This window comes from Eptatretus burgeri, chromosome 6 (assembly GCF_056783735.1).
Source record: "Eptatretus burgeri isolate ZD-2024b chromosome 6, Ebu_testis_v1, whole genome shotgun sequence".
Lineage (NCBI taxonomy): Eukaryota > Metazoa > Chordata > Myxini > Myxiniformes > Myxinidae > Eptatretus > Eptatretus burgeri.
The window spans coordinates 94,418,744-94,485,481 of NC_140966.1; the positions used below are offsets into that span (position 1 = coordinate 94,418,744).

At 40.7% G+C, this 66,738-nt stretch overlaps 1 long non-coding RNA gene across 1 annotated transcript; it reads left to right on the forward strand.

Moving 5' to 3' along the window:
• Positions 1-44,457: 44,457 nt before the first annotated feature.
• LOC147025366 (uncharacterized) lies at positions 44,458-60,706 on the forward strand. The gene is made up of 3 exons (XR_015059473.1): positions 44,458-47,836; positions 59,836-59,937; positions 60,575-60,706. It is a non-coding gene; the product is annotated as an uncharacterized LOC147025366 (long non-coding RNA).
• The last annotated feature ends 6,032 nt before the right edge of the window (positions 60,707-66,738 follow it).

Sequence of the window (66,738 nt, forward strand, 5' to 3'; positions counted from 1 at the left end):
ACCAAAACTATCAAAATAATATTTGTCTTGACTATTAAAAATACAAACCCAATGAGAACCGTTCCCATCATTATCTTCTAAGTTCATAATAATATTCTTTGTATGTTTCGACACATTTGTTAATTCATCTCTCATACAAATAACCACATTATGAATTTTTAATTTCTTACAATATTTGGCAAGTTGTAAATTTGATGTTGTATTCTTTCCAAATTCTTTCAACCACTCATCAATGCTCATTTATTTATTAGAAAGATATAATCCATTACCTCTTTTCGTTAATTTTACACCTGCTTGTGCTATAGAAGAAAGCATATCTCCAACTAACAATCTCGCTTTATCAGGCAGACCTTCAAGTTTTTCAGCAAAATCTACAATTACACCACTTCCACTAATTTGTTTCTCCAACTCTTTGTTATGTCTTTCCAATTCTTTTTGAGCCTGGAGTTGAGCCTTCCTTTCGTTGGCAGTTTTGACCGCTGTTGAAATACCACCCGTCAATGCTCCAACCGCACTTAAACCAGCAAATAAAGGAATTAGAAATGGGAGAAATCCTCCACTCGTCTCTCTTATTGAATATTTTTTCAACATTGGTTTTGTCATTTTAATTTTAAGTGAGCCAGTGTCATTCAAGATTTTAACCTGTTCTCTTGTGAGCAAAACATCAATTCTTACTGCTCCTTTTCTCTGAATTGTATTAACGTTAATCGTACAAGGCTTTTGATTTTGAACACAAGATGATAGTTTATGAAGATTGATTTGATTAACATATACCCCAGTTGGTACTTTGCCACTCATTTATTTAACAAAAAATTATGTGAGACTAATCATCACACCATTATCTGTATTAATCTGCAATTCTGTTTCTTCCAAAAGCAAACAATATGTATCAACTTCTTCACTCTCTCCTCTTTCAATGTATAGGGAAGTATCCACTCGATTAGACTTTATAGTTTCTTTTTGAGCGCTCAGGTCAAACGTATAGATTGTATACAAACTTTTAAATGCTGTCATATCCAAAATAGGTTCTTTATTTCCATTACTTTCACACACCTTTTGGTAAGACTTGTATGCTTCAGCAAAATCATTTTTTTCCCAATTAATTTCCAATCTATCTCGTGGATAAAATGTTCCATCTAGAGAAACGCGAAGTTGTTTCACCTTAGCATTATCACTCAATGCATTATTCTTATCAGTCGCAGTATCACCATCTGGCTTTTTAAAAATCATCCACAGATATCGTGGCTTTCCTTCCAGAACACCCAAATTCCACGTGTAAGTAGTTTGATTGAGTTTAACGTGTTGACATCTTCTTTTGAGGTATGATACACTGAGTGGTTTTTTGAGTTAAGTCTTCGATTCAACATCTCTTCTGTTTTAAGATTAGGAGTATATTCACTGATATACCAACTCATCTCCTCAATTACAAATTTATTCTGATCACCAAAAGCATTACCAACACCAAAAAGCAATCTATTTTCATTATCATTCCTTTGTAGTTGAAATCTAATTTTAAGACCATACAGAACTTTATCATAATCACAAAATCCAAATATACCTTTAAGAGGAACTGCCACAGTAAAACTATTTTCTGCTTTTGTATCATCATTATACATTCCTTTCCTTTGAATATATCCAGGGTCTGTGTTTGTTCCCGTTGACATATCAGGAATAAAACCTTCGACAGACCCCTTTCCCATTCTATCACTGAATGTATAGAGTGTAAATTTCATCATTTCAGATACAGCAGAGACATAATCAACCGCTTCAACTTCTTGTGTTCCAATATACAATCGCACACTATCAAACATTTTCCAGAAGAAATCATTTACAAGTGTAGCGTTTGTGTTATTCCCAGCCTTAGTGAATTTAAATTTACACAACAAGAAACTTTCGGAGAGATTCAAATAGGTTTGTTGATTATTTATTTCAAAACTTTTTGTACCATTTGTATTCCAGTCTGTTCCAGTTATTGCATTTACCTTGAAGTAATCTTCTTTTTTAGTGGAGTTTGAGATAATAATAGTATCATCCAAATCATAGATACTATCAATTGCTTCCATACTTGTATTTATTTAGGAAAAAAGATGTTAAAACTTTTGAAACCCTGATCCAAGTATTTGAATTATTTTCTGTCGTTCTTGGGGGACAACTGAGTTTTACCTTTCTTAATTTCTTTTATTGCTTGTAATTTATGAGATTCTTTCTGAGCATCTTTTATACTCTTTACAGCACCTGCTACATTTCCCACAGCAGAAGCAGTTGAACCAATTAGGTCTTTATGTTTAAGAATAGTTGAACCAATACCCATGAGAGTATCAATTATCCCATCTCCTCTAAATTGATGTCCAACACCCCTTTGTCTCTTAGGTTTATAGTATCCTCTACCAAGATACATACCTTCACCCTTGTAGTACGGGGAAAGGAACATCCCATCCCCTGTAATTATTTTATATTTTCCCAACTCGTGCTTCCTCACAATAACCATCGTATTTATTTATTGAAAAACTTCACGTAGGTGAATTCTGATGGATATAACTTCTCCATTAAAAGAAATCACACGATTATCTTGGTCGGTTATCCTAAAATTTACTCTGTGTAGGGTTTTTCCTGACACAGGTAGATAAACCAAATTTTTAGGCTCCATATTGAATTTATAACCAATTGGGGTTGAGTATGCGCTGAATGAAAATATTGTATTTGTTTTTAATCCATCATTATAAGCACCATCAATCAAATCACAGTGAATTAACACCGAATTTATTCCTGAGGATATTTGAATGACATTATCACTGTAAAACGTCCCATTAGTTTCAATCTTTTTTGAGGAGAAACCTAATAACTCTCTAAATGAATTATCAATTGTGAAATCAACCTTGTAGTTATTTTTAACTTTAATCGTTGATTTTGAAGTATGTTTTTGAATGTTTATAATAATATTTTTTGGTTCATCACCCTGTTCTTTCATAAGACGAGCAATTTCGGAAGATATTTGAGAAATCTCGTATGCTCCGGTGAGACTGTTATCGTTTTGTATCCACTTCCCGGATTATAACTAAACTTGTCATTTTTCTCGGTTATATTAAATAAGGTATTATAAGTCTCCATGGACAATAAAGATGCCTCATATTCTTTTGTTGTGTCAAGTTGTAGTGGGTATGGGAATGAAGATGTGTGGTCGCTTGTTGTGAAATTAAAACTCAGGATTGTGCTTCTCATCTTATTTAATATGAGATAAAATGTCTTTATATTGAGATTTATTAATTATTTTCATGTTCATCAACTGGTCTAAAATGGCTGATGCTTCATTAAAACAATTGTTATTTCCAGCCTTCTTACTGCCGAACAACAATAACAGTCTATTAACTAATTGCGATGGGTCATTTGGAAGAAAACTAATACCTGAACCAAGGATACTTAAAGCCTGAATAATGTGTTTCTCCTTCTCATTCTTCCTACTTTTACCAGAAAGAATAACCTTATAATTTAGAGTGTTCAGCAAATCAATATATACTCTATCATCATTATTTTCCATATCCAATGGTTTATCAATATACTTTGATTCATCCCTCACAGTTGAACCTTGTCTTCCATCTTTTGTGAGAAGAAACATTAATCTCGGAGTTAGTTTAACAGGGGTTGAGCAGAACTTAAGAACCTTAATTCATCATTAAATATCAATACCTTTTCTTGAACAAGATGAAATATTGCTGGTTGTTCTGTTGGAATGAGTCCTGCTTTGGTTTTTGAATCCGCTGAATATTCATTGTTTTGAACAGCATTCACAATATAATCAGGGGTTGATTAATCTCTTCCAGTTGTTGAAATAAACCTTCATCATCATATTCTAATTCTCCTAAATGCTCTAATTCTTCCTCCGTCATTTGACTGAAATCTTTTAACATTTGAAGCTTTCTAGGAGTATATTCTACTGTGGGAACTGTGGAAACATCTTTCATTTTTTCTTGGGAAGTTTTTAAAAGTGGTTTAAAAAATTTCTCTTGTTTTTTTTCAAATGCTTCTTCGCCCGTTAGTTTCTGTCTGCGTTTCTTCTTTATGTCTTCCTGTTGTTTTACAACTTTTGAAACCAACTCTTGATGTTCCTTAAATCTTCTTGCTCTTTCTTTTGTATCCATTTATTTATTGTAAAATATCATTTAATGAATTGTAAAGATCAACAGGGAAATTTTCCTTTTCTTCATCATTCAAGTAGATGTGTTCAAATAAATCCTTTTCTTTAAATATTTCATCAAATTCTTTATTAACATTAATGCGAGTTGTAATTTCTTCTTCACTAATCCTTGCATCTCTGCTTTTCATACGTTTGTGTTGAGTTTCTTCATCAACATCAAAACCGAATGATAAAATCTTCACTCCGCTCAGATATTTAATAATTTGTCTCGTTCCTTCTGGATTAGTTTCTAATATCCCAACACCACCAGATTTTAGTTTCTTTAACTCACTCTTACAATGTGAATATTTTGTTGTACCAAGAGAAACCTCCTCAAATATTTGTCCTTCATTCCTCAATCGCATATGTTCCTCCACTGAAATATAGTGATAATCTTCACCTTTTACTTCTCCAGGTCTTATTGCTCTAGTTGTTGTTGATACAATGCGTATCACGGGTGTTTTTTAAGTAAATTTACAATATTCTCATTTGTACTACACAAGAACCTTGATTTATGAAAGTTTTTCCAGAAGCAGATTTACCCACAAGATTTATAATAATAGTTGTCATTTATATATGTAATTGTTTATAAAACAAAAAATATATCCCTTAATATCTCATCTTGTTTCACAACAATATATTTATATTTTTCAGTCGTGTGCTTCATATAATCCTCAAATTTCTTTTTACTACATAATGTAGAACAATTATCTCTCCAAAAATTATTGATATCTATTGAATTTAACTTGAATAAAATAAAAGTATTAGCATTGTTTCTGATGGAACGACGAGGAAGTTGAAAGTACGATTGACTAAGATAAATACAATTACAAGAAGAATGTCTCCCTCTTGTGTAGTAGCTATCCATTACCGTTTGGTTTCTCTCATTAACACAATCATCAAAGATAACGAGGTTCTTTTTTGATTTATCCAAATCTTGGGGAGACGGTATATCATCCGTATTATCACTAAGAATACAAGTTATAAGATTTGATTTCTTTTTACATCTCTGTGTATCACAAAATAGTTGAATTATATCTTCAATGTTATAATCATTTAGGTTTTTTTGACGTTTAAATAAACCTATTATATCTTCTTTTGAAGACCAGCATTAAAACCTTGTGAGAGTAGTTGATACTCTGGTTGAAAACTCGACTTTGTGAAAATTATTAAATTATCATAATCTAAAAAGTTGGGAGTGAGGAGCATTTTTAAAAGTAAGCAGGTTTTTCCACATCCACTTGAACCAACTATGAGACATCTTAATGAATTTGGGAGATTTTTATGGTTGTTAAATTTTATCTTATTTTCCCAAATAGGTAAAAAATCATTCATTTATATATTTGAAAAACAGGTTATTTAATTTATTATTAGCTCTTTATGAAACTCTATATTTTATCCTAAGTTCAGGTTTAATTTCAAGATAATCCATTATTTTATTTATACAATATCTTGTGTTGATATTTCCCTGAAAATTACATCCATGAATAATATACAACAACAATCCTTTGAACATTTCTCTTATACGTTCAGTTTCTTCCCTTGTAAGGAAAGGTGTGTTATCATCCTCATACTTTACATTCATTTCTCTAATCAATCTTGTAAAGTAATTCATTTTTGGTGTAAATCTAAAAGAATTATTTTCCTTTTTATATTTTTTATTATCATTAATTAGAAGATAATCACAGAATATACATTGTTTATAAGCTTTTGACTCTGTGTTTAATCCCTGTCTTTCACACGCAGGACAATTCTCAAATTTGTCATATGGAGAATCAGGAAAGTCTAGCATATTTATAAAGTAAAACTTTACTTAAACTGAAATTCATCTATACTTTTAGTTGTATATTACCATCGATATCGATATACTTTTTTTCATTATCAGATTCAACGACAACATTTTTTATATTAAAGGTAATTTTAAAATTATCGTTAACTACTATTGAACGAAATGTCATTTCACCTGATATATTAACATCCTTTATTTCATCAAGATTTACATCTTTAGGGTTGTTGAAAAAAATACAAATTTCTCCTTGCATATTACAGATGGTCTTATCTTTTCTTTCTAAAGCTTCATCCATAAGGTTTTTGTTCTTTGATACTTTTTCTTGTTTCATTGCTTTTTCTAGTTTTGAATATATTACTAGAAGGAGAGGAGAAACTTTTGTTAGAGATACTTTAATTGATGTTCTACCAGGTATACTAAAAGCCCTTCCACTGAAGGAAATTGAAGAACTCATATTATTTACCATAATAGTTTTTATCCAATAGTTGTTATATTTATCTTTGTTCAATTTTACATCCTTGACATATTTCTCAGTATCTTTAACAGATGAAGAGATTGATTGAAACTTGTCTTTTGTGTCTTGAAACATTGTATTTATTAAGTGAAAAAGTTGGAGGATAAAATGTTTTTAAGCACAGATTCACCTATAAATTAAACGAAATTTTCATCAAGAAAATTTTAGTTTAAGCAAAGTTTTATTCTATAAATATGGTGAATACAACGTACTGCGATGTTTGTAATCACGAATATAAACATTATAGAAAACACCTCCGAACCAACAAACACACATTTAATCTATTTCATCAAATATCTCCTCTTGAGTTGGAAAGAAAACATTGTGATATCTGTTCAAAGGATGTTTTGAAGAGTAGTTATAATCAACATCTTCAATCACAAAAACACAAGAAAAATGAGTTTAAAGTAAAGGGAGACTATTATATTAAAAACACTGATGAGGCATTTAAAGGGCATATAAAAATAAGGATTTTTCAATTTGGAGAACCCAGTCCATCATCAATAGCTGAATCAATTGAAATAGTGAAACCCGATGTTGAAAAATTTATTAAAAGACATTAAAAGAAATAAAAACTTTAAAGTTTTATATGGGAGTGAAAATGAATATGAAAAGACAAGATGAAGAACAAACTCCTTATATGAGAACAGATCTTCATTTTATAACATCATTTCAAGATTTTTTGAATAGTGGGGTTTATGAAGAACTATCAAGACAAGAGGAGGATGTTGATAATACAGTGGTAGGAAGTGGATTCAATATTAAAAAATCATCTTTTTAGATATACACATTCTAAAATCAAACCCTCTTAAAGCTTCTTCTTATATTGAATTACCAAAAGAAATAAAACTAAAGAAGGCAGTTGTTAATATTAAGAACAATGATAATAAATGTTTTCTCTGGTCTGTTCTTGCTCACTTACATCCACCAAAATGTAATTCAGAAAGAGTAAAACAATATATGAAATATGAGAATACCTTGGACATTAAAGATTTTAAATTCCCAATGCCATTAACAGATATTCCTAAATTTGAGAAAAAGAATAATCTTTCTATTAATGTATATGGATTAACGGATACAAACAAAGTTCAAATATTAAAAATTTCAAACAACTATAAAAATGAAGAAACACACATTGACCTTTTATATTTTAGTGTTGGAAAGAATTCACATTACACATACATCAATAATTTATCAAGATTAATCTCTTCTCAGGTATTCAGAACAGCAAACAAAATATATCCTTGTAAGCGATGTCTTAATTCATTTCATACAAAAGAACGATTAGAACAACATTCAAAATATTGTAGTAATCATAAATCAGCTGTAATTACAATGCCTAAACCTGGTGAAAAGATTTATTTTGAAGATTATAATAAATCTATCATGCACCCATTTGTGATATACGCTGATTTTGAATGTATCCTTAAAAAGATAAATACTGCTTCTCCTAATCCAAAAGAACCATATACAAATAAATATCAAAAACATATTCCTTGTGGTTTTTGTTATTATATCAAATCATCTGTTGGAGAAAAGTATAACAAACTTGAACATTATCGTGGAAAAAATGCTTCACAAGAGTTTGTAAAACGATTAGAAAAGGATTGTATAAGACTCACTAAATTAATGAAAGAAACAAATGAACCGATGAAATTAACCAAAGAAGAAAAATTAGAATTTAGAATGAAAAATATCTGTCATATTTGTGAGGGGGAAATTAAGGAGTTTAAAGTTAGAGACCATTGTCATCTTACTGGTAAATATAGAGGTCCCGCTCATTCCTGTTGTAATCTTAATTATAAATTACCTTCTTTTATTCCAGTCTTTCTTCACAACAGCGCCAACTATGATACACATCTATTTATAAATGAACTTTCAAAAACACCAGGGAATATTTCTGCTATAACAAACACAAGTCAAAAGTATATTTCATTTTCAAAAATGATATTCACAAAACCTATAACTCGTATTAGGTTTTTAGATTCTTACAAGTTTATGGGAACACCACTAGCCTACCTCGCATCAAATCTAAGCTCCACAGACTCTTTTCCAAATCTTAATTCATTCTTTCCAAAAGAGGAAATTCTCACTAAAGAGGAAATTCAGATTAAAGATGAAATTCTGATTAAAGAAGGAATTCTTACGAGAGAGGAAATTCAAACAAGGAATGAAATTCAAAGTAAAGAGAAAATTCTTACAAGTAAGGGAATTTATCCTTATGATTATATGGATTCATTTATGAGATTTAAAGAAACACAACTTCCTTCAAAAGAAAGTTTCTATAATAACCTTTATGAAGAAGAGATAAGTGATAAGGAATATAAACACGCACAAGAAATATGGAAAATATTTAAGATAAAGAACCTTGGAGAATATCACGATTTATATCTAAAAACAGATGTTTTATTGTTAGCTGATGTGTTTGAAGCTTTTAGATCACTCTGTCATAATAAAAATTGTTATGGATTAGATCCTGCCCACTATTTCACAGCTCCTGGTTTAGCTTGGAGTGCAATGTTGAAAATGACAAAACAAGATATAGATTTAATCAGTGATGTGGATATGCTTTTGATGATTGAGAAGTCCAAGAGAGGTGGAATATCACAAGTATGTTCAAAAAGATATGCTAAAGCAAATAATAAATATCTCCCAAATTATGATAGTGAAAAAGATAGTAATTATTTGATGTATTTTGATGCTAATAATTTGTATGGATGGGCAATGTCTCAATCTCTACCTTATGGTAAATTAGAGTGGGTGGAAGAAAAGAATTATGAAAAGGCTTTGATGAATATTGTTATTTCTTCTCAAGAGGAATTGAATGACGAAGAAGAAGGTTATTATTTTGAAGTTGATTTGAGGTACCCGAGTGATCTTCATAATAAGCATAAAGATCTTCCTTTTGCATGTGAGAAAGAAACTCCAAAGAAAGAATGGTTAAGTGATTATCATAAAAGTTTTAATATTAAAGGTAAATCAACAGAAAAGTTATTAACAACATTCTATGATAAAGAGGGATATGTTTTGCATCAGAGAAGCTTAAAACAGTTTTTGAGAGAAGGATTGAGAGTAGCTAAAATTCATAGAGTTTTAAAATTTAAACAAAGTCCTTGGGTGAAAAAGTATATTCAATTCAATACAGATATGAGAGCAAATACAAAAGTAAAATTTGAAGGGGACTTTTATAAATTAATGAATAATGCTGTATTTGGAAAGACTATGGAAAATGTTAGAAACAGGCAAAACATTAGATTCGCAACATCTTGGAAAGAAGCTTCGAGATTGATAAATAAACCAAGTTTTGAGAGAGAAGAGGTTTTTTCAGAGAACTTTTCTGCAATTCATATGAAAAAGGAAAGTATTGTAATGGATAAACCAATTTATATTGGAACAGCAGTTCTTGATTTATCAAAGATATTGATGTATGATTATTTGTATAATGACTTAAAGAAAGAGTATGGTGAAAATGTTTCATTGTTGTATATGGATACTGATAGTTTTATCCTAGATATAAAAACTGATGATGTTTATGAAGATATGAAGAAAAATATTGGAGTATATGATACAAGTAATTTCAGCAAGAAGAGTGAGTTATTTTCCAAAAAGAATGAAAAGGTTATTGGTAAGTTTAAGGATGAGTTGGGTGGAAAAGTAATGAGTGAGTTTATTGGATTGAGAGCAAAGGCATATGCTTATAAGTATGGTGAACAGATTGATAAGAGGTTAAAGGGAATAAAGAAATATGTAATAAAGAAATCAATAACTTTTAGAAATTATTATAATTGTTTGATGAATAAGAAAGAAGAATATAGGAAAATGAATACAATAAGAAGTTATAAACATAACATATATAGTGAAGAAGTAAATAAAAAGGCATTAGGAGCCTTTGATGATAAGAGATTTATTTTAGATAATGGAATAGATTGTGTTCCATATGGATATTGTATGATAGAGTGTATAAAATAGATTATGTTTTAACGATGGGAAGATGGGTTAGGGTTTTTAAGGGCTACCGCCGCGTTTTTTCACAATATATAAATGGTTAAACCAAGTATTAATCAAACTAAAGAGTGGAGAAAATCTCAGTCTTGGTATATAAATGGAAAACATAATGAATGTGAAAAATATCAAATAAGTCTTATTGAAAAAATAACTAAAACAAAGGTAAATAAAACAAATAAGCGAATTAATTTAAAAACTAGTAAGTTAGAGGATGTAAAGAAAAAAATGAATATCCTTGAATGGACTGAAAACTTTGATGGTTATCAATTGAACAATGAAAAAACAATTTACTATAATCTCAAAATGATATGTGGCTCAGGAGGTGGTCAAACAAGAGCATTAAGAGAAGTTTATCATTTCGTAATGGCACAAATGGGGTATCTTAAAAAATATAAAGATTCAAATGTTTTGTTTGTCAATATTTTAGATGGGGATTATTGTGCAAAGAAAATTAAACTATTGAAGGAATTTGAGAATGAACAAATCTTTATAGGTTCAATGAGTGAGCTGTTCAACCCCCAGGTGTTCAATTCAATGAGGTTCAACCTCCAAGTTAAAAGGGGAGACAAATAAATATACCTTGGGATAAAAAGGGGGTTTATTTTTAAGGAAAAAAAATATAAATCGCTGAAAATCCCCCATTCATTTACATGGGGAAAAGTGAGCCAGAATCAGTATTCTTACCCTACTCTCGATGCATTCATTGTTCTGCCTTTCCAGAGGTTTTGACAATCCACCTCGAATGGGCACTGTAGGCAGTGTAGTTCACCAGTTGCATGTGCTTAAGTCGTTAAACAGCATGGCCACTCATGCATCATGCATCATAGAGGATGACCGGCCACCAGGGAGAAGTAGGGAATGAGGTCTGCCGGCATAGTGTGCACGGATGGACGGACTGGATTGCAATGAATGTTCTCACATTGCTCGCTGGGTTCTGACTGTAACATTAGTGAGGCAGTACAAATTTAATCAGAAAATGGTTGTCACCTGTTGACAGATGGGACCAGCCACATCATCTTATACCGTTACCGTACACTGAGCTCGTAATCAAACTTGGAACCCAGGAAACGAGTACAGTATTAGAGTAGTATGGAGTTCAAACTTTGTCACCGATATCAATATGAGCTCTTGCTGAAGCCACTGTAAATCAGACTTTTCAAAACCAGTATGACATTTACATAAAAGCAAAAGGACCCTACTTCTCCTGGCATGAATTTCTTCCAGGTCATCTGCTACATAATGACATATAGAGACCGCATGCTGAGTGAGCTGTGGTTCAGGATACATTTGCGAACCCTTGACCCTTTCACAAACCCTTGTAGTTGCGGTGAATGGATACGGGAGATGTGAGAGGTGACACATTTCCCTTGAAAAGACAAGTGCAGTCTGGTGGAGCCTTATCTGTAATCGAGTCACAGTTACTCAAAATGCAGTTGGTAACACTGAAAGCACCGTTTGATTTTGAGTTATTATTGAGGAAATTATATCTATGCTTGATAATTGATAACATGACCCACTGACGATTAGTCAAGCCTTTGTAGAGTGCAGCCTTAACTACAAGGATGATCTTTGGTGGAGGATGAAACAAAATCCTTTGCAATAACGAAGAGCTGTGAATGAATATGTAATTTTAAGAATAATATGTTCTCTTGTCAGAAATGTCAATGCAGGAGGCCATTAGGCCTATTAAAGCCTGTGCTAGTGTTACCAGCTTGTGATTGTTTGTCAACGCAGGAGGCCATTAGGCCTATCAAAGTCTGTGCTAGTGTTACCAGCTTGTGATTGTTTGTCCATGCTGTATCCTACTGAAATGCTGAGCATCAAGCAAGGAAGCACTCTTCTGTTTCTTGAATCCTGATTATTTGGCATCTCTTTTCACAAATTGCCACCTGAACGGAGGAGGAAATTATTGGTTGAATTAATATTCGTCAAAAGGCCTAATTTTGTGTGATCCACCAGCATGATGTCTTTGAAAGCTGTTCGTAACCCATTGTCCAACAGGATGGTGCAGATGTAGTGCACTCAATTACCTTTTAAGGTGTCAAGTTTGGATTTGATTCCAGAATCGATTATAAATGGATGGATTGGTGCTTCGCAGGCAAACGCCCTTTGGATGGGATGTTGGGATGGGTGTCACAATTGTGAGTATTCCTTGGTGGACATTAAAGATCCCACCTTGTCACCCGATGAGTCGGTAAGTTATTGCCGCAACGCTGAGCAAATTACAAATTGCTGCCACCTTCAGTCAAGTGTCAGGCCTGGCCAGCCAGTTCTTTGAACGACTTGTGCCAAAAACCTTCCTCGACTGATCCCACAAGTAGGTGAGAATAACCGGGGCTATCTCAATGAAACCTCAACAGTGGATTGAATGTGGATCATCAGGTCCTCTACCATGGCCACCACGTAGCCCAGATGTAATGACTCCAGCCAATTATTTACGGGGTTTCATCAAGGAGAAAGTGTCAACAAACCGGTATTGGACGATTGAAGAATTGGGCACTGCAGTCGTGGCCTCTTTCGCACAGGTGACTCCACAAATGCTATACAAAATGTTGTAGAGGACTTGGCAACAAATTCAGTGGTGCAAAGAGAATGATGGAGTGCATACAGATACACTTGCTGATTAATTATTGTAATTACTGCACAATAAAACTATGTGTTAAAAGAGTTTAAGGACGAATGCTTTATAACTGGGAGGGGTAAAGCGACTTTCAGGCTACCCAGTAATAGTAGTCGTTGTAGTAGTAGTAGTGGTAGTTCAAAACAACTCTTATTCGAGCCAACCTCATGCATTCCAAAACTTCCATTACCAATGAATATTTTCATTAAACTTCAAATTCTTCTCTACTTTGCTGAAACGCATTTTCGCAATTTTCACAATTTCGCAAGATACGCTGGAATATATTTCTTCATTTTTTTTTTTACGATTTTAGTTTTCACCAACGGCTTAGTTCTCAAATTGTCATGCAAACTCGCAGATAAACTGTTCATTTGGAAATTGTGGGAACAGCAACAAGGTCTAGCTTCAAAGTGCTCACCACATCTCAGAGTCAGGAATCTCAATGTTCAATGGAAGCAGCGGCAAGCAGCGTCTGTACATCAGTCTGACGTCGACATTTTTATATGACAGATAGATTGAGCAAGGCTGTTCATGTAATCGCTGCAATCACATGGGCTTGTCAAGATATTGTCGAATGCTCAAAACGTTAAGGCACATTGTAAACGGCAACCCGCAGAAGAACAATCCCGGCGCCTTGGCTGCATATCTGCCAGCAAGTTGTTTCTCGAATAAGTGCATGAAATTTGTGCCAGGTGGAGTCATCATCAAGTCAATTTGTCAGCATGTCATCTTGTGCTGCATAATTAGCTAATTTACTTACATTGCACTCTCGTGCTCATTTAAACCTGTACGTATCCGTCCGCATTTACTAAACATGAACACTATCATTGACTCAAAGGTAGTAGAAACCAATTTTGTTTTCGTCTCGCAAAAGGGCAAGACCCGATCAGGTCTGACGGAGCGACCACCTTCAGCAACGAACGCCACTGGTTGAAATGTCTGAACTGAGCCAACTGCCTTTGTGAGAAACTAAATAAATGTTGCTTTGCTGCTATATTGCCCTATTAGTGGGGAAACTTAGCTAAATATAGCATAACAATTGTGCATTTTGTGAGGAAAGCACCAAATTTGGCACACGAGTAGCCTATCATATTATGAACAGATTTGGATATTGGGCCATCTCAAATTCAGCCGCTGATGGCTGTGGCAGCCATTTTCCACTGCCATCAAAAATTTTGAGATGGCCCAATATCCAAATCTGTTCATAATATGATAAACTACTAGTGTGCCAAATTTGGTGCTTTCCTCACAAAATGCACAATTGTTATGCCAAGTTGCCCCACTATATTTGTCAGTCATAACCCGTCTCAATTACTACCATTACTTTGCAAGGTATCATTCGTTCATTTTCCAACACATTTTACAACTTATTTCCATATATCTAGCCTTGTCCTTTCCCGAACAGATGCGAGAAACTGCTATTGTGTGTGTGTGTGTGTCCGTCCGTCCGTCCGTATGCAATTCTACTTCAACACAGATCGTTCATTCTCAGATATACTGGAATATATTTAGCCTGCATAGATCGGCTCTGTTTTATTAAACACCCAATCTTGTTACCTCCACCACTGCAGGTGGACGGAGGTCATGTTTTCACCCCGTTCTGTCTGTTTGTCTGTTCGTCTGACTGTGAGCAGGATATCTCAGCAAGTTATGGACGGATTCAAATGAAAACTTGGTGGACAGGTCGGGAGTGTGACAAGGGCGAATTGATTCGATTTCGGTGAAGATCCATTTTTGGATCTGAAAAATCTTAAGTGATTGTTCACCATTGAAAGATGGGGCCAAAAACGATATATAGCAGGATATTTCAAATAGTTGAAGATGGATTATGACAAAACTTGGTGTATGAGTTGTGTGGGTGCTAAGAACAAGCCGATTCGATTTTAGTTCAGGTCTGGATCCAGATCCGATATATCAGTGGAATCTAAAACGTAAACTGTTCACCCTGGTAGAGGTGTGCACTCCACTGAGTGTCGTTCTAGTTAGTATCTGCCATTGTCTTCTTTTTTTTCTCAATTCCAGAACACAGAACGGATCAGGACACAACATGACAAAAAGAACAGCAGAAGGAGAAGGGGGAAAGGCCAACAGCAGGGCAGAGGAAGAAAATCGACGGAAGGGACAAACAAAAGAAGAAAGTAACCATGAGGGATGGGGGAGAATGCAAGGTGTTGACAAATGAATACAGAAACAAAATTTGGGGGTGGGGATGGTTTACCGAGTGTCAAAGAGATAATGGTTTTGGATGGGGGATGAGATCTTATGGGGGAAAATAATTATCTCACTCCTCTCTGTGCTTGCTTGATTGGGACGAGATTCCGTACAATTTGCCAAATTCAGAGCCAAAGTACTGTGAACCTGCAGGTTCGTTTTCCGATTCATGTTCAAAATATAACACTCAATTTATATTTAGCTGTTCCTCAATCATAAACTGACGTTTGTAGACAGAGAGACAGACAAACTGAACCAATTGCTTAACCCCGATTTTGTGGCGTAATGACCCCGCAAAGTGAAACATGCCACACGTGTGGCGTAATTACAAATTTCTGCCCTGATCTACAGGGGCACTGCATTAGTGGACACGATTGATTGGATGGATGAACCTAATTATTGTTGGACAGAGAAGAATGGTTTGTCATTTGGCAAATCTATTTTCATAAAGGTGGTGAGAACCACAGAGCAGAACACTCGCAAGCGCAACCAACTCAGTTTTCTTTTTCCAAAAAACATAAACTTAGAAAGGCCAACAATTCAGCGCCATATTGGCCTTCATTCGGAACTGACAAAGACCACTTTTGCTAAGATCTTAAAAGCCCTCCTGGAGGAGAAAAGTGACACAGGCCCACAATCAATTGTGAGACCCAGATAACTATTCACATCATTGCTATCATCATCAGACCTTAATCTGGTGTTGGCTTAATGGTTAAGGTGGCTGGCTTAAGATCTTAAGGTCTTGAGGTCAAGCCCCTGGTTCACTGTTGAATTGATACCAGGTGGGTTCACTCAGCCTGCCATCCTTCTGAAGTTGGCAAAATGAGTACCAGTTTATTGGGAACAGGGGGCAGTGCATCAGTTGCACAGCTGTGCTCCCCAGGAAATGATGCAGTCAACAGACACAGGCTGCATAGAAATGAATGCATCAATCAGATCTTGATGTATGCAATAGGAAGTCTTGGCAAAGACCATTAAGACAGCCAGCTTCATTGTGTGCTTTCATCTGCATTTACCAATTTATAAAGCCTGGTGTTGGTTTCACGGTTGACGTGGCGGGCTTAAGATCTTAGGGTCCTGAGTTTGAGCCCTTTTTTTCTTTAGAATGCAGCCTTATGGCTGCTGGTTGCATCATTGGTTAGGGACGCAGCTATGCCGCTGATGCAGTGTCCCTATTACCGGTACACTGGTACTCATTTTGCTGACCTCGGAAGGATGACAGGCTGTCAACCCCACCTGGTATTAATTCAGTGGCTAACGGGGCTCGAACGCAGGACTCGAGGATCCCAAGTCAACCACCCTAATCACTAAGCCAACACTTGGCTTTGTTTGAGCCCTTGACATGCCATTTCATAATACCAGGTGGGTTTGTTGACTCAGCTTGTCATCCTTCCGAGGTCAGCAAATTGAGTACCAGCTTACTCGCAACAGGGGCACTGCATCAGCTGCACAGCCACGCTTCCAGAAAATGATGTAACCAACAGACAGGTTGCATTCAAAACAACAACAACAACCAAATTCTAAGTTGTATCTGTATCTCCAACTGATTTTACACATTGTTTCTTTTTTTTTCCTCATTGCTCAGATATTCGAATCAAAGTTTGTGCCAATGGGACGTTTTAAGGTGCTGCCATGACTACAACTGTGATGCCATTGAAATCGCTTGACATCATGTTGGAGGTCATTGTGTTTAAGTCGGGCAAATTGTTGAGAAGGGTAGATAACGTTTGGTTTACTGTGAAAGATAATGTTCTAAAAGTCGTGAATCCCTTTATAACTAAAACTTTAAAGATCTCAATCACAAACGTGAATTCCTGCCCTGCACGATTGTCAATCACCTTTCCCATGGGATAATGATACAGTGGTGTTGGAGGGAAGGTAAAGAACATGGTGGGAAAGTCCCTTGTGGAAGTTAAGTTGCATCAATTGCAGCAGAGAGAGAGAGAGAGGAGGCCAAAGATCAATTAAGAGCATAATGAAGAGTCTGTAACTTGAAGACCCTCTGAGACCAGATGATCATTAACTACTGCTGCAAGTGCACGGTGCAAGTTTGGGCCCTCGGGTTAGTGCCCGTATTGTTGCAAAACCATCTTGTCAGAGAATGAGGTATCACAGCTGGATTTATACCCGAACACGGACTGCTGGGCAAAATTTTTTTTCTTGTCAAGCCAAGAAAATGTCAGTATGAGAAACAGAGGCGTAATCTCATTTTAGAACCCATTTTGATTGCACCCAAATCACGCCTGCTGTGTGGTTGGCTTATTGAGGATTCCTGTAAAATGAGGTTTTTGCCGCCTAGCAAATCCACATCTAATAAGCAACATTCAGGCAGCTGCTGGGCCCAATTTTCTGCTGATAAATAACAGACTTGTTGCATACTGTGGCAGCCATCCATCACTCACTGGCCTTCCCTCATCGCACATCTACACTTGCAACCTTCTTGCACGAGATGTATTATGATAAGAGGTAAAGTAAGCATCGTGTCGTAAAAAACTATGAGTTTTTGTGCTTTCTGTGCTTTCTGTCCTAATCTACAGGTGTTGGCTATATGAGATGATCTACCAGAACATGATCTTTTGGCAATTTTTTTTTTTTTAAGCCGCATCAACGATATCTTGTATATAACAAGCTGAAGTATCCAGCGTTGCCTGGGGAAATTCAATGAATTATGTATTTAAATATTTTTTGCATGACAAATTGGGGAACGTTGGCCTTCTGGTTTCGTATGAATTACAGATCTTCACAAAACATATTACTCGATTACTCCTGGGAAAAAACTGAGGCAGTGTAGAAGCATCATACTCACTGACGCCTGAATACAGAGGTGTTATAATAAACCTGTGTAAAACAATCTTTTTATAAACAGGCGCACGTCTCAACACGATTGTAATTAAATTTGTGTTGACAACAAATCACGACAATGTAAACATATGATCTTCACAATACATATTACTCGATCGCTCCTGGGAAAAACCCAGGCAGTATAGAAGCAACATACTCACCTAAAGCGTGAATACAGAGGTGTTATAATAAACCTGTCTGAAACAATCTTTTTACAAACAGGCGCACGTCTCAACATGATAGTAATTAAATTTGTATTGACAACAGATCACGACAATGTAAACATACGATCTTTACAATACATATTACTTGATCGCTCCTGGGAAAAACCCAGGCAGTGGAGAAGCAACATACTCACCCGAGGCCTGAATACTGAGGTGTTATAATAAACCTGTGTAAAACAATCTTTTTATAAACAGGCGCACGTCTCAACACGATAGTAATTAAATTTGTGTTGAGAACAAATCACGACAATGTAAACATATGATCTTCACAATACATATTACTCGATCGCTCCTGGGAAAAACCCAGGCAGTATAGAAGCAACATACTCACCTAAGGCTTGAATACAGAGGTGTTATAATAAACCTGTCTGAAACAATCTTTTTACAAACAGGCGCACGTATCAACACGACAGTAATTAAGTTTGTGTTGACAACAAATCACGACAATGTAAACATACAATCTTCACAATACATATTACTCGATCACTCCCGGGGGGTGGGGGGGGGGGACGCTTGATGAGACAAACAAAACGGAAAAAAAATCTGGCGTATGCTTTGTGAGGTACATTTCTGGCCCACTGGAGGGAAAGCCGTGGCTTGGCTCATGGATGGTGCTCGTGATGCTGTGGGAGAGGGGAGCAGGTGTGGCCTGGAGAATTAGCAGCACTTGTGACATACAGACAGGAATTGAACCTGATATGACGAGTGGGGTATGCTTACACATTGTAAGCAACAACGAACCGTGCTTCCCCATTGTCTCAGGTCGCTCACCTGCATTTGTCTTTTTTTTTCATTGGTTTATTTTTATTTATTTTATGTTTTCATTTGTGGATGCTTTCTGATGGTTCTGTGATTTTTTTTTTCCTGGTGTATCGGCTTCGATGGCCATCAGCATGCGAAATTACCATGCTTCCCCATTGTCTCAAGTCACTCACCTGCATTTATTTTTTTTCATTTACTTATTTTCATTTTCGGATGATTTGATGGTTCTGTGACCCCCCCCCCCCCCATCACCCATTGTATCGGCTTCAATGTCCATCAGCACATGAAATTTCAGCTTTCTACATCACCCAGAAGGTACCAAAATTTTTATGCCAGTCAGCAATGAGTGGTTAGAAAGAGCTTTATATGTTAGACTAGGAAGAGTACCAATCCCAAGTGATGGGAAAAGTAAGCAAAAGTAACCATCCTCAGTGACTGGAAAAGTTAAAGTTTATCTTTCAATTTAAATTATTTCATGGACTTTAAAAATGTTAATTGTGTTGCACTCTTGGTTTCATTCAGTGCCAAATTCCTGTGCTACTTTTGTCATCCGCCACAAAATGGTGATGTAACATCAGCTGGAAGAGATTGGATTTGTCTAAAAAGAGGGCAAGATATCCTGGCTATGAAATAAAATTTGGCATCAACATGACTCAAGCCTGTTCTCCCGTCATTTCAAAAGTGAACTAGAGGGGGAGCACTCGGTCGAGTGCAAAACCTCCGCCGCCAATAGTGCTGGGTCACTTAAGTGAACCTGATATCCTATTCATGGTAGGTCAAAACGGATCAGACTCTACTGAACCACGATTGAATAAACTAAACTAGATCGACGCGCATGCAGAAATGCCCAAAAAAATCGAATTTTTTTTCAAAAAAATTTTTTTTTCCTCGAACAAATTTTTTTGGGGGGGTATGAAACCATTTAAAACATGTAGAAATGCAAAAGAAAAAAATTCAAATTTTTTTTCAAATAAAATCGAAATTAAAAAAAAAAAAAGTTGCAAAATTTTCTGTTTTTTTTTTTTTGGACCAAGTCCAAAATCTAATGGCATGATCCTTGGACCATGCCTAATCCCCCCACCAAGTTTCGTCGAAATCCATCCAGGAGTTTCCGTAATACTGTTCACAAACAAACAAACAGGGATGAAAACAGTAACCTCCATCCATCTTCGATGGCGAAGGTTAATGATGAGCTTTTGAAATGCAGCATAGGAAGCAGCCGCCATAAATGGAAGACAGCCAAACGCACAAACACTTCGCATTACATACTAGATGGAGGGAAGTATGTCATATGTATGTAGTATGTTTCATCTACTACTCTGAGAGGATTTGACCTCGGAAGCTGAAACTTTCAGGGATTAATGAAGGCACCCTGAAGTTGTGCCTGTGCAAGTTTTGGTTGATTCCATCAAGTTTTGAAAAAAAACATTTTTGTCCATCTTGGCATTTTCTTCCTTTGTGTTGGGGGTGCAATTGGAATTATCTGAGCTATATAACCACGATGTATTATACAGGGGGCTGCAAAAGTAGGTATACAGTAATGATATACTGTTATATTCCTTACAGTATACCTACTTTTGCAGCTCCCTGTATATCCACATATGCAGTAAGCATGTTTTTGCTTCATGTATTATTATTTTGTATGCAGCCTGTGGCTGCTGTTTGCATCATTGCTGGGAGAGAGGTTGTGTCACTCATGCAGTGCCTGTTGTTTCCAGTAAGCTGGTACTCATTTTCCCACCTCGGAAGGATGTCAGGCCGAGTCAACCCACCTTCTGACGCAGCAACTACCTTAACCGTGAAGCCAAGATCAGCGTCTTTGCTTGATGTATGTAACTCTGGTTATTTGTATTTTATGGAGCGAACGAGGCAGCGGTCTGTCTCCTATACACCTCGAAAATAAAAGGGATTTGTGAGAAGAACATGTTGCATGCTTGGAACAAGATCACCCATATGGCAGGTACTGCACTCTTCTGGTAGATATAAACCTATCATGTGATACTTATTAAGATATGTAAGTGGCCTTCTTGGGAGTTCACTATCTGCCCTTTAACTCGAATTGTTAATGAGCATAACAATCTAGCTGTGTCAATCTCCTCTCATATGGAGGTAAAGCAGGAAATTGTAATATGGCAATTATACTGGAGGAAGTAAAGGTCGGGTACAGGTTGGAGTTTCGGAAGTAAAGAAACAGCCAGGAAAGTGAAGAGTGGACAAAGCTCTGGGCTCAGATAATATGCACCTGAGAGTTTTGAAGGAAATGGCAGGGCAGATATAAGTGGCTCCCAAAAAAGAACCAAAACAAAATACAGAAAATGAACAATCACTTTTGGGTTTTCCGCATTTTCATTTCGCGTTATTCTTTTTTAGAAGCTTGTACAAGGGTGACATGATTTCAGAAAAACCTGGAACAAAACGGTGAACAAAATTTACAAGGCCAAGTAATGACATTCTGCCATGTTTTCCAGAGTCGCTGCTTGTTGAATGCCCACAGCCAAAATAACAAACCCAACATATTCATTCTCATCTGGCATGAGGTGGAACTTGTCCCGATTTAAGGTAAATCCATTTTACTTCAGCCTCATGAAGACCCAATGAAGGTTTTATCCATCATGATCTGCCATCACCAAGATATCATCAATATAAACGAAGCACCTAAAGATACTTTTTAATTTTTTTAAATCAAATTCTCCATGTTACGTTGAAATACTGGTACGGTGGTATTCACACCAAATGAGAGCCTTTGGTTCTGGTACATCCCCTGGTGTGTATTTACCGTAGTATACTTCCTGCTCTCAGGAGCCAACTCTCACTGGTCGTAAGGTTGAGATAAAAATCCTTTTACAAACTTCTTTCCACCTGCAGTTTGTTCAACAGTTCTCCCAGGTTATGTACTGCGTAGGGTATTGCTCCAACAGAATAATTGTTGCTAGTGCCAGAAAAGTCATCACAAATCCACAACTGACCCTCAGGTTTGATGACTGACACATTGGGAGATGCCCATGCATTCAGAGTGCTGAAATTTTAAAATTACAACATCCTTTTCAAACTCATCCAAAGCCAAGTCAAACCTTAAGCGTATTGCACACGGAACAATTCTAGCTCTCATGAATACAGGGTTGTCATCCTGCACCTTGAGAGTAACTTGTACCCCTTCCAGCTTTGCCAAGGTGTGAATATCAAACAAATCGGGATATTGCCAGATGATATCATCGGTAGCAGTTGGAACAGGAATATTGAAGAAGGGCCTCAAAGCTTCTGAAGTTCATTCATTATCTGCCAAAAGAGTGTGAATATGTTGCATTGTGCTGGCAGCAACAACCCACATTCAGAGCGATGAGTAAACCAATAACAAGGCTATACAACTCATTGAATTCCCAGCAGCTTATCTGTCAGCAGGAGTATTTTGGGGACGAATTGGCAGTATGACAATGAAGAGAATCTGGGCTAAACTGCTAATGATTTAGGTTCCTGGAGCACAGTTTCATAGACTACATTCAGGAAGCCAGTATGGTGGGCAGGCAAGACTGAGTATGATAAGAAACACAAAGACCCCTGAGTAAAGCTCACAACAAACCTCTTCCTTTTATGTGTAGATATCACAAAATTGTGCAAAACCACAAAATGAAAATCCAATCGGATTTTGTTTTTTTACTGAGCAGTCTGAGATTTTGATTAAACAGATAGTAAGCACCTCCTCATATCAGATTGCATTCCAATAACAAATGGGTCTACAAAAAAAGTTGGTTGTATAGTTGTGAAGATCCATATTCAAGCTTGCTGTGCTGGCAAGGCTCATCAGATGTTTCGACCACCGAGTGGTGGTCATCTGGAACTGTGCAGACATCATGCACCATGTCTTAAGTAATCTCCACGAGAGGAGAAGGGGAAGGTGTCACATGACTACACTCTGCAAATGATCAGAACCTTCCAAGACTTCAAGCAAGTCGTACGCCACCATGTCGTGTCATCCCGTAATGATATTATTTTGTGACGCCTGTTAACCCTTGGGCTGGCAGGATAGTCTAGAGATATGCAACGTCATCTCTAAGCTATCTCGTCTGGCTTTGAATCTCGGCCCTACAATAAACTGTCATTCTGGTGTCTCACGGGCAGGGTGATTCATCAATGTGTGTGCCATCCCTTGGATGGATGTTAAACTGGACAATCTGTGTGCTGGCATTGGAACTTTCTGCTGGCGTTAAACTAGGCAATATTTCTGCAGGCATTAAACTGGGCAATCTGTCTGCTGGCCGTTGATGGAACTTAAAGATCCACGGTGTCCTTCGTGAACAGGAGACAAGCTATCGCCGACACCTTAGCCAAATTCTAAATTCCTGCCCTGACTTTCTGTGTCAAAGTGATGACCTGTCCAGGATTTTTTTTCTTTATGTATACATAGTTGAGACTCGTGGAAGAGCTAATACAGTGAATGGATCAGGATGTAACAGGCAAAAGCAGGACGTAAAGCACGCATGCTTATGGTGGACAAAGTGAGTACCGAAGGAAACTCCAAGGAAGGAAAATTGGAAGGAGGAGGGATTTCGGTAGGGTTAATGAGGGTAGACAATATCATGGTTTAGGATTGGGGACAATCTGAGATGGTGGTGAACACCTGTCTTGAAGACCTGGAGGGAAGAATGACTTTGAAGAGGATGTAGAAGTTCGTTCCACAGGTGAGGAATAAGAGGAACAAATGAGTGTAGGTGAGCAGTGATCCTGGATTTCGGTAGTTTCACCAGAAGGGGGTTGGTGGTGGATGGATTGGAGTTCAGGTGTGCCAAGGAAAGATTTTGTGTGATGGCGGATGCCCAGTCGGCAGCTGGCTTTTGAGGCCAACTTTGAAATGTGGTTTGCCCAAGAAAGATCATGGCTGAGAGTGAGACCTGAGAGTTTCAATGACTGAACTTCCTCAAGAGGAAACTTCCTCTTGTTAAGAAAGTAGATAGGAGGGATTGCTAGACATTTCGGAGAGAGATAATGAGAGTGTGAGATTTGTCAATATTGAAAGACATATTCCCAGTGTTTGACCAGCTTATGATTTTTTTAAGGTTGGAAGAGAGGGAGGAGGCTGCAGCCTGCCTGTCTTGTCTGAAGGATGAGGCATGTCATGGCAGAGAGTGAGGTCATCAGAAAATAGATAAAGAGGATTTTCCAGAGTCATAGAGATCATTGATGAAGATTAAGCATATGACTGGACTCAGAACACTGCTTTGGGGCACTTGACAGGGAGAGGAGATGAAAGGAATCCGTTGAGTGACACGCATTGGCTATGAGAGGAGAAGACAGTAAGCCATCTGTGGAGTTGGACTTGGATGCCAGAGGCAAATAGTTTGGAGAGCAAGGCAGGATGCCAGACTGTATCAAAAGCACGAGATATGTCCAGAGAGACAGCCCGGATCTCATGCCTGACATTGAAGGCCTCCATCCATTGTTGTGAGAGTGGAAGCAGCATTTCCAAGGAAGATTGACATGGGCTGAAACCAAATTGGTGATCTGAGATGAGTTTGTTTCACAAAAGGAACGATTTTATATTAACTGCAATGATAGCTTCCATGACCCTGTGATGATTGGAAGTAAGCTGGTGGGTATGTAGTTTAGGGGATCAGTTTTTACTTCTTTTTATGTAGTGCAATGATGTAAGCAGATTTCCAAGCAGATGGAAGATGACCCAGCACAAATGACAGGGTGAAAATGCAGAGAGAGGATGTGCAATAGCAGCCGGGCACGTTTTTAGGACACGTGAGCTGATGCCATCCGGCCCAATGGCAGAGTCAGTGTTGAGGGTTTTAAAGAACCTTCTCTACCAATATTTGGAAGCAAACAAAGAATTGAGGTATTCAGCCTTCTCACGAGTGGAGTAGGCTGTGGTGCCATTTGAAGAGTTGGACGACCACGGAGAGAAGACCTCTGATGCACACATCAGAAACAGACGTAACAAGGTGTCACCAGGCTTTAGAGGAGGGAGACAAGTTTGAAAGCTCATGCTCGAGGTTGGACAGATGTTATTTCTAGCTCTCCTGAAAGTGGACATACACTTGTTGAGGACTTCTTGGAATGCACTAAGATTGCCTTTGGTCGGATTTGCATTTCAGGAAGAGAAGGCAAGTTGTTTCCGAGCAACTTCCTCACCACAGGATCCAGTGCACCATCGGTGGAAAGAAGGGTAGGATAACTGAAGACGAGATGGAATGTATCTGTGCATGAGAGAGCGCAAGTTTCTGTGGAAGAATTCCCAGGCTGAGTTAATATCAGGAGTGGGAGACCAGTCCTGAAGAGAGATGGCTGCTTGCAGTCCCTGACAATATGCATGAGTGAAATGCCAAACTTAGCGGTGTTGAGGCAGTTCTCTGAGAATAGCCAGAGAGATATTGACTTTCACAAGTCAGATGAATCAATTGGAGCAGAGGAAGGGCAGGAGATATTTCGGGGAAAGTTAGACGTCATCAAGTCCAGAAGGGAGGATTTGCCATTTGTAGAAATCCAGGTTGGAAAGTTCACAGATTGATTCAGTCCCATGGAGTCACATAAGTGCTTTGCTGAAGTGCCACGGCTGGTGAGAGAGAGGTACCAACACCCAGACAAGTTGCATGGTGACAATTGAAATCACCACATTTGAGGAATAGAGAGTTGGGATGAGTGGTTAAAAGGTTTCCATGTTGTCTGAGAGAGACACGTAGATGGAGTTGTCACTGTTAGGGGGACGGTACACCACACAGATGAACAAGAGGTGGGAGCAGAGAGAAAGTCACAGCCAGAGATACTCCTGGGGCTTGGAAGGTGTAAGGTCAGTACCAGGGCAGTGAGAAATTGAGTTCTAGATGTGAAGAGCAACTCCACCACCAGGGCATGGTTTAAGCCTGTCAAATCGGAGGAGACGGTAACCTGGGAGAGACACTAAAGAGTCGTGGACATCGTCGGGGAAGGATTCTGTTAAACAGATGATGTCTGGTTTATTGGCAGCAGCCTGGTTTGAGAGATTTGCCAGGTTAGAGCGGAGACCTCGGATGTTTGATGTCCACATAGTTAGAGATAGGGGTGAGGAGGCATTGCATACAGAATCGGGGGCAGGCTTTGTGGGGGCAAGGTGAGACTTTGGGGGGGGTGAGTGAGGGGGAAGGTTTTAGTGTGTGGGGTGGATGAGAAAGTTTGAGTGTGTGGGGTGTGGGGGAAGGTTTAAGTGTGTGGGGTGTGGGAGAAGGTTTGAGTGCATGGGGTGTGGAGGAATGTTTGAGTGTGTGTGGTGTGGGGGAAGGTTTAAATGTGTGGGGAAATACTTTAGTGTGTGGGGAAGGTTTGAGTGTGTGAAGGAAGGTTTGAGTGCATGGGGTGTAGGGGAAAGTTTAAATGTGGGATGTGGTGAGGCAATGTTTGAATGTGTGGGGCGAAGGAGAAGGTTTGAGTGTGTGGCATGTGGGGGAAGGTTTGAGTGCGTGGGGTGGAGGGGAAGGTTTGAGTGTGTGAGGTGCATGGGGAATGTTTGAGGTGTGAGGGAAAGTTTGAGTGTGGGGTGCTGGGGAATGTTTGAGCATGTGGGGTGTGAGAGAAGGTTTGAGTGTGTGGGATTTTGGGGAAGTTTGAGTGTGTGGGGTGGGGGGATGTTTGTGTGTGTGGGGTGTTGTAGAAGGTTTGAGTGTGTTGTATGTGGGTTAAGGTTTGAGTTTGTGGGGTGTGGGGGAAGGTTTGAAAGGTGCGGGGTGCTGGGGTATGTTTGAGTGTGTGGGGTGTGGGGGAATGTTTGTGTGTGGGGGGGATGGGAGAAGGTTAAAATGTGTGGGGAAATATTTTAGTGTGTGGGGGAAGGTTTGAGTGTGTGAAGGAAGGTTTGAGTGCATGGGGTATAGGGGAAAGTTTAAATATGTGGGATGTGGTGAGGCAATGTTTGAGTGTGTGTGGTGAAGGAGAAGGTTTGAGTGTGTGGCATGTGGGGGAAGGTTTGAGGGCGTGGGGTGGAGGGAAGGTTTGAGTGTGTGAGGTGCATGGGGAATGTTTGAGGTGTGAGGGAAAGTTTGAGTGTGTGGGGAAGGTTTGAGTGTGTGGGTGCTGGGGAATGTTTGAGCGTGTGGGGTGTGAGAGAAGGTTTGAGTGTGTGGGGTTTTGGGGAAGTTTGAGTGTGTGGGGTGGGGGGATGTTTGTGTGTGTGGGGTGTGGGAGAAGGTTTGAGTGTGTTGGATGTGGGTTAAGGTTTGAGTTTGTGGGGTGTGGGGGAAGGTTTGAAAGGTGCGAGGTGCTGGGGAATGTTTGAATGTGTGGGGTGGGGGGAAGGTTTGAAAGGTGTGGGGTGAGGAAGGTTTGAGTGTGTAGGGTGGTGGGGGAATGTTTGAGTGTGTTGGATGTGGGTTAAGGTTTGAGTATGTGGGGTGGGGGGTGGAGATTTGAGTGTGTTGGAAGAGGATGAAGTTTTGAATGTGTGGGCTGTGGGGAATGTTTGAGTGTCAGGGGTACAGGGAAACGTTTTTTGTGTGCGAGTCGTGCTGCGGAAAGATGATGTATGTGGTGTGTGGCGAAATTGCTTCAGCAGACCCGACATTATGTAAAGAGCATGTCGTATGATAATGCATTAACCTTTCCTATCCTCCTCCCATTTTCAGGTTACTATGTTTAACTTTACCTTTTTAATCTCTCTTTCTCTGTCTCTGTCTGTCTCTGTCTCTCTCCCTCTGTGTGTGACTCGTCTCTCTCTGTCTCTCTCTATCTCTCTATCTGTCTCTCTTTATTCCCTTGTTTGTGTCAACTGTTGCCCTACTGCCATTTTATTGCCTTCTTACACTCTGACTTCACTCCACCATTAACCTCAATATTGTTACATTGCTGTGTGTGTGTGTGTGTGTGTGTGTGTGTGTGTGTGTGTGTGTGTGTGTGTGTGTGTGTGTGTGTCTTTCTGTACATGTGTGGCTGGCCTGATCTTATTTTACCCTGCACACGTGAAGCGAAAAGCAGGGTTAAGTGATCGGTTGCATACGTACGTACGTACGTACGAATGTCAGACGTCTTAAGTATCTGCATTTGTTAAGAGAGTACATTGAAAACTGTTCAGTGGAGGAAATGAGTGTATGTGGTTTGTGGGAAGGTTACATGTTGCATTACCATGTGATATAGCTGTCACTCTTTTTAGGTCAACATAGGCCAATTTTCTAAAATCCTCGACTTTCATCCAATTGACGAGAAATTTGAAGAAAATTGGCATATCAGGTCACTGAATTCAACCACCAATTGTTTTTGAGGTCAACTTAGGCTAAAACGTTAATATAGGTCAAGATTTCTAAAATTGTCAATTTTCATCCCATTGACTTGAAATTTGAACACGATTTTTACATCAGCTCACTGAATTTAACTACCAAATATTTTTGAGGTCAACATAAGCCAAAAGGTCAACATAGGCCAAATTTCTGAAATCCTCAATTTTTGATCCGATTGTCTTGAAATTTGAAGAGGATTTGCAATTTGAATCACTTAACTGATGACTGCAAAATTTAATTAATTGATCAACTACCCATGGGAAATATGGTTTGCTAAAAATGACGTCATCGGCCACATGGTCTGAAAGCCATATTGGATCACAGAAAAATACCTTAAAAAAACAAGTTTCACCTTGAGTTGATCTTTGAACTTTTGACCCCAAAGAGATGGTTTCCCAATTCAGTGACCAAATGTGCAAACCCTGTTCAACTTTCATGTCAATCTGATGAAAAATTACAATTTCAGAAATTTGACCTCAACGTGACATTTGACCTCAAAATCAATAAGCTTCTCAGTTGTGACTACCTCTACATCTTAAGCCGCTGTCACACCTTGATGATTTAGCCAGCGTATGCCGATTTATGAAAAAATTGTCTAAAACGCTGGCACACGTCGAATATGTTATGGGTACATTTTGTATACATTAAGAGCACGCTGAAAAACACTGCCATACGTCATAGTACGCTGGCTTTAAACGTTGTACTTTTGGGTTGTCCTCAAATTTTGCATGCTTGAAATTTTACGACGTATGCCGGCGTATGACTCACATGTTCCGCTACACTGGCCATAAGTTGTAGGCACGTTATGTGATCGTTGACACACGTCGGCACCCGTTACTTGTAAGTTACTCATAAGTCGCAACACGTCGAGGTAATGTTTAGCATACCCGAAACTTATTTCTAACCTACGAGTAACGTTTTGTAAGCACGCTACACGAACGTTGTTCACACTTCGCTGGACGTTACTTGAAAGTTCCTCATACGTCGAAACACGTCAAAGTAATGTTTAGGGTACCCGTGACTTATTTATAACCTATGAGTAACGTGCTTGGGAATTATTTGTAAAGCATCGCCTACGCACAAATACGTATGTAGACGTACTTGACGTCTTCAGCACGACCACAGAACTTACTGAACGTGATTCTAACTTACATTTACCGTATAATGGCGTATTGGCAGCGATTAGGGGAATTGGTATATAAAAAGGGGCTTCGCAGGAGGAACCCGTCTTTTTTTTAGACTTCGTGGTGAGTACATGTCCATGTCATTCCGAGAGATGGAGGATACGGCAACGCTGAGAAGACAATACCTCCTGTCCTCCAACATCAACATGACCTCATCGAGTTGACACTGCACCAGTTGTGTGCCAATAGAGCCAGGAGAAGAAGACGTGAACGGAGGAGAAGGAACTGGGTCAGACCATGGATCGGGAGGCGACGCCATTACGGCATATATGAACAGCTCATGGTGGAACTCCGGAAAGAGGACCATGCATCCTTCATCAACTTCCTGCGAATGCCCCCAGCTATGTTCGACGAGCTGCACGCCAGAGTGGGTCCAAGGATAACCAAGCATTATTAAATAATTTCAATAGTCCAGTGGAAGCGATTTAACTCGTTCAATGGAAACTATTTCAATTGCCGAGCACCAGCGTCCAAAAACAATAGGCGAGTGACAGGCATTTATTAAAAGTGAAGTTGCAGCCTATGGATAGAAAACCTCACGTAATCGTCGACGATACGCTGCCACGCTATGCATACGTTAGACTATCGTTGGGCATAGGTTGTGGACGCCAAAAACACGCTAATCAATCATTGGTATAAGTTATCGAAGCATTCTGTTCATCACTAGTACATTATGCATTTGTCCAAGTCGTTTTGAATACTTTAAAAACTGAAACAAAAAAATACTTCATCGTGGGAATGAGAAAAAAAAATTAGCCGAAAAGAACATCGAACAATGGTGCAAAGTAGTCTCCTATTCGTGGACGCAACGAGGATCCATCATCACCCACACCCTCCCCATCACGCTCACATACTACTACTGACATGGACCTACTACTACTACTACTACTACTACTACTACTACTACTACTACTACTACTACTACTACTAGTACTACTACTACTGCTACTACTGCTAATACTACTGACACGCTCACCTAATACTACTACTACTACTACTGATACTACTGACATTGACATCTACTCAACATGGAGTCTGGAACACTGACGGGTTCCTCTTGTGAAGCCCATTTGTATATACCAATTCCCCGAAATGCTGCCAAATCGCCATTATACGGTAGCTGTAAGTTAGAAACACGTTCAGTAAGTTCTGTGGTCGTCCGGAAGACGTCAATCAAATTCGTCTACATATGACAATGTGCGTTTGAGATACGTTACACATAGGTTCAAAGCAGGCTACTCATAGGTTCAAAGCACATGACTCATAGGTTAAAAATTAAGTTTCGGGTATGCTCAACATTACCTTGACGTGTTTCGACTTGTGAGTAACTTACAAGTAACGTGTGACAACGATCGCGGAGCGTGCCGAGAACTTATGTCAGCGTATGCGGAACTTGTGAGCCATACGTCGAGTACGTCATAAAAATTTTCAGCATGCTTGAAATTTCACGACGTACTAAATATACCACGGAATATGACAGCATACTTCATTGTTTTTCAACGTGCTCCGAACGTATACACAACTTACCCATACCGTATTCGATGTGTGCCAGCGTTTTAGACATATTTTTCATAGGTCGGCATTCGCTGGCTAAATCGTCAAGGTGTGACTGCGATGTTGACACTTCCAATTCTCAGGCGGTTATAATTTAAATCAGCGTGTGGCAGGTTTTTAACAGGCTACGCCACGAGTTCGTCGGCGATACGTGCAGCGCGCTATGCCTAAGATAAACTATCGTTGGGCAGAGGTTGTGAACGCCGACAACAGGCTAAGCATTCGTTGGTATAAGGTATCTATAAGACAACGAAACGTTCTGTGCCTGTTACTAATATGTTATGCATACGACCAACTCGTTATGAATACGACCAAAACTTTAAAAACAAAACCTCAAAACTTCAGCGTACGCCAACGTTTTACATACATTTTTATACGTTGCTATTGCTGGCTAAAACGTCAAGGTGTGACAGCGCCTTCAGGAAAGGTTTATGATGATCTTTTTCAAATTGTGACCTGTCGGCGAATGACAGACAGAGAGTCAAACAAACAGGATAATAAAGTCGACCGGCCAATATGCAGTACTTGTAACTTTTCGATTTATTCAATTTTGCAAGTTACAAACAAACAAGCAAAAAAATAAATAAATGACCGTTTTTACAGCCATTTTTCCCTGCTGTGCAGGGGTTTGGCTTTTTCTTGAGGCAATGTTTTATGGCCGGATGCCCTTCCTGACGCCAACCCTGGTCACCTCTTACGACACACAGGGATATGGTACACCTATTCTAACCAGGGCGTACACCGGGACCAGTACACTGGCACTCATTTCGCCGACCTCGGAAGCATGACAGGCTGAGTCAACCCCCTGGTGTTAATTCAGCAGCCAACGGGGTTTGAACTCAGGACCCTGGGATCCCAAGCCGCTACCCTAACCACTAAGCCAACACCAGGCTTAAACAAACAAGCAAACAAACAAAGTTTTCATCACATTGTCTTGTTTGGTATTTCCAAGCAGATGGCAGATGATCTTGAGCAAATGAGGGTGAATATAACAGAGAGAGGGTGAGCAAGAGCAGAGGAGCAGGTTTTTAGGACACGTTGGCTGATGCCGTCTGGACCGGTTGCAGAATCTGAGTCGAAAAGTTCAGTGGTCTTTCTGTCTTCTGCAATCTTCTCTCTGGTCTCGCCCCCACCCACCCCCTCATTTGCTGTACCTGCGTTTTGTCCCCACCGTATTTCCACAGGGCCCTCAACGTCCGCCAACAACCCCCTTCTGGTAAAACTACCAAAATCATGAATTAGTTCTCTCCTTCACTCTTTCATTCCTCTTTTTCCCCGCCTTTGGAATAAACCCCTCACTCTGTTCAATCCCATTCTTCCCTCCAGGCCTTCAAAACAGCTGTTCACCACCACCTCTTGTCATTCCCCCATCCAAAACCTCGATCTTATCTACCCCCGTTAATCCACCCCAAACCCATCGACTTCAAATTCCCTGCTTTCCTTCCTGAAAGTCCCTGTAATGTCCATCTTGTATACTCCGTGTTTGCCGCCCCATCCCTCTCCCTTCCACTGATCTCCTAATGTCTCTGTTCCCCACTGTTTTTGTCCTTCCCACTCCCGCCCCTCTTGTTGCATGCCCCCCCCCCTGCTGTGCGTTGTGTGTTAGCTCTCATACGAGCCTGGACAAGGTATACAAAAAAAAAGTCAAAATAACACGCGACCAATCAATATATTTGAAAAATCTTCGATTTTACGAGTAGCAATCAGACAGATAGACAGCCAGGGGTGAAAGCATCACCTCCGCCCACCTTCGGTGGTGGAGGTAATAATCCATTTCATTTCACAATCAAATTCTCAAAATTGATGCTTTACTTCTTGTCCATCTGTCTTTCATCATTTTCCTCCCCAACTCTGGCATTGTGTTTCAAACCACAAGCTGGCTCCTTTTTTAGGTCATCTCTTCGAGCATGACCTAATAATATTGGTGTTGAGAGGAGAGGTGACGATCCGTCCGTCCGTCCGTCCGACCGTCCATTGCGAAAATGACGATTTTCAAGATCTATCTCCTCCGCCATTTCTCAAGCGATCTTGAATTTGATTGTGGCAAAATAATCTATGGGACAATATCTAAATTTTGATCGGATCGGATTTTCGATATTCGCTTTCATTTTCGTGCCACGTGACTTCAAAGTTGGCAAAAAAATGCGAAAATGACGATTTTCAAAATCTATCTCCTCCTACATTTCTCAAGCAATCTTGAATTTGATTGTGGCATATGAATCTATGGGACAATATTTAAATTTGGTCAGGCCACATTTTTGACATTCGCTTTCGTTTTCGTGTCACGTGACTTCAAAGTTGGCAAAAAATGCGAAAATGACGATTTTCAAAATCTATCTCCTCCGCCATTTCTCAAGCGATCTTGAATTTGATTGTGGCGTATGAATCTATGCGACAATATCTAAATTAGGTCAGGCCAGATTTTCGATATTTGCTTTCGTTTTCGTGTCGCGTGACTTCAAAGTTGGCAAAAAATGCGAAAATGACGATTTTCAAAATCTATCTCCGCCATTTCTCAAGCGATCTTGAATTTGATTGTGGCGTATGAATCTATGGAACAATATCTAAATTTGGTAAGGCCGGATTTTCGATATTTGCTTTCGTTTTCACGTCACGTGACTTCAAAGTTTGCAAAAACTTCCCTACCTTCAGGAGGCTATATATTTTCTCGCAGAGATGACCGTCACTCCCGCACGGATGAATTTTCTTGGCATAAGTTTACTGTTAATGCTTCAGATCACACCAACTAAATATTTATTTCTGAATTCCACAAACAGTCGATTCTTTCTCTGTATTGTCAAAGTAATCTACCTCATTGTCTTCCTTTGTTGTATTATACATCCTGTTACTTCGACCTGCATACACTCTCATTTCCTGCATGTTACATCTTGCATACACTCTCACTTCAGGTTATAATTCCCTTTCCAATTTAAGACCATATAATGCTTATTCTGCAAGCAAGAATCTCTAAGCATTAACGACACAGCTTCAAGGACAAAATTATAATTTCAAAGGCAAAAATGATGTGAGGACACAAAGAGAGAAGAAAATTTGGTTAAGGAGATTAATGAAGGATTACAGAGTCAAGCCACAGATTCGTTCTCCTTTCTTTACCGTAACTGTGGTGAGAATGCTTATAAAATCATATACAATTTGCATGATGCGAGAAAATAGATTTTTAAAATTAACCTGCAGTCCTAATACTGTGGATGAAACCTGTCTCTGCTAATATGTGATGGTTAATGCTTGCAAGCCAATGAATACAAGATTGCTGTATTATCATCTCCGAACCGCAATTTGCTCTGACATTGTACATGTATATATATATATATATATATATATATATATATATATATATATATATATATATATATATATATATATATATATATATATATATATATATATATAGTGTGTGTCAGTCATGTCACAGCTCGATTAGTCAAATGAACATGCTCAATAATGTATGTGTAATTCAAGGTGTATATGTAGTATTCACAGGTAATGTGAGGTGGAGTATTATGGTGAGGTGCAAGATAATACATGAACAATTCCACCAACGAAGGACAAAAATCTATGGCAGACATATAAGCTATATTATGGGTAAAGATTTAGAAAGTATAATATCATTGCACGATAACACTAGTGTTGATTTCATGGTTAAGGTGGCTGGCTTAAGGCCCGGTCACACCTTGACGTTTTAGCCAGCGATGGCAACTTGTTAAAATTTATGTAAAACGCTGGCTTACGTTGAACTTTTGATGTTTTTTTAAAGATTTGGACGTATTCATAGCGACTTGGTCTTATGTATAACGCATTGGTAACTACACAGAACGTTTCGTTGTGTTATAGATAACTTATACCAACGAATGCTGAACCTGTTGTCGGCCTACACAACCTATGCCCAACGATAGTCTAACTCAGGCATAGCGCATTGTACGCATCGCCGACGATGTCGTGACGTCGCCTATTAAAAGGCTGACGCACAACGATTCAAATCATAACTGCCGTAGAAATGGAAGGGTCAAAATCGCGGTCACACCTTGGCGATCTTGCCAGCGTATGCCGACGTAACAAAAAGTGTGTCTAAAACGTTGGGGCACGTCGAATACGGTATGGGTAAGTTTGGTATGCGTGAGTAGAACGCTAAATACGCTATCATAAGTCGTAGTAAGTAGAGTACGTCAAGAAATTTTGAACATGTTCAAAATTTTACGACATACTCGGCGTATGACACACGTTCCGCATGCGATGAGGATAAGTTTTACACACGATATGTGGACGCTTACACACATCCACAAACGCTACTTATAAGCTACTCATAAGTCGAAAGACGTCGCGGTAATGTCTTTTTTACGCGAAACTTATTTCTAACTTATGTTTGACGTGCTTTGAACCAATTCTTTACGTAGTCCCAACACACATCGACGTATGTAGACGTATTCCAATGACGTCTTCCGGTCGACAAAAAAAAAAAAAAAATGAATGTGTTTCTAGCTTACAACTGCCATATAAAGACGTGTTCCCAGCGGTTTTGGGAATTGGGATATAAAAATGGTGTTCATAAAAGGGGAACCCAACAGTGTTTTCGAGTCCTTTTTGAGTCGATGTCCATGTCAGCAGTAACAGTATCAGTATCAGTATTACTATTAGTATTAGTATTAGTAGTAGTTTGTTCATGTTGGCAGTAGTAGGTGGGTGTGAGGGGGAGGGTGTGGGTTATGATGGATCGTCCTTGCGTCCGCGTGTCCACGGGTAGGTTCATAGGCTGCCACTCAACGATTTAAATGGCTGCATCTCCAATATTGAAAGTAGACGCTTGCGCTCAACAATTGGATTTTTTTACACTCAACGACTTTTAAACGGTACCACTCAGCTAGTTTCATTGTTTACAATGAACGATTTAAATTGCTGTCACTCGCCTTTGTTTTTTTTTTTTTTTTTTTTTTTTGACGCTGGGGTTTGGAAATTTGAAGCGTTTCTTCTGAACGTGTTAAAACGCTCAAACTCGACTATTTTAAATAGACGCTGCCGATGGACAATTGGAATCATAGCCAAGCAAGACATCGAAGTGTGAACATCCTCGTCATGCCGAAGAAAAGTTTGAAGAATGCTGCAAATAAGTGTCCTGGCCGTGGCCGTGGACGCTGACGCAAGGACGATCCATTATACCGACGTCTTTCAGCCTATGAGTAACTTAAAAGTAACGTCTGTCGACGTGTGGCAACGATCACGTAACGTCTCAACAACACGTTAATCATAGGTAGGAAATAAGTTTCGGGTACTCTAAACATTACCTCGGCGTGTCTCAACTTATGATTAACTTACAAGTAGCATGTGTTGACGTCTGTCAACGATCGCAGACCGTGCCTACAACTTGTGGCCAGCGTAGCGGAACGTGTGAGTCATACGCCGGCATACGTCGTGAAATTTCAAGCATGAAAAAATTTGAGGACAACCGAAAAGTTCAACGTTTAAAGCCAACGTACAACGAGGTATGGCAACGTACTACGGCGTATGCCAGCGTGCTCTCAATGTTATCAAAACTTACCCATAACGTATTCAACGTGTGCCAGCGTTTTAGAAAAAAAATTCAAAAATCGGCATACGTTGGCTAAAACGTCAAGGTGTGACCGGGCCTTAAGGATTTGTCGCTCCTTGTGTGTCATTTCCCTGGTCTCTGTAAATTCTCTGAGTGATCTCACTGTGAAGGACGCATTCTATGCCACGATCGTGTATGTGGTTGATCAGTGCCCCAGGCAAGATACACTTCTCGTCTTAGTGGAATTCAATGCCTCAACTGCGACTGATAGGGATGGCTATGAAACGTGTTGGACCCCATGGGTCTGGAACTGTGATCCAGAATCGCACTAAGTTCCTTGACTTTGCAAGAAGTCATGGACTGAGGGTGGCTGGTTTATGGTTTCTGCACCCACAGGCTCATCACTGGACTTGGTATTCCAATGCTGGTGCTGCGGCAAAGGAGATTGACCATGTGCTCGGTGATGGTCACTGGAGGATGATCCAGAACTGCAGGGACCACCAGAGTGCTCAGTTCCTCAATACTGACCACAGGCTTGTTGTAGAAACTCTGAAGTGCAGCTTAAATCCTGGAGAATGGTACCATCCCAGCCGAGGATGGATGTTGGCAAGCTCAGGGATGAGAGAGTAGCTGAGGAGTTTGCGAACAGGCTGAGTGGACACTTGGGGGGTCTGGGTGCTTTGGGGGATCCTAAAGAGTTGTGTGGTGCCTTCAAGACCACCGTCCATGATGTTGCCGGAGAATGTCTTGTAACTCACCGTAGGGCGAAGAATAATTTTGTCTCTCAAGGGATGCTGGAAACCATTGACCAGAGTCACAGAGCCAGGCTGAATGGCAGAGCTGAGCTGTTCAGGGAGCTGAGGCGTAAAACTGTGCGTGCGCTGAGGGTGGACAAGGAGACCTATTTGTGAGGAATCTGTGAGGAGGTAGAGCATCACCTGTGGTCAAATGATTCTCATCCTGCTTTCCGGGGAATTTGCGCATTGTGTTACTCCAAGGGTCATGGGGTGTGGCACTACCGGTACCTGTGCAGGAGGATGAAAGTTCGAGTCTTCAGGTCCTTGGTGCTTTCAGTCTTTCTCTGTGGATGTGAAACTTGGACTCTGACCAGGGATCTGAGATGGAGACTTCATTCCTCTGGTACCAGGTCTCTTCGGAGAATCCTTGGCTATTGCAAGCCAGACTTTGTGTCCATTGAGCGGTAGCTGAGAGAGACTCAAATGAGATTTGTTACCTGCATAGTCCGTGAGCATCAGATGCAGCTGTATAGACATGTGGCTCATCTTCCTGACGCTGATCCTGCTCACCAGATTCTCTCAGTGAGGGAGCCTCGTGAGTGGAGGAGGATAAGGGCCGATTACATTCCTCGTTGTTGCAGCAGGTTGATTAGCATCTCGAGGAGATGGTGATGGGCCCGGCATCTGCCTGGGGGATGGCCAGATTGAGGTTCCTGGAGTAAAGGCAGAAAGAGGATGCAGCAACGCACTGCTTCCGCACATGCTCCCATACCTGACGTTGCATAGAAAAACCACGTTCTGTGTGGACAAACAAATAAACAAACTAACCCAAATGCAATACCCTCTCCTCTGACGAGGGTAATATAACTATCTTTCTGTATTAATGAAATGCAGTGTGTGTGTGTGTGTGTGTGTGTGTGTGTGTGTGTGTGTGTGTGTGTGTGTGTGTGTGTGTGTGTGTGTGTGTGTGTCTGTGTGTGTGTGTGTGATTCAAAAGCATAATATATTCTCTCTGCTAATTTCCCTCCCCTCCATATATCTCCATATATCTATATCTATATATATATATATATATATATATATATATATATATATATATATATATATATATATATATATATATATATATATATATCTCTCTCTCTCTCTCTCTCTCTCTCTCTCTCTCTCTCTCTCTCTCTCTCTCTCTCTCTCTCTCTCTCTCTCTCTCTCTCTCTCTCTCTCTCTCTCTCTCTCTCTCTCTCTCTCTCTCTCTCTCTCTCTCTCTCTCTCTCTCTCTCTCCCATTTTTGCTCTTCCTCCTCCCAATACAGTGCAGCACCCTCCTCCCACATCTCTCTCTCTTTATCCCATTTTTGCTCTTCCTCCTCCCAATACAGTGCAGCACCCTCCTCCCACATCTCTCTCTCTCTCTCTCTTTCTCTCCCTCTCTCTCTCTCTCTCTCTCTCTCTCTCTCTCTCTCTCTCTCTCTCTCTCTCTCTCTCTCTCTCTCTCTCCCTCTCTCTCTCCCCACCCTCCGCACTCTCTGTCTGTCTGTGGACATAACTGGATGGGAGTTTGTCTCCGGGCTTGTCCGGACAGGAGTTGATGGACCATAAACACGGTCTCTGGACCGTGTTGATGGTATGACTGGTAGAAAATGGATTTCAGGCATTATTTTGTTTCCATCTTCACTGTTATTCTATGCAGAATCATTTTGATGAAAGTATGCATCGTAATCAACGCTCCACCAGCACGTCTGCTTTCCCTTCTTCTCACCTCACACTGTTTTCTCTTCCCCCGCCCCTCCTCTCTCCTTTCCTCTCCTCCTCTTCACTCTCACCGCTCTGTTCCCTACCCCTCTCTCCCTCTTCTTCCCTCTTTTTCTCCCTCCCCCCTTTCGTATTATGGTAAGCGAAGCGACGGGTAGTATAAGCTATTTCTTACTACAATTCATGGATCAGTGTTTGTTTGTGGGTTTGTTTGTCGGGTGACTCCTCCTACAGTTCTGGGCGGATCAGCACAGCCACAGTTAATGTATAGGTGGTGTGTTTATCTTTGCCGGTGGTCTTGGAGGAATGAGGGGGGGGCAGGGTGCAAATCCTTGATGTAAATATGTATTGTGTAGCATCACCTCAAGCTGGGGGACGGTATTACAAGTCTCCACCATTTACAGGACAGTGTTCATGTCACCACGTTTTCAAGTGCAGTGAGATGTTTTGAATTATAAGCAGTAGGTATGTTTTTGCTTCATGCACATAACCCAGGTTATTCAGTTTTCCTATGGAGAGCTATCACTTGCCTATACACCACCTAAATAAAGCTATGTGTAAGAATGTGCTGCATGCTTGGAAGATCACCTGTCAGGCGGGTACTCTGCAAGTAATGATAATTGGAGGTATTTTGGGGTCTTGGTGGTCTTAAGGGTCTTGAGAGTCTTAAAGGGTCTTCAAAGGTTGAGGGTCTCAGCATTCTAAATGGTTAAAAGCTATATTCCAATAGTATGTAATTAATTAATAGACGTCGGTAGTAAATAGACAAAAATAGCTCCGCAAAGCCGGCGTAACCCCTCAGGCCATGCATTGTAAAAGGAAGCAGTGATATCACGATGATGCAGTCAGTTAGAGCACGTTGGACGTCATATCGAAAATCAATCAGACTTCAAGATGGCTACCGTGGCGGCTAGTGAAAATTGCAGCGCGCCCATTTTCGAAAGGAACCTTCCTCTACTCAACTCCAACACACACACACACACACACACACACTGCAAAAATGCATTTAATCAGACAAGCCAAGCCGTTCTCGAAATTGACGAAAACCAATTTCAAGATGGCTGCCATGGAGGCCACATTGAAAATCGCAGCGTGCCCATTTTCGAAAGGAACCTTCCTCTACTCAACCCCAACATACCCTGCAAAAATGGATTTAATCGGACAAGGCGTTCTCAAAATCGACGGAAACCAATTTCAAGATGGCTGCCATGGAGGCCACATTGAAAATCGCAGTGTGCCCATTTTCGAAAGGAACCTTCCTCTACTCAACCCCAACATACCCTGCCAAAATGGATTTAATCGGACAAGGCGTTCTCCTCGAAATTGACAGAAACCAAAAGTTGACGGACGCCCGAACACCGAAGTATGAACTTTGACCTCTGTGACCTAGAAAAGTAGGTCAAATCAAAAACCCGGGTTATATATCATGTATCCTCATCAGATATACCTGTGATAAAAACTTTGGCGATGATCCAGCCATTCGTTCAGGAGAAATAGCCATTTTCTAGGTTTTTAGTTTTGGCCCCCTGGTGGCCAAGCCGAGAATCAAATTGCACTCATTATCGAAAGGAACCTACCTCTACCCAGCCCCAACACACACTGCAAAAATGGATTTAATCGGACAGGGCGTTCTCCTCGAAATTGACGTAAACCAAAAGTTGACAGACGCCCGGACAACGCCTGTGACGACAATACCCCTTAGCCCAATTCGGGCTGAGGGGTAATAAAAAGCATCACACACACCTCGTCCATATAGTTGATATCCATTGAAATCTCACACAGGATAGCATTATTATCCCACTTGCAACCCTCACCCACACTTATCAAAGTCTAAAGTCTTTTGGAGCTTGTTGTAGCAGGTGAGGTAACAATGGGTAAAAAGGCAACACATTGACAATGAGAGAGTGCAGGGGCTACAGTAAAGGCCCGGTCACACCTTGACGTTTTAGCCAGCGATGGCAACGTATTAAAATGTATGTAAAACGCTGGCTGACGTTGAACTTTTGATGTTTTTTTTTTAAGATTCGGACGTATTCATAACGAGTTGGTCGTATGCATAACATATTAGTAATGGACACAGAACGTTTCGTTGTGTTATAGATAACTTATACCAACGAATGCTGAACCTGTTGTTGGCCTACAGAACCTATGCCCAACGATAGTCTAACTTAGACATAGCGCGTTGCACGCATCGCCGACGATGTCGTGACGTAGCCTATTAAAAGGCTGACGCACAACGATTCAAATCATAACTGCCGTAGAAATGGAAGTGACAACATCGCGGTCACACCTTGGCGATCTTGCCAGCGTATGCCGACCTAAGAAAAATGTGTCTAAAACGTTGGGGCACGTCGAATACGGTATGAGTAAGTTTGGTATACGTGAGTAGAACGCTAAAGTACGCTATCATATGTCGTAGTAAGTAGAGTACGTCAAGAAATTTTAAACATGTTCAAAATTTTACGACGTACTCGGCGTATGACACACGTTCCACATACGATGGGGATAAGTTTTACACACGATATGCGGATGCTTACACACATCCACAAACGCTACTTATAAGCTACTCATAAGTCGAAACACGTCGCGGTAATGTCTTTTTTACGCGAAACTTATTTCTAACTTGTGTTTGACGTGCTTTGAACCAATTCTTTACGTAATCCCAACACACATTGACGTATGTAGACGTATTCCAATGACGTCTTCCGGTCGACAAAAAAAAAAAAAAATTAACGTGTTTCTAGCTTACAACTGCCATATAAAGACGTGTTCCCAGCGGTTTTGGGAATTGGTATATAAAATGCTGCTCATAAAAGGGGAACCCAACAGTGTTTTCGAGTCCTTTTTGAGTCGATGTCCATGTCAGCAGTAACAGTATCAGTATTAGTATTAGTATTGGTATTAGTAGTAGTTTGTTCATGTTGGCAGTAGTCGGTGAGTGTGATGGGGAGGGTGTGGGTTATACTGGATCGTCCTTGCGTCCGCGTGTCCACGGGTAGGTTCATAGGCTGCCACTCAACGATTTAAATGGCTGCATCTCCACTATTGAAAGTAGACGCTTGCGCTCAACAATTGGATTTTTTTTGCACTCAACGACTTTTAAACGGTACCACTCAGCTAGTTTCATTGTTTACAATGAACGATTTAAATTGCTGTCACTCGCCTTTGTTTTTTGACGCTGGGGTTTGGAAATTTTAATCGTTTCTATTGAACGTGTAAAATCGCTCAAACCCCACTATTGAAAGTAGACGCTTGCGCTCAACAATTCGATTTTTTTTACACTCAACGACTTTTAAACGGTACCACTCAGCTACTTTCATTGTTTACAATGAACGATTTAAATTGCTGTCACTCGCCTTTGTTTTTTTTTTTTGTTTTTTTTTTGACGCTGGGGTTTTGAAATTTGAAGCGTTTCTTCTGAACGTGTTAAAACGCTCAAACTCGACTATTTTAAATAGACGCTGCCGATGGACAATTGGAATCATAGCCAAGCAAGACATCGAAGTGTGAACATCCTCGTCATGCCGAAGAAAAGTTTGAAGAATGCTGCAAATAAGTGTCCTGGCCGTGGCCGTGGACGCTGACGCAAGGACGATCCATTATACCGACGTCTTTCAGCCTATGAGTAACTTAAAAGTAACGTCTGTCGATGTGTGGCAACGATCGCGTAACGTGCCAACAACACGTTAATCATAGGTAGAAAATAAGTTTCGGGTACGCTAAACATTACCTCGGCGTGTCTCAACTTATGATTAACTTACAAGTAGCATGTGTTGACGTCTGTCAACGATCGCAGACCGTGCATACAACTTGTGGCCAGCGTAGCGGAACGTGTGAGTCATACGCCGGCATACGTCGTGAAATTTCAAGCATGAAAAAATTTGAGGACAACCAAAAAGTACAACGTTTAAAGCCAACGTACAACGACGTATGGCAGTGTTTTTCAGCGTGCTCTCAATGTTATCAAAACTTACCCATAACGTATTCAACATGTGCCAGCGTTTTAGAAAAAAAATTCAAAAATCGGCATACGTTGGCTAAAACGTCAAGGTGTGACCAGGCCTTTAAGAACTTACCTGGTGGTGGCTTAATGGATAGGGTGTGGTGGGCTTTCGATCCGAGGGTCCTGAGTTCAAATCCCACTCGGCTGTTGAATTAATATCAGGTGGGGTTGACGCGACCTGTCATCCTTCCGAGATCAGCAAAATGAGTACCTTCTTGCTGCTATCCTGTGTCGGAGTGTCGACCCGTCCAGGATTGTGCTCAATAGCCAAGGAGACTGCTTCAGCAGCACCAACACTCTGCACAGAGTATGGTCCCAATTCCCTCCTCCTCCTCCTTAATATCTTCGGGTCTTGTGGTTGAGACCCTGTCGTTCCGTTAAATATGACCAGTTAGGTTGATTTAGCCTGTCATCCTTCAGCCTCAGCAAAATGAGAACCAGCTTCCTGGAAACAAGGAGGCAATGAATCAGTGGTACAGCCACACTCCCAGTCATGGTGCAACTGCAGCCACAGGCTGCATTTGGAATGATAATAATTGCATTATTGGCTGATTGTTTGGACCCATGGCTGTGGGTTGTGGATCGCCTATTTGGAGAGTTCTGTCACTAAAGCGCCAAAACCTCGATGAAGAATGTTGCCCAGCCGTTTATCTAAACAATCTGAAAATCACTGAAGTACCTTAAGCCCATTCCATCCATTCACCATACCGATATGGGCGTCGATTGGTGGGGGATGGGGGACATTCTCCCCCCCCCACTTTTTATCAGGGGGGGGGTACAACATATCGATTGTCCCGTCCCCCCCCCCACTTTTTTCATTGAACGTAAGTTACGTAACACAAAACGAGCTGCTCTAGTAAAACCAGGCCGAGGTGCTCCTCAAATACAATAATAAATTTTTTAATCTCTCTATAATTCCAGCAATCTCTGTGTGCATGTTTGTCTGCGACCGCTGTTTCTCGACTACCACCGGTCCGATCAACTTGAAACCTGCCAGGTATATTGCTGGAGACCCGAGGATGTGCCTTTTCAAGGTTTGAAATTAACCGGAAAAGTGGTTCCCAAGTTATGGTCTCCGTACTCGCAAGCCGTTCACATCTCCGTTGGCTTTGGGAGTTGGACCAAACCATTTCATGTAAATAGAGTGGGGGGGGGGTTCCCAATACAGAGAATCCCTGGATCTTTACTTTTGCCAAAAACAACAAAAGAAAAAGAACCGTTAGTTTTATTGGTCTATTATAGTTCTATTAAAGATGATAGTTTAACAATTCAACATTGAGAACCCGTGCTTCCAAAGCCATGGTCTTCCACCGGCCAAGCGTCCATAGCAACGTCGCTTTTTGATCCTTTGATATCGGCTCTTCCTATCATCGCGAAGCAGAATTCGCCAAGCGTTGGATTGTTCACCCACTAACAGGGAACATGACCTAGACATTTTGAGGTATATTGGGACGTTTTCGGACTTTGTATCGTCATTTTATGAGTGTTTAAAGAAATTGCGGCTCCATGGCCCGGAGAGCCACGCCTCGGATAGTGTTAGGCTGCAAAGGCTCGGAGCCCCTTTAGCGACCAAAATAGTTTATTTCACCTTTCTAACTTATATCAGCGGATGCCTGATATTATTACGTGCACGATGATGTGTGTGTTTAATTTTTGTGACTTTGCACCGTCGAGTTATAAGCCAATAAAAGATTTTGCGGCCTGGTCTGCTGATTGAGATGCGGGAGCTTGCGCAGGATGACGCGGTTTCACTCTACCGGCTCGCACGAACGAACGGAAAGATATTTTGTAATTCTGTTTTCATATTTCGCAGTCGATAACAGTGGCCTAAATCCCAACGTTGAAAACCGGGTGAAAATCGAAGGAAAGTGGGTATTTTGGCGATTAAATTAGCTTTGAATACTTGGGAAACATAAAATAAAATGTGCCGATTCACTCGTTTTTGCGGCGGTTAATGTAAATAATTTTTTCATCGGTACTTGGACTTAGGGGAGGTATAGACCTACAAAACGAGAGGTATCATTCGCTCGTCGCACTTATGAGGATTAAATTAAAGATTTTAAAAGGTAGCTGTTGAAAAATATGCAAAATTCACCTAAGCAGTTCGGACAAACGAACGGAAAATTATTTTTGAATTCTGTTCTCGGATTATACAGTATCTATAGGGTAGTAATGAGATTACCTCGAAAATCCGATTAAAAAGGGCTGAGGCTTAGTAGCTAAGCCGCGGCTTGCAATTTTTACTAGGAAAAATAACGTTCCGGAAGGAATTTCTCTTCCGCCATCATCCGAATAATTTTCCGTTTGCACGAGGACAAATACGAAGGATAGACCGACAGAATAAGGATAAAGGATAGGCCGAATAAAAATGCCCTGTTACGTAAAAATAACCCTTATAATTCACATGTCAAAATTTATTCAACTGAAATGTAATTCCCTTCTCGTTTCATAGAGGATATGGATATCAGAAAGTTTTTCGTGACAGCATCAAGTAGCACATCCCCGACCACTCTCCTGGAGCAATCAAGTTCCCAGAAAGAGGTGGACAATTCAAAGGAGAAGATAGCAGAAAAGGGTACATGTGCGAGTACTCGGCCTAACTTCTCAGATCAGCCTTTTCAACCTCATGATGTCAGTTGTATCCCAGTCCAAATACTGCCAAACCGAAAGTTGAAGTTTCAACAACAGTGGTTCAAAGATTTTCCGTGGCTTAATTTTGATCAGAGCATGGGCGGTGTACTCTGTCACACCTGTACGGACGCTTCTCGTGAAAAACTTACCCAACTTGCCCGCTGTGCAGAAGACGCATTTGTCTCAAAGGGCTTTCAGAACTGGACAAAGGCTACAGAAAAATTCAGACAACATGAACGATCAAGCACACACAGACTTGCCTCTGAAAATCTTAAATGTCGCGGAAGTCAACGTGGTGTCCATGTGCAGCTAAGCAGCAAACTACTAGAAGAGCAAAGATCTGCACGGTCAGCACTTCTGAAGATTATCACCTCTCTGAAATATTTAGCCCGACAAGGTTTTGCAATTCGTGGGAAGGATGCCTCTGAAGGGAATTTCAAAATGCTCTTACAGTTGCGGGCCAAGGATGATGTAAACCTCAAGACGTGGCTGTCAAGGAAGACGACGTTCACAAGTGGAGAAATTCAGAACAAAATTCTACAGTTGATGAGTCATGCCATCCTCAGAAATATCTACAGTAACGTGAATGAAATGTCCACTCAGTTCGGACTCGGAACTGATGGAACGCAAGATATTCAGGGTAATGAGCAGGAGTCGTTGTGTGCGCTATGTGACGGATTCCTTTGATGTTCAAGAAGATCTCATCGGCCCCTACCAAGTATCGTCAACAACAGGAGTATCACTTTGTAAGATGCTTCAGGATGTCCTAATTCGGTGTCAACTCCCTATTGAACACCTCAGAGAACAGACTAACGATGGGGCAAGCAACATGTCCGTAAAGTACAAGGGCTCTCAAGCACAGCTAAAAAAACTATGTTCTATATAAAATTATGTTCACTGTGGAGCTCATGTCGCCCAACTCATTAAATCCAAAGCCTTACAAACTGCACCGTTCATAAGAGACGCCCTTGATTATGTCCAGGTACTCAGCAACATCTACAACAACTTTGGAAAATTCAAGCATCTGCACTTTAATATCAATGCTGACGATGCTGACACTCCTTGCCCTACACGCCTGAGGCCAATTTGCCCGACATGTTGGTTAACTCGTTCTCCTGCCGTGAAATCGATATTGGATAACTAGGAAGTGGTACTGGATGCCCTTCAACAAGCAAGTGATGACTTTGGTACGAACTCGGCATCGCTAGCCAATGGAATTCGAAGCTGTCTTTCATCAGGAAAGTGTGTTCTCAGTCTGTTTGCATCATTGCCCGTTCTCCAATCCCTTGAATACCTCAATAAGGCACTTCAGGGTTCACAAGTTACCGTCTCTGGTATGCTTACTGCTGCAAAGGTAACTGCACAGAATCTCCAATCTCTCCGTACCGACCAGACGTTTAAGGAGGTTTTCGAAGCAGCACAACAGAAGCTCCAGCAGTGCCAACTGGATCCAGTGACCCTCCCTTGTAAGCGCAAACTTCCGAAGAGCCTTGATGGAGGCACGCAGGAATACACTGCCAATTCTGCAGAGGAGGTATACAGAGTTTAATTTTTCAAAGTCATCGACAGCGCATCCGAGAACTTTAGCGAGTACTTCACATCAACCGACCTCATGGCGTACAGGGACTTGGGTGAAATGCTCCTGTCTGGGTCATTCAAACCACAAATAGTCCGCAAATATCCCGAACTGTCGGATTCCCTAGAGCAAGAACTTGGCTTCTTTCGTAACCAGTTCAGTGGTTCATCTGTTGAGGATTACCGTAAGATATTTGTAGACATGGTGCCGGAAGTCCGTCGAATGTCCCCACAGGTAGAACGGTTTGCTTCGGCTTCTATTGGTTTCCCCAGCAAGTTCATGCGAAGCTCAACGGTCATTCAGCGCACTCAGACGTATGAAGACTTGGTTACGTTCCACAATGACCCAACAACGCCTCAACCATCTCATGATCTGTCATGTTCACCAAGATCGTCTGACTGCACTTGACCCCCAAGACATTGCTACAAAGTTTTTAACTGGATCGGCAGACAAGAGGGTTCATATTTTTGGCAAGTTTTAAGGTAAGTTGAGCGTACTCATGTAATATCAATTTGTATGTCAGTCTAGTTTTCAGTTCATATTTAGTGAATCAGTTCAAGGGTCGTGAGAAGGAGGCTTGATAAACAATTATTCATGTGTATATAAATATAGATGTATTTCTTTGATGACACTTAAAACTTTGAAATGTGTATGATTAATGTTTAATTAATTTCGCTCCGTCAGCTTACATTTGATAAAAAGATGGTCGATAGATGGTCAGATTAATTTAAGGGATTTGTGTGATCAGAAGGCAGCATGTCAAGGAGCATATAAAATCAAGAATTTGCAAGGGTAGACTTGCTGTGTCCACGCCGTCACGAAGTGGGCTTCGTGGTCTAGACATGCAATGTCCCCCCCCCACTTTTCAAAAGCAATTGACGTCCTTGCATACTGAAGCAAACCCAACCTTCTCTTTTTTCGTTCTTTTTTGTGTAAAAAAAAATCAAAGCTCATGGAACAGCCAGAACACTGAACAGATGAGGATGTACCAAAACAAAAGGGACAGTAGAAAGAAAGGGAAACACCAACATCAGAGCTTAAGGCCAAATTAGTGGGAGACTTGGACAAATAAGGGATGTGGAGAGCAATGAGACATCGGGGAGAATGCATGGGGTGGACAAGATGGATGGAGAGATAAACTCACAGGAATGACATTTTGAAGGAGGTTTGGGGGTGAAGGGGGTTGGGTGGGTGGGGGTGGCTTAACAGGGGTAGCAAAGATCATGGTTTTGGATGGGGGTAGAAATGATCTGAGATGGTGGTGAACAGCTGGCTTGAAAACCTGGAATGAAGATTGAGATTGAAGAGAATGCAGAAACTGTTTCCACAGGTGGGGGGAAAAAAGAGGACCGCATAAGTGGAGGTGGGCAGTGATCCTGGATTTTGAGTTTCATCAGAAGGGGTGGATGGTAGACCACATGCAACCTGTAGAAACCTGGTGGGGATGTCGCAGGGGGGGGGAACAAAGCCCAGAAAGAGCAGAGGGTGCAAGACCAGAAAGGAGGTGGTTGTAGATAGAGAGACCAAAAACCTGTCTGCGATGGGAAAGTGATAATCCCAGTGACTCAGCTTCATTGTGGGAGATTTCAATTCTCTTGAAGGCTTTGATTTCCATGGAATAAAGCTGAGCATGGTGTGAGGCAGGGGTGTCAGCTCAGAGGGAAGAGCATTACTCCACCAAGTTGCAGATGAAGACCTTGTAGGTGGATAGGAGTTCAGGTGTGTCAAGGAAGGACTTTGTTCAATGGAGAATACCCAATCGCCGACTGGCTTTGGAGACCAACTTTGAAATGTGGCTTGCCCAATAAAGATCATGGCTGATAATGAGACCCAAGAGTTTGTATGACTGAACTTCATCAAGAAGATTGTTAAGAAAGTCGATCATAGGTTTTGCTTGACGGTCCTTTTGGAGAGAGATTGTGAGATTTGTCAGGATTGAAAGGCATATTCTAAGTGTTTGACCAGCTTGTGATTTTTTTTCAATGTCTGAAGAGAGGGAAGAGGCTGCAGCCTGCTTGTGTGAAGGATGGGGGATGTCACAGCACAGGGTGGAGTCATCAGCAAGTAGATAAAGAGGATTTTCCAGAAGTCAGAGAGAACATTGATGAAGATCAGGAATAGGACTGGGCCCAGAATACTGCCTTGGAACACTTCGGCTTTGACAGGGAGAAGAGTAAAAAGGATTTCCATTGAGAGCTACATGTTGGCTACGAGAGTAGAGGAAGTCAGTAATCCAAGAGTGGAGTTGGCTTTGGGTGCCATAGGCAGAGAGTTTGGAGAGTAAGGTGGGATGCCACACCGTATGAAAAGCAAGAGCTATGTCAAGAGAGACGGCCCTGATTTCAAGTCTGACATTGAAGGCCTCCATCCTTTGTTGGGTGAGTCGAATCAGCATGTCCAAATAGAGTGACCAAGTCTGAATCCAAATTGGTGATCTGACATGAGGTTGTTGGAGAAAAGGATGGATTTCCATTCGTCTGCGATGATGGTTTCCATGACCTTGCTTATGATTTGAAGTAAGCTCATACATTTTTCTTAAGGGGATCGGTTTTTGCACCTTTTTACATAGTTTGATGATGTTTTATGTAATGCAGTAATTTTTTCTGATGTCAAAGCAAATTGAAGATGCCATTGGCCAAATTGGTGAAAAGTGTGGAGAGATGAAGTGTAAGAGCAGCAGAGCAGAGATCTGTGGAATATATAATACAGGGCCAATCAGACCGAGATGGATGTGGTTAACAGTGGAGTTTTATCAGGAAGTCGGTGACAGAAAGTACGTACTATTTGGAATGTTATATCATCTCCAAAGTATGTACAGTACCATTACAATGTGAGCATGTCTATAAAGTTTGGACTGCAACATTTGTAAATGAGGAGTGGAACATCCATATATATTTCAAAAAAAAGTAAAGAAACAAGTAAGAATAAAAATAACGTTTTCTTTTTAATGCAAAAGGATGTCAGAATGTTACTCCAAAAAGTATGTAAACAAGGTGATGATGGTTGCAATAAATGTAATAGCTGGTGTCTGCTCTGAGTCTGGGTTGTCGTTTGCCGTTTGAACCCAACACCGGTCCAGTCAAAGCAAAGACTTTAAAAGAGGGTACCGGTAATTGATACTTCCTTGCTTGATGCTCAGCATTTAAAAATCGTGCAACACGGATACACAAGCATATGTGTAGGTTTCATGGACCAAATACAACCTGGTGTTGGCTTAGTGGTTTGGGTCCTGTGTTCGAGCCCTGTTGGCTGCTGAATTACTACCAGGTGGGGTTGACTCACCCGTCATCCTTCCGAGGTCGGCAAAATGGGTACCAGTGTACTGGTAGAGGGGCACGGCATCAGTGTCACAGCTGTGCTTCCAATAAATGATAGCTATCCCACAGCCAAGCTGCCGTATGGACCAAATGGCATCCTTCTGCATTGAACTTCCTTATTAGGGAACTCATATTATTACAATACGCTGACAAGAAAGCAAAGGAGATCAGGTGGACAAGGTGCACAGACAAACGGGGTAAAGGACAAAAAGATAGGTAAGACAAAAATAAGTATCTGTATAGACAGGGAGTAAGTACAATGGCACAGAAAATATCAGATTGATGAGGAGTATGCGAGCAAAACTAGACAGCTGATAAGCGGGCTGAGTGCAGACAAGAAAAAGCTTTCGATTGACAGAAAGGAAAAGGAATGAAGTACAGAAAAGATCACTGGTAAGTATGAAAGATGTACACTGGAGTGTTCATTGAACACTTTACCCCACCCATGTCATCTTGAGAAACAAGGACATAGGTGAGGTCTACTAGCGGCAAATTGTATTAGTCGTGATGACGTACAGTAAAATATTGTATTATTTTGCCCAAGTACGGCTCAACAGAAGGGTTTTGAAAGTGCCAGAAATGAGATTTGTGTTCTATAGTGTTCAAGTATATAATTCAATTGAAATAAAATGAAGATTTTACAGGTTGTAGAAAAAACAAGCTCAAATTAGCTAAGATCCTCATCCTCTTAATGATGACGTCATAAAAACGAATATGACGTCATTGTGATGGATCAGGTTTGCGATAAATTATCTTTGCTAATGCCCGGCTTGATTCCCGCAAATAAATTCAAACAGCTTGCCTAGTTTCGGAGATAATGGTGTAAGCGATTTCCATTAGCGGCGATATTATGACGTGAACTTTTTTTCTCGGAAGAAGTTCCAAAATCGGAGATGGTTACTGCCTGCGCGTGGGCTTTCTGTATATACCTGGAAAGTTTCACGAAGATCTGATGAAAACTCTGGGTTGTGAAACAAAAAATGGCAAAAAATAGGAATGACGTCATAAAAATGATATAACGTCATTGCGATGTATCATGTGTGCGGAAATTCATCTCTGCTAATGCCCTGTTCGATTCCCGCAAACAGAATTCAAAAAGCTTGCCATTGTGTGCCAAGAGTGGAGTTGTATCAAAAGTGGAGTTTCGGAGATAATTTGTTTAGGCGATTTCCATTAGCGGAGATATTTTGACATCATAACTTATTTTCTAGGAGGAATTTTCAAAATCGGAGATGGTTACTGCCTGTAGCGTGGGCTTTCTGCATATACGTGGCAAGTTTCCACGAAGATCCGATGAAAATTCTGGGTTGTGAAACAAAAAATGTCAAAAAATAGGAATGACGTCATAAAAATTGATATGACGTCATAGTGATGCATCTTATGTGAAGTAATTCATCTCTGCTAATCCCCTTTCGATTCCCGCAAACAAAATTCAAAAAGCTTGCCTAGTTTTGGAGATAATTTTTAGGCGATTGCCATTAGTGGAGATATTTTGACGTCAACTTTTTCTCGGAGAAATTTTCTAAATCCGAGATGGTTACTGTCTGCGCAGGGTGTTTTTACATATATATGCCAAGTTTCAGGAAGTTTCGATGAAAAATGTCGGCTGTGAAACAAAAAAGTCCACAAGAGGAAGATGAAGAACAACAACGTGAGTAAGACTTAGAGATCCTCCACGAGGATCTAAAAATTGATATGACGTCATGTAGTATCATATGTGCGGTAATTCATCTCTGTTAATGCCCTGTTCGATTCCCATAAACATAATTCAAAAAGCTTGCCGAGTTTCGAAGATAATTTTTTAGGCCATTTCCATTCGCGGAGATATTTTGACGTCATAACTTTTTTTCTAGGAGGAATTTTCAAAATCGGAGATGGGTACTGTCTGCGCAAGGTATTTTTTACATATACATGCCAAGTTTCAGGAAGTTTCGATGAAAAATGTCGGCTGTGAAACAAGAAAGTCCACAAGAGGAAGATGAAGAACAACAACGTGAGTAAGACTTAGAGATCCTCCATGAGGATCTAAAAATTGATATGACGTCATGATTTTTCATATGTGTGGTAATTCATCTCTGCTAATGCCCTGTTCGATTCCCGCAAACAGAATTCAAAAAGCTTGCCGAGTTTCGGAGATAATTTTTTAGGCGATTTCTATTCGCGGAGATATTTTGACGTCATAACTTTTTTTCTCGGAGGAATTTTCAAAATCAGAGATAGTTACTGTCTGCGCAGGGTATTTTTACATATATATGCCAAGTTTGAGGAAGTTTCGATGAAAACTGTAGGCTGTGAAACAAAAAAGTCCACAAGAAGAAGATGAAGAACAAAAACGTCAGTAAGACTTAGAGATCCTCCACGAGGATCTAAAAATATTCTGAAGTTTACCGCCGTTGAAGCAGAAGCTTTGACACCACCTTGTTTAACACATTATATTAGTTCTTCGTGCCTGTTGTATGTGTCCTTTATAACATCCTTAAAAACAGTCAGTTTCCTGTTTGGAATGATTTTCAATTTTTTTGACTGTCATTCAGGCCAATAGAGTAAAAAAAAAAAAAAAATCATCTCACTCTTCTCTGCGCATGTTTGATCAGGACAAATTCAGAGCCAAAGTACTGCTAAACTGCATGTTCGTTTTCCTATTCATGTTCAAAATATAACATTCTATTTAAATTCAGTTGTTCCTTGATCATAAACTACAAGTTTGTAAATGTATGGATGGACGGATGGACAAAGTGAACCAATTGCTTAACCACACTTTTCGCTTCGCGTGCGCCAGGTAATAAATATAATTCTTCCATTTTAAGCATGTCATTGCAAAAGACATCGATTAAAAGTGTGAAACGTATCTGATGAGACCATTCCATCCAGACCATCTTTTGATATATTTTCCAGACCATCAGTTTAGCATCATGCAATAATATTTGAGGGTGCACCACATCTCAATTAAAGATCCTTATGATACAAAACAGAATCATTTGCAAAGTATAAGACAGGATTGTCTACAAAACCTGGGTGGGGGGGGGGGGGTGGGGTTGGAGGAAATAGAGTCAAGGGGATTGCAATGTACACAGCCAGATAAATTGTAAGTGAAAGTACACTGCCAAAGGCAATTTGTTGTGTTAAACTGCTTATTAAGACAGCTCGTCGAAAGTGAGGTGGGTTATTGATGCTACGAGCACAAAGCTTGACAAGAACATATTGAAAGCAAGGATGACGTTCACATCAATGAAGGATCGGAGTCTCCAGAAATTGCTTAATGAATGTGGAATGATTTCAGTGGAGCCAAATGCTAGGATCATTACAGCAGGAGTTAGTAAAAAGAAAAGTGTTGAGAGTTTTTTTCAGACAATTGATTCCATTGTTTCTGCTGACGATCTGTGATTCTACGTGCCTGTCATTGAAAGTATATGTGTTGAAATCCTCACAATGAGATCGATTACTCTCTATAGTTGTTGGGTTGGCTCTCGATGATGCCCTTTAAAGAAATAACTCTTAAAGAATAAAGATTGAAGAACCATGCTCTTATGGAGTATTGATTTGCTGCGCAGCGGAGAATTGTTCTTCTACATTGTTGTGATTTAATGGGCTAATAAATCCTTATGGGAATGTGTGCAGTTTTCTGGGTTCAAAACTCCAATGATCTCACATTGTCCCAAATAATCTCCAATTGGTTTAGTTTGAGGATATTCATGTGTCAGGCCGATTGTCTCTACGTTTTCTGACATTATAAATTAAGTGTTGTCCTCATGTTGTTAAAAAAGTTTGTTTTTTCAACTCATGGTCACTGCTCTTGACACTACAAACACTAAGCTAGGGTGTGAGCTCAGGCTGTGTTGTTCATGATATAGTGTGACGTGATTGTTTCAAGCGCTGTAATTCAACAGCATGTTGCGAATTATATGGATTGATTTTTTACCTTCGACATGTGGCAAGTCTACAAGAACTCGGTGTTGTTGTTGCTGTTGAGGTTTTTGTTGGGGTCGATTTTTCAAATGTGCACCCATTGGTCGGACAGCTGCCAGACCACACCCACATGCCACTTGACTCCACCCACCATGGCACCAAAACAAAATGATATGGCCGCCATCTTCGTTTTCTGGTGGGCCTAATGCATTAGGCCTGTAGGCCTCTGCTGACTATACATTGCCCAGATGTTTTTTTTGCGTCACTTGTTCTATACTAGATTGACACTCATATAAGAGCAACATGACGGATAAAAGACAAGAATTTGACAGTGAGGTCACGTTTGGTCACATTTGAAGCAGGAGAATGAATAATGAGTTAACGTAAAAGGAAGTTTTATTTTTTTGTGAAAAGTCTAGGCTCATGGAAGAGAACAAAGAATAGATCTGGACATGGCAGAACAAAAGGAACAGCAGAAAGAGAGGGCAGATACCAACAGCAGGGCTGAGGGACAAAATAGAGAGAGATTTGGACAACAAAGGGATGTGGGGAAGAATGGAGCAGGGGGGGGAGGACTCACAGGGTGGTCAACATGCATACAGAAGCAAACTCGCAGCAAGGGTTTGGGGGAGTGGGTGGGTTAACGGGGATTAATAATATCATGGTTTTGGATTGGGGATGAACTGAGATGGTGGTAAACAGCTGTCTTGAGGACTTGGAGGGAAGAATGACATTGAAGTGAATATTAAAGTTGGTTCTACAGGTACAAAAAATAGGAATGACTGAGTGGAGATGAGCAATGATTTTGGAGGTTAGGAGTTTCACCAGAAGAGGGTTGATGTGGGCAGTTCTGATGGTCTTGAAAGCCTTGTTTTCCATGGCATGAAGCTGAGTAAGGTGTGAGGCAAGGGCACCATCCTAAAGTGGAGAGCAGTTCTCCATAAAGCTGTGGATCGAGGCCTTGCAGGTGGATAAGAGTGCACGTTTGCCAATAACAACTTTGTACGACTGGCATTGAAGGCCAACTAAGAAATGTGGTTTGCCCAAGGAAGATCATGGCTGAAAGTGAGACCCATGATTTTGAGTGACTGAACTTCTTCAAGAGCATTGTTAAGAAATTAGAGGGGAGGGTTTGCCAGTTGATCCTTTGAGAGAGAGATAGAGTAACAGTGTGAGATTTGTCAGAATTGAAAGACATATTCCAAGTGTTTGACCAGCTTGTGATTTTTTTTTTCAAGGTCTGAAGAGAGAGAGAGAAGAGGCTGTAGCCTTCCTGTATGAAGGATTAGGGATGTCCTGGCAGAGGGAGGAGTCATCCACGAATTTATAAAAAGGATTTTCCAGAGAGTCAGAGAGTTGGTTGATGAAGATCAACACTTTGCCCAGAACACTGCCTTGGAGCACTGAAGCCTTGACAGGGAGAGGCGATGAAAGGATTCCATTGAGAGCCACACATTGTCCATGAGAGTAGAGGAAGTTAGTAAGCCATATGTGGAGTTCGTTTTGGATGCCATTGGCAGAGTTTGGAGATCAATGTGGGATGTCAAACAGTATCAAAATGAAAGATTGCGGGTAAGGATGGAGGTTATGACATGAGGTGGTACACCGCTTAGTTGAAGCCCAGAAGGGACTAATGGGATTCACCAGTCTCAATATGGTGATTTTTACATTTTCTATGGAGCCATTTTTGAAAAATACTGATGAAGTAGAAAATTTATACTAATAAAAGGCAGTGGGCGTCAGTGTGTCAATGTGTGTGTCTCCTCCATAACTCCAAAACCATAAAACTTCGCAGCCTGAAACTTTGCATGCATACGAAGAAAACTCCAAGAAATTGCACGAGTGAAAATTTGGTGTTTGGGTTAATTAAAACACCCTTTTTGAAGATAATTAAAGGACATGTTTAATCATATGCTTCATCAGGTGATCCTTGGCTGCCTCGCTCTCTGGGTCTTAAGGCGTTTCCTGGGTAACCTCACTGGGGTCCGAAGCCACCATGTTCTTTGGCCTACTCAACCATGTCTTGGCTTGGAAAAAGCCGCAACGATTTCTCAACGATATTGTTTTTTTCCCCACTTTCCTCACTCGTACAGAATGCCTGTTCATCATCGCTAAGGATCGTTGTGTACATTGCTTTTGTAAGAACTATAAGTTTTCAAATTAGGAGCTTGGAGCAATTTAACGCATTATATGAGACAATTTTCCACTCACAGGCTAATTAAATTGTATCACCGAAATATTATTTCGGTTTTCATGATCAGATATCGTCTGTACTAAATAAGTGTCAAAATCTGTTGTGAAATCTGATAATTTAAAAGAAGTAACGAGTTTCATAACTCGGCTGATATTCCTATTTACTTTAAATAAGCAAGGCCATATTCCCTCCTTCTCCATACATACATAAGAAAAAGTGAAATTTCCAAAGCATTAAACTCATCTTTTTCTACTGTTTGGAGAATTATGTTGAATGAACAAAAATATTTAGGAAAGTAACAAAATTAACCAGTTTCATTGAGCTACTATATATGATTTAATGCATTCCTGCTCGACCTCACGTCCTGTCCCCAACAGGGACTGCCTATCCATAGCATCTGACAGATCTGTGTCTATTTTCGGAGGTTTCACGATGTGCTCACCAGGGAATCAAAGAAAATCTGGTAAAAAAAAAATGGACGTTTTGAAATATAGTTATAACGTTTGTGTGGACCTCAAACCGATGTACACAAACAAGAAGGCAAAATGGCACATTTTCTGCAATGTTTATTTCGTGGGCGATTTAACTTTGCAATGTCTCCTGGGGTTATTTTGCATTAAGCTGCCACTCTTTTGTGGATAAAGTCATTTTATTTCATTAATTCATTTTATTTCATTAACTGCTGCGTGCACGGTGAAAACGCGCTACAAAGTTAAAGGGAACTTTATGGTATGCAGTGACAGCCTGGCCAACTGTTCCTAATCAACCATTTGATTGGAGTGCTGCATGAGTGCTTAAGCCACTTGCTGAGTGCCCATTGTCAACAGCGATACCACACGATGTCGTTTTGAGCGAATCGTTCACTCTCTGCGGAGACTTTTGCCATGCCACGTCATTCAGAGCGAATGGTTCGTGCTCCTTCACCCTCAGCGAGTGGTTTGTGCTCCATCACCCTCAGTGAGTGGTTCGTGCTCTCTCACCCTGAGTGAGTGGTTCGTGCTCCAATCACCCAGAGCAAGTGGTTTGTGCTCTGTCACCCCAAGCGAGTAGTTCGTGCTCCGTCACCCCGAGCGAGTGGTTCGTGCTCTGTCACCCCGGGCAAGTGGTCCGTGTTCCTTCACCCTGAGCAAGTGGTATGTGTGAGTTGTTGTGAAATAACACCTGATTTCTGAGCCGTTTGCTTTATGAACTAGTTTACTAAATTACCGAGCCAATTTTTTTCCACTTATCAAACGCAGCTGTTTATGAAGCTTCACGTTTGTGAACATATTCCTGAAACATCTAAAAAAATGTAACATCATTTTTCGGTGAAAACTATTCAAGGTTTCTGGGTTGTGTACAGTAAGTATTGCATTTGGTAATTACACTGACTTTCATTTGGTATAATATTGTTGCGGCCATGGGGACCAAGACACCAGGTTGTCACTTAGGGGGATTAATCCCCAGTTGTCCTCGGAAGAGCCGGACCTGGGGCCATCCTGTTAACTACGAGTTCCAGTGTCCACCGTCTAATTATGCCATTTAACTCGACGTCACATGGTTACCTGAGCAGGGAGCACGCCCTCAGCAAAGCACTAATGTTATCTTGATTAGATATTAATTATGGCGGCCGAGCGTTTTTACAGCTGGTGCGTGCCGACTATTTTTGGTCAAATCCCTGGTAATTACCTCCCAGTCTATCGAGGTTCGGACAATGCTAGACCAATGGAAGGAAAGGGCAAACACAGACAGGTTGGAAGTCGACAAATGATTTATTAATATTAAAAATAAATAAATAAAGAATTTTATTTTCTGAGGTAAATAAATAAATGAATTCCAAAGCAATCAAAATGAATATTTAATCAGGCAAAATCAATCAAAATGACAGGAAAAAGACAGAGCAGATGCTTATCGGGGTTGACTTACAACTAAACACAGACAAGAGTACCCAGCAAATCATTTGGGGGCGGGGGGGAAGAAGAGTCGTCTCGCTCAACAGAGAGAAGTCATCTGTGAAGTGAAAACTTCCCTGAAATATGTATGTGCATGTCTCGTCCATCGCCAGCACCCAGCCTTGCCATGCACCCACTCGCCAACAGCCTTGGATGCCAGCCGACGTCCGCGCCTCACTCGTAACTGACCTGTGCCTCACTTGTCGGCGCCGCTCACACCCACCACACGCTTGCTTGCTCATGCACTGGGAAGGACGAATTGTCTCGTTGGCACTGGTCAGACACTCACACGCTCACTCGCATGCTTCCTCGCTTGCGCGCTTCCTCGCTTGCGCGCTTCCTCGCTTGCGCGCTTCCTCTCTGGCTCGCTTCTTCCCTCACGTACTTCAACTTTCTCTTTCTTTTCATCCCCCCCCACACTCACTTCTTCCCTCGCGCGCACGCTCTCTCTCTCTCTCTCTCTCTCTCTCTCTCTCTCTCTCTCTCTCTCTCTCTCTCTCTCTCTCTCTCTCTCTCTCTCTCTCTCTCTCTCTCTCTCTCTCTCTCTCTCTCTCTCTGACCAATCCTTGCTTTACCCCCCACCCCCAATGCAGTGCAGTTCCCTCCTCCTGCATCTCCTCTCTCACTCTCCCCCCCCATCTCTCTCTCTCTGTCTGTCTCTGTCTCTGGACATATCCAGACGGTGGTTATATCTGTATGGAGTTTGTCTCCGGATGTGTCTGGGCAGGGTTTGTCTCTGGACGTGTCCTGGTGGTGTTTATGTCTGGGCGGTGTTTATCTTCGGACTTGTCCGGACAGCAGTTTGTTTCTGGATGAGAGTTTGTCTCCGGGCTGTGTTTTTAGTATGAGTGGTAGAAACTGGATTTCAGACATTATTTTGTTTCAATCTTCACTGTTATTCTATGCAGAATCATTTTGATGAGACAGTATGAATCGTAATTAACACTCCACCACACATCTGCCTTCCCTTCTTCTCACCTCACACTGTCTTCCCTCCCCACCTATCCCTCGCTCCCCCCTACCCATCCTCGCTCCCCTCCCTCCTCTCTCCCCCTCCTCCTTTCCCTTCCACCTCTTCTCTCCCCCCCACCCCTCTCTCCCTCTTCTCTCCCATTTTTCCCCTCCCCCTTTAGGTCATCAGCCAATTACCATCAGCGAAGTGATGGGTGGTATTTGCTTGTCCAAAATAACTTCCATTTAAAAAAAAAAAATTCACCAAACTCGGTGGTGTAACAGTGAGTACATAGGCTTTGAGTCTGGGTTCAAACACTTGTCGAGTTATACCAAATACTTTAAAAATGGTACATGTTGTTTCCTTGCTTGATGTTCAGCATTTAAAAAGATAGAGCACGGACAAACAACCAAATGTTGGCAACCCTTGCACAAGGGTCTAATGGCCTCCTCCTGCATAGAGGTTCTTTCTAATTGAACTCGTATAAAAATAGCTTAAGTATGGTGTCCTGAAAGTTTGGCCGCAATAAAATGTTGCTTGCACACAAATATAGGATCTCCTCCACTGCAATGTTTTGCATCAAACCTCGAGATTTCAACAGCCAAACAGTGTTTCTTCTTCTTGAGATTACTTACAGACTTGGACGGGATGGTACGAGGACGATTTGGAATCTCAAAAGCATATCAGCCTCTGTTCTTTGTTTCACTTGTGCCCTTTAGCATGAAATAGTATTTCAGTTGTGATGCTTCATTGCCTAACCTCAGATTAAATCATTAAGAATTACAACCACCTTTTGTCAAAAGTTAGTGAAGATGAAATTCTGACATGGATTTATGCAATTGACGAGAGAATAACCACATTCTTTCCATATGATGACTTTTCATTCTTTCTTTGACACTCATTCCTGGTCTCGTGTGCAGGGCCTTGAATACCCCTTTGGGAGGTTGCGATGAAACAAAGTTAGACATTTTAACCTGTGATACAATCTTTAACTGTTAATGTTTCCATCTGAAGACCTGGAAAACCTGCAACACACCATAACACAATGCATTATTTCCGATTTGGTAAAAACAGGAGCTGTTTGTAACATCTGGTGTGGCTTGCCATTGCTGTATGTTACACTTGCATAAAATGACAGTAAATAAAAGAAAGTGATATTTTCTTGATGCAGGAATGTTCACAAAGTGGAATGAAAGACAATGATATTTAAGTGAACTAGGGGAGTGCAAATGTCGAAAAAAAATGAAAAAGGAAGAAGGGGAGGATGAGAGTGAGAAGGAAGTATAGATGATTAAGGAAGAGAAGGTGGAATGAAAGAGAGATAGAGATAGGGATATGGATGGGGGAAACTGAATGTGTGAGCGACAAGTGAGGGTGGGCATTGGGGGGGGAAAAAAGGTCCATTTTGCAGGAAGGGATAATTTCTTTGTCATGAATAAGGAAGTATGGTAAAATTTTGATGCTCATCTCCACAATGAAAAAATCAAATAAGCTGTGATACAAGAGTGCATAGGGCATTTGAAATCCAATGTTTTCAAACCCTCAAAAGAGCAGTTGGTTAAGGTTGTTGTGAACAGCATTGCACAGAGAATGTATATCTATCTATAATAGAGCAAGATATGCATATGTGGCTACATCTATGTAAAAAGAGCTCAGTCTCGGCATGCATCCTATCTGTCTGTCCTTCAGGCTTCCTTCCATCCGTCCGATCCGTCCGTCCGTCCAGCCATGTCACTATATGTCTATTATTTACCTACTATTGCAATGAACCTTTAGACTGCAGCGATCCTAAGACCTTTGAATACCCCATAAGACCCTGATGACTCTAAAAACACGCAAACACCCCAAAATATGATCAACTCCCCCCCCCACCGAGATCCCGAAGACCCCAAAGACCTGAAGAGACCATAAAATACCCCAAACACCCAAAGCAGACCCAAAGACCCTGAAGAAGACCCCAAAAAAGACCAAAAAGATCCAGAAGACCCAAAGACCCAAAAGTCCCTGAGGACCCAAAAGCCACCAAAAACCCTGAAGACCACCTCAGTGCCGTTGAGGTCTGGCATTTCACTCAGGCTGACTGGCAGGGTCTCCGAGCAGCCATCAAACTTCTCACGACTGGTCTCCCATCTCTACTTTCTCCAACATCAACTCGTCCTGGGAAATCTTTTAAAGAAAGCTTGCTCTCTCTCATGCCCAGATTTATCCCCTCCTGCGTCTACAGTTGGCCTACCCTTCCTCCCGCCCATGGTTCACTGGAGAAAGCATTGTGCAGAGGCAGTTGTCCCTGAAACAACTTGCTTTTGCCTCATGGAAAGCAAACCCAACTGGGGGTAATCTCAGTTCCTTCCACAAAGCTTGGAACAAGTATGTATCTACCCTCAGGAGAGCCAGAGAAAACAACATCTTTCTCATCCTGTTTGAACTCTCAAACCTCTATGTCACCTCAAAATCGTGGTGGCATCTAATCAAATCTGTTTCTGGTGTATGCTCCACCTCCATCCCTTCCCTTACATCAAAAGGCCGCACTGCTGACACCACACACGTGAAAAGGCTGAATGCCTAAACTCGGTGTTTGCATCGAAATCTTGTGTCCGAAATCCCATCGTTTTCTGTACCCACCTTACCCAGTCACACCCTGCTGTCGCTTTGAGTCTGTGTCCTTTTTCTTCTGACAAGGTGGAGAGCTTGCTGTCAAACCTCGACTCAGATTGTGCAACTGGTCTGGACGGCATCCAGCGCACGTGTCCACAAAAACCTGCTCCTCTGCTCTTGCTCACCCTCTCTCTGTTATATTCACCCTCTCATTTGCTCAAGGTCATTTGCCATCTGCTTGGAAATCAGCAAACATCTGCATAAATTTTTTTTAAAGCCTTTTTGTTTAGCATCTCTGCATAAAAAGGTGCAAAAACGAATCCCTGTAACTATAGACCAATCAGCCTTCTCCAAATCACCAGCAAGGTTATGGAATCCATCATTGCTTCAGAAATTTAATCCTTCCTCTTCTCCAATGGCTTGATTTCCGATCATAAATTTGGCATCAGACCAGGCCACTCTATCCTGGATAAGCTGCTTCTGCTCTCCCAACAATGGATGGGCATTGGGTACCCAAGGCCTGTCAGATCATGTGTACCAAAATAAGTCCCCCCCACCCCCCACACCACAATGTACCATGGTGATGCAGAACATTGGGGAAAACAAAATACATCGGGGTTCTGGTACATGTGTTTTGAAAATGTTGAAATCTTATAAATAACTTTTTTTGTGCGTTTGTTTGTTATTCTTTCTGGCTGAAACCACTGCCAAAAAGGAAAATCTCACCCAGCCAAGGACATTTGTCTGTCTGTCTGTCTGTTTGTCTGTCTGCAAACGTCACTTTATGATCAATGAACAACTTAATTTCAATTGATGTTATATTTTGAACACGAATCGGGAAATGAACCTGCAGTTGTGCAGTACTTTGGCTCTGAATTTGGCACAGTGTACGCATGTGCAGAGAGTAGTGAGATAATTCAAATTACACTCTGTCTGCCTGTCTGGCAGTCAAAATTGAAAATCATTACAAACAGGAAACTTAGTGTTTTTAGCAACATCATAAAAGACACAAACAACAGGCACAAATAACTAATCTAATGTGTTAAATAAGGTGGTGTATAAGATGCTGCATCAACGGCGATAAACTTCTGAATTTGTTTTTCTACAAACTTTAAAACTTCCATTTATTTCAATTGAATCATATACTTGAACAATGAAGAACTCAAACTACCTTTTGCTACTTTCAAAAGCCTTATGTTTAGCAGTCCTTGGTCAAATTATTACAGTATTTTACATCATCACAACCAATCAAATTTTCCGCTTGCAATCCCCACCCATGTCCTTGTTTCTCAAGACTGCATGGGGTAACATGTTCTATGAACTCTCTACTTTAAACAGTTCATGGTTTATGCTCTCCAAATGAATATTTCCATAGTGCGAGCATACATGCTGTTTGTTATCATAATGCTAAAGTTTGAGCATTTTGGTTTGTAAAATGCAGGTTTACCTTTCTCTCTATCATGTAACGCTTTTGGTAAAAAATGTGCAGATATTGCATTAAGGGCATCTAAATGTAAAAACAAAAATTGGGATTCAAAACTTTATCCACAACATCATAAGGAAAGTGGTTTGACAATGATGTGAAGCAGGCTGCCCAAAATATTGTTCACATTACATTTGCGTCATTACACAATTTATGGAAAGCAATTATCTTATTGTCTTTTCATTATCTCCAAATTGCCTGATTGATGGCTCCTTGAATTCTAAACTCTCCAACAACGTTCAAATCTCTCATCTGTTGTTACAAGCATAAACATAAGTGTTGATCTTTTCAAAATGTTTAGAAGAAGCCAAACTTTTTCGAAGATTGCAACATCTATCAAGGTTGTACAAACTTCACTCACAACTCCCCACTTCAGCATTCCGTCACGCTGTCTATGACAAGTTAATTTGCTTGTGCACCAGAGTCCTTCATTGCATAATTTGGATTTAATTACTCCTGCTCATTATTCTGAAAATGCCAGTGCATGTAGTAGGAACTCATGAAATATTTTAGAACTGAATACGTGCTTGTGAGATCCAATGAATACCGAATCTGTAAGTGAGTTGAAGTTCATGTCTTCCCAGTCGAACAGCCTCAACTCTAAGAAAGCAGACTCAGCATTCTTTGAAAAGGTTTATTTTACTGATTAGCATTTTCGAAGTGTCAGCAGGAATTCTGGCCAAGGCTCAAAAAGCTGCAAACTTTAACAAAATAGGAGGTAAGAGTTCACTAATAAAAACAGATCTAAAGAATTCCTTCAGCTTATTAAGTGACTCTTGATTCAATGATTACCTGGATCATCAGCTTAGCACCGTTCATCATCAAGGTTTTGACGATTGAATACAAAAATCTCTCCCAACCTGAGCCTACAACCTTACAAGTTGAACAATAGTAACAGGCTGGCAATACAAAGCAGTTAAATATCTCAGTTTTGCAAACTTTCTTTAAAGTTCCACTGTTTACAACAAATAGTTTATGAAACAAAACGTGATTGGGCCGTTGATATTTATATGTTGACTGCTATTGGAATTACAGGTGGTACATGCTTGGGAGCCTCACTGGTGCATGTTTCCGTCTACGCTGTCGCTGGTAACTCGCCAATAAGCGATGAAACCAGTCCGGCAGCTAATGGGTTCTCATCACATTGGGAGTTTCTTGTGTGTGCTATTTGTAAAAGCCTGCAGTTGTGGAGGAACATTCTGTGAGCAACGTTTTAAACAGGAAAGGACTTACCTTGTATAGGTTTTCATGGTTGCTTTATGCAGCCTTCCTTTGGCTCGAAGCACAGAGGAATTATTAGCCCATGTGTGCGAAGCAAAAAGTGGAGTTAAGCAATTGGTTCACTTTGTCTGTCTGTCTGTCTGTCTGTCTGTCTGTCTGTCTGCTCTTCTGTCTACAAATGTCAGTTTATATTCGAGGGACAACTTCATTTCAATTGAATGTTATATTTTGAACACGAATCCGAAAATGAACCCGTGGTCTAGCAATAATTTGGCTCTGAATTTGTCGCAATCGTGCATGCACAGAGGGGAGTGAGAATGTTTTTTTAGTTTGTCCACCTGCCAAGTAGACAAACACAGTCAAAAATCATTCCAAACAGGAAACTTTACTGCTTTTAAGGACGTCATAAAGGATACAAACACCAGGCATGAAGAACTAATGTAACATGTTAAATAAAGTGGTGTAAAAGATGCTGCCTGAATGGCGGAAAAACTTCCGAAATATTACGGCATTTTACATCATCTTGACCAATCAAATTTGCTGCTCACAGAAGCTGGTCATGTCCATTTTCTCAAGACTGAGTGGGGTGAGGTGTTCAATGAACTTTCCTCAAGTAGAATGTCCTAGCCAGAGCTGTGGATAAATGATTAGGTGGGAGATGATTTGTTGTTCCCTCCAAATGCAGGTGAAAGATAAGAGCTAGCCTTTGATGATTATATGTTGACTGTGTGCTTTTATGTTAACCGGACAGTACATGAAGGATATTGTTATGGGTTTGTGGGGTTGTTAGGTCGCGAAGGGAGTACTCGGACCCACTTGCCAGCCGATGACCCAATAGCCGACGAGCCGCAGATAACTTCGCGGCATGATGGGTTGCTCGGCAACCACAGATGTCATCTTAGACATTTAATTTAGGCATTGTCCACTTTCCAACTCTGCTTTAATTTAATTAATCGAACTTAATGTAATTCCGGAAACTCTGCATTCTGGCGAATTAGACCTCCCAGATGGGGTACCGTGAACTCAATGTCCCACTGCTGTCAATAGAAACAGCCGAGCGACACCACAAGTGGGGCGTCGGCTGCTGCCTAACCATTATGAAACAGCAGGGCAGAACTTCCTGTCAATAATGAAATACTATTATCTAACCAATTGAAGGAGATGGTCGGGCAGTTTGGAAAGCAGTTTATAAGGGATCAGCGAAAGGCAAGTATTTACAAGGCAAACAGCTCACACAAGAAAGATCTTACCCCGAAGCAAACAAGTCCTCTTCATCAGTCAACTTGTCATGATTCTACACACAGCAGAATCCTCAATCATTCGGGAAACGAGATAAGTAAGAGTGATAGACAGAGAAACAAATTAGGTCAAGGCGTAGGGTCGGCCTCTCGCTCACCAGACACAAGCCAGTGGGCTCATGGTCCCAATATAAGAAAGGGGAGGGGAAGAGGAGAGTAGATGATGTGGTGCACAAAGTAAGGAGAGGTGCAGGTGAAAGCCTGCATTGCTTTCAAGGAAAGTGAGAGATGTGAGTGAGCAACCCAGCCATGAAAGGGACGAGGGCTAATTGCTGAATCCTCTTGTGCATGCAAAGTGAACGAACTAGAAGTAGGGAAAGCCAGAAATAGATTGTGTGAATCAGTGTGTTTCATGGGTGTGTCCAGGAAATCTCTGAGGCTTGGCAGCTCTTTGCTATTCTGCATCACCAACTTGTTTGTCTTTGCAAGTTCAGCCTCAATGCTTCAATTTCCCCAGACGTGCGCAAGCTTCGAGCCCTTGAGATCT